Source organism: Salvelinus alpinus, chromosome 11, assembly GCF_045679555.1.
Source record: "Salvelinus alpinus chromosome 11, SLU_Salpinus.1, whole genome shotgun sequence".
Taxonomy (NCBI): domain Eukaryota; kingdom Metazoa; phylum Chordata; class Actinopteri; order Salmoniformes; family Salmonidae; genus Salvelinus; species Salvelinus alpinus.
In genome coordinates, this window is record NC_092096.1 from 51,833,527 (window position 1) to 51,904,785 (window position 71,259).

Here is a 71,259-nt window from a genome sequence, read left to right on the forward strand (position 1 = left end):
GTGCTAAACAAATAAGTATATTGATTCCAGCCGTTCAAGCTAGCTCATTAATGTCTTCATCAAAATTACGGATTGCCTCTTATCCGCTTGTCGTCCCCTTATGCCATAGTTTGTCCATCTCAATTGTCAGTAGAAACAACATTTGTTTAAGTAAGTCTGCCGTATCAGCAATGTTTTTTCAAAAGGCAGTAAATGAGGCTGAATGAACTGTTTTCCTGCCAGACAAGGCTCCGCTGATAGCCAGGTGTAGTAATGGTAAGGTGTTGGGACTGCTGTTGGGACTCTGCTGTTGGGACAGCTTTATGTACGCCCTAACAGTTTGTGGGCACCGTTTGTCACCGTTATAGTGCAATTAATGTATTGTTTTGTGTTGTTTTGAAGCTTTGCTGGCATGCATCCACATATTATGTTTTTTTTTGCCCCACCAAGATTTACATGCTAAAATCGCCACGGGTCTCAAGGGAACGGTTTGGAAAACAAGAGTTGAATGACCACACACATACACCTTCACATTAACACACAGAAACAGTGCACCCTCTATATAAACGCCCTTTTTCAGGACCCTGTCTTTCAAAGATAATTCGCAAAAATTCAAATAACTTCACAGATCTTCATTGTAAAGAGTTTAAACACTGTTTCCCATGCTTGTTCAATGAACCATAAACAATTAATGAACATGCACCTGTGGAACGGTCGTTACGACAATAACAGCTTACAAACAGTAGGCAATTAAGGTCACATAACTTAGGACACTAAAGAGGCCTTTCTACTGACTCTGAAAAACACCAAAAGAAAGATGCCCAGGGTCCCTGCTCATCTGCGTGAACGTGCCTTAGGCATGCTGCAAGGAGGCATGAGGACTGCAGATGTGGCCAGGGCAATAAATTGTAAAGTCCGTACTGTGAGACGCCTAAGACGGCGCTACAGGGAGATAGGATGGACAGCAGATCGTCCTCGCAGTGGCAGACCACGTGTAGCAACACCTGCACAGGATTGGTACATCCGAACATCACACCTGTGGGACAGGCACAGGATGGCAACAACATTTACATTTTACATTTACATTTAAGTCATGTAGCAGACGCTCTTATCCAGAGCGACTTACAAATTGGTGCATTCACCTTATGATATCCAATGGAACAACCACTTTACAATAGTGCATCTAACTCTTTTAAGGGGGGGGGGGTTAGAAGGATTACTAAATCCTATCCTAGGTATTCCTTAAAGAGGTGGGGTTTCAGGTGTCTCCGGAAGGTGGTGATTGACTCCGCTGACCTGGCGTCGTGAGGGAGTTTGTTCCACCATTGGGGTGCCAGAGCAGCGAACAGTTTTGACTGGGTTGAGCGGGAACTGTACTTCCTCAGAGGTAGGGAGGCGAGCAGGCCAGAGGTGGATGAACGCAGTGCCCTTGTTTGGGTGTAGGGCCTGATCAGAGCCTGAAGGTACGGAGGTGCCGTTCCCCTCACAGCTCCGTAGGCAAGCACCATGGTCTTGTAGCGGATGCGAGCTTCAACTGGAAGCCAGTGGAGAGAGTGGAGGAGCGGGGTGACGTGAGAGAACTTGGGAAGGTTGAACACCAGACGGGCTGCGGCGTTCTGGATGAGTTGTAGGGGTTTAATGGCACAGGCAGGGAGCCCAGCCAATAGCGAGTTGCAGTAATCCAGACGGGAGATGACAAGTGCCTGGATTAGGACCTGCGCCGCTTCCTGTGTGAGGCAGGGTCGTACTCTGCGAATGTTGTAGAGCATGAACCTACAGGAACGGGTCACCGCCTTGATGTTAGTTGAGAACGACAGGGTGTTGTCCAGGATCACGCCAAGGTTCTTAGCACTCTGGGAGGAGGACACAATGGAGTTGTCAACCGTGATGGCGAGATCATGGAACGGGCAGTCCTTCCCCAGGAGGAAGAGCAGCTCTGTCTTGCCGAGGTTCAGCTTGAGGTGGTGATCCGTCATCCACACTGCCCGAGTTACACCAGGAATGCACAATCCCTCCATCAGTGCTCAGACTGTCCACAATAGGCTGAGAGAGGCTGGACTGAGGGCTTGTAGGCCTGTTGTAAGGCAGGTCCTCACCAGACATCACTGGCAACAATGTTGCCTATGGGCACCAACCCAACGTCGCTGGACCAGACAGGACTGGCAAAAAGTGCTCTTCACTCACGTGTTGCGCCCAAACCTCTCCCACTTCTCCTTCACCCAAATCCAGATAGCTGATGTTCTGAAAGAGCTGCAAAATCTGGACACCTACAAATCAGCCTGGCTAGACAATCTGGACCCTCTCTTTCTAAAATGATCTGCCGAAATTGTTGCAACCCCTATTACTATTACTGTGTAGGGTGCCGTCTTTCGGATGGGACGTTAAACGGGTGTCCTGACTCTCTGAGGTCATTAAAGATCCCATGGCACTTATCGTAAGAGTAGGGGTGTTAACCCCGGTGTCCTGGCTAAATTCCCAATCTGGCCCTCAAACCATCATGGTCACCTAATAATCCCCAGTTTACAATTGGCTCATTCATCCCCCTCCTCTCCCCTGTAACTATTCCCCAGGTCGTTGCTGCAAATGAGAACGTGTTCTCAGTCAACTTACCTGGTAAAATAAAAAATAAAAAAACTAGCTTGTTCAACCTCTCTTTCGTATCCGCTGTCATCTCCCTCTTCAAAGGGGGAGACACTCTAGACCCAAACTGCTACAGACCTTATCTATTCTACCCTGCCTTTCTAAGGTCCTCAAAAGCCAAGTTAACAAACAGATTACCGACCATTTCGAATCACACTGTACCATCTCCGCTATGAAGTTTGGTTTCAGAGCTGGTCATGGGTGCACCTCAGCCACGCTCAAGGTCCTAAACAATAGCATAACCGCCATCGATAAGAGACATTATTGTGCAGCCCTATTCATTGATCTGGCTAAGGCTTTCGAGTCCGTCAATCACAACATTCTTATTGGCAGACTCAACAGCCTTTGTTTCTCAAATGACTGCCTCGCCTGTGTCACGAACCGGCTCAAAACCCATAACAAAAAGGGAGACAACGTGGAGATAAAGAAAAACAAAATATATTTATTAACTGAAGTAAAGTAAACACAATTAACAATGGTGTGTGTTTAGTCAGTAGTGTAAGTGAGTGGTCACGTGTATACATGTGATAATGAGGGGTGTTGAAAGGTGCCAACGCAAACAAACCAAATAGCCACAACCCCCCCCCCCCCCCCCCCCCCCAATACAACCGGGGACCAAAAAGGACCCCGGAACACCATACCAGTCACAAAAACAAGTTGACCCAGTCTTTGCGTCCATTTGCCCAAGCCAACCTCGTCCTCCCCAGACCTCAGCAACCTTTGCGAAGAGAAAGCAACCTTTAAGAGGAAGAAGAAAACGAGACGAGAAGGGAACAGACAGGAGCGACAGAAAAGAACAATACCAAACACAAAAGAACATTCAAGCAAAACTGCACCTGCCCCCACATGACTAGCATCCACCTGCAAGGTAAATGACAAATCCACGCGAGGAGCAGCCAGCACCGGAGTTGAGGTAAGCAACCTCTTTGCATCTTCAAAAGCCTGTTGACAACGAGAAGACCATACGTAACCAGCCTTAGCTTTCAGCAAATCTGTCAAGGGAGCGACCACAGTAGAGAAGCTCCTACAAAAACTACGGTAATAACCAATCATTCCCAAGAAACGCATAATTTCCTTTTTAGTAGTTGGTGGTGGAAAAGCATCAATAGCTACCACCTTACGCCGAACAGGACGCACTTCACCCTGCCCAACCACCTTTCCAACGTATGTAAAAGTTGCCTGTTCAAACTCAGATTTAGCCTCACCAGCGGCGTACAGGCATCGCCAGAAATCACACACATACGATAACAGGGACTGAGGGGGCTCGGGAGACTTCCAGTCATCCTGGAGAACAGATAGAAGTCCACGCACCTTATGTCCAAACACAAGGTAATTTGGACTGAAATCCGTGATCTCCTGTGAAACCTCCTTAGCGGCTAACAGTAACCAAGGCAACCCCTCCTTGCAATCCTTATCCATCTCAGTACAATAGGCTCTCAACAAAGACTTAAGTGTTTGATGGAAACGTTCCAGTGCTCCTTGACTATGCGCGTGATAGGCACTAGACAAATTGTGTTTAATATGGAGCTGTTGGAGAACCTGACCAAACAGATTAGAGGTGAAATTAGATCCTTGATCACTCTGAATGACCTTAGGGATTCCAAACAGTGAGAACTACTGAGTCAAAGCTTTTAACACAGACTTAGTCGTGATAGACATGAGAGGATAGGCAGCAGGAAACCTAGTGGTCTGACACATCACAGTGAACAGGTAACTACTACCCTTTTTAGAACGAGGCAGAGGACCAACAGTCAATAATCAGATACTCAAAAGGTTGGCTGAGTACAGGAATAGGAAACAGTGGTACCGGCTTAATAGCTTGATTAGGTTTACCAGTTAATTGACAGGTGTGACAAGTTTTGATGAACTCAGAAACATCCCTCTTTAACCTAGGCCAAAATAAGTGTCTTAATATGCAATTGTAGGTTTTCCTCACACCCATATGTCCAGCAACGTCGTTGTGGGAAGTTGTCAACACCAACTCACGAAGCTTAACTGGTACAAAAACCTGACTAATCGCCTCCCCCAGAAAACAACTACCATGAGACACCCACTTTCTCATCAGGACATCCTCTTGGAGAAAATAGCCATGGGCGACATCTCCCAACTGTTCCACAGGCCCGATTTGGTCACGCAACTCTTCTAATGTGGGGTCAGTCCGTTGCGCATTGATTAGATCGGAGCGGGATACAGATAACGGGATAACAGGGAAAGCAGTGACAGACTTCTTTGTGGTATTCTCGTTAGTCGGCGCAGTGACCAGTTCACCACGGCTCATAGAACGCGTCACTGCACATGCAGAGAAACACCTCTGGGAAACTCTGCGCACTCTCATCAGGAATCCCTGGATGGAAACACGACAGGCCATACACACTCACCAGCCAAGTTATTCCCAAGGATAACGTTGATACCCTCAATAGGCAACGAAGGAGGCACCCCCACAACAACATCACTGTCACGTCTTCTGCCGAAGTCGGCTCCTCTCCTTGTTCGGGCGGCGTTCGGCGGGCGATGTCACCGGCTTTCTAGCCATCGCCGCTCCATTTTTCATGTATCCATTTGTTTTGTCTTGTTCCCTGCACACCTGGTTTTCATTCCCCAATCACACTACATGTATTTATTCCTCTGTTCCCCCTCATGTCTTTGTGTGAGATTGTTTGTGTGTTACGTGTTTTGTACGCACTAGGCTTGCATCCGTTTTTTCCGTGTTATTTCACAAAGCCTGTTTGTATTGTTATACATTTGATGTTTCGTGACTGTTTTGCGCGCTTTACACTTTGCCTTGTTGGCTGAAGTTTTTTTTGACGCAGCTGTGTCCATCTGTATATCTCTCCTGCCGAAATAAAGTGTGCGCCTGTTCACAATTCTCTGCTCTCCTGCACCTGACTTCACCACAAGTACGCACACGCCTGACACTCACCTTTCACCAGTCCACAATCCAACATCAGTTTATGCATTCAGAGGCACCTGTGTCTCTCAGGATCTTCACTGGCACTAGGTCCTTACTTCCTGACATAGACACTAAACCCGACGTAATGAAAGGTAAATAGTCTGGGTCAATATGGACTTTCACATGCTCCTAGGCCTGAGACAATGTGTCAGGAGTGAACTGATGTGGAACAGGCGCAGCTAACGCCGTAGGCTTAGATTTAACGTAAGCACACGTACTGAATTTGCCCCTAGCCCTGAGAACTGGACATTCGTTTTTCCAATGACCTGAACCTTGACAGTAGTGACACTCTTGACCAAAGTCAGCTTTACCACGGGAGTCAGGCTCAACCCTAGTTGAATGAAACTCTGCCCGTGAACCAAAGTATCTCAGTGAGCGAGGCCCAAATCAGATCACACAGCCCTTGGAAAGTCATAACTGCAGAGGCGGAACACCAGCGATTAAACTGTGAAGATAACTCTCGCGCAAACTCAACATGAGTCTGTTTATTATACCTTTTTAAAGTTCTAAATCGTTGGCGGTAAGCCTCAGGAACAAATTCATAAATATGTAACACAGCCGTTTTAACCTTAACATAACTGACACTGTCGTCTACACTAAGAGCTGAATATGCTTCCTGCGCTTTACCAGTCAGCACACACTGCAACATTAAAGTGCGGTCAGAATCAGGCCAACTCCTAGCGTCAGCAAACACGCTCAAACAACGAAAAGAATGTCTCAGGGTCATTTTCATAAAAATCAGGCAACAACAGTAAGTTCCCAACAATATCAAATGTGGGCACAACCAAAAGAGGAACGACCCCTAGGTACATCTGGGTCACCTTCCCAGAGCAAACTCTCCCCTGAGAGCTTTCCTTCCCTAACCAGCTCTAGCCGCTCTTGTTGCAGCTTGATTTTAGCACGCTCCATGTCCTGTTTAAACTCCAATTCCTTTTCATATTTTAACCGATCAGCAGCCAATTATTTTTCATACTTTACACGATCATGCTCTAGCTTCTCACAATCGTGCTCTAGCTGTAACAAAAACAGTTCTTTCTGCTGTTCAAAAAGAAGACTACTAGGACTAACCCGATGGAGCGGTCATTGTAACATATCGGGGAGATGGCGAGTCCTCAGCAGTGGCTGCCCCAGTGGTAACTTCAAGAATATCACTCTCCATCAGATTGGCCTTCAATATTAACCTAATATAATTTTTGGGACGTTTATCACTAATTTCAACCTTGTAGTGTTCAGCAACCTTCAACAACTGTTCTTTAGTACATAATTCTAACAGTTCCTCTGGTGGAAAGCGAATGAACTCGTCTATGTAAGACGCCGTAGTCACAAGAAGAAATCTCGCTCTTCCCCTTTGCTGACCACACCAGACCACAACCAGAGAAATGACAATCACACTGGGCACCACAGAAGAGAGATGCGATATATATGGAGCTTCCCCAAAACCTACAGTAACTCAACCCTAGTCTTTGTGCAGATTTGCGGTGGGTAATTACGCACTGTAGCCCGCTGGCAAGGAAATAAACCCCCCAGCATGCTGGCAGATTCCCCCAAGCCACGGATGTGCCCCTGAGACAACTGCTCAGTCCACAGACACCACACAAAAATAACAAACGAAATAACCATGCTCAACGTATTCCAAAGTGAAACACGTCGCTAAGCCTAACAGAGAAAAAATATATATATAGCTCCGGGTAGCTAGTGTCACTACCCTACCCAAATCTCCCACTGAGGTACACAGCCGATTGTACTCACCTCCTCGGACGATGTCCCAACAGCGAGTTGAGCAAGAGTCTCCAGGCTGGGCAGGGGCCTGGAAACTAACCAATGTACTTTCTCCAACGCAGCACACAACCAACTATCTGCCGCAGTGGCAAGTTTACCAAACAAACAAAGGCAACCAATACTGGGCACCAAACTCAAAAACTATAACAAAAGATGCAAACAAAGAACCTACAGAACGTAACATTAACTCCACATTTTTTCCCAAACACAACACACATACTAGTAAGCCAAATGACACTAGTATTAGTCCTTCATAATGCAACAAAGTGCTACACGGCAAAATGTCTAGGAACCAACCTTATGATCTCGGACGAGCCCCCACTTGTCACGAACCGGCTCGAAGCCCGTAACAAAAAGGGAGACAACGTGGAGATAAAGAATAACAAAATATATTTATTAACTGAAGTAAAGTAAATACAATTAACAATGGTGTGTGTTTAGTCAGTAGTCAGTAGTGTAAGTGAGTGGTCGCGTGTATACATGTGATAATAATAATGAGGGGTGTTGAAAGGTGCCAACGCAAGCAAACCAAATAGCCACAAAAAATACCACAACCAAAATCTGTCTGTGTCTGCATGGAGAGAGTCTCCTCCATGAATGGGGAAGTGGTGTATTTATCCTGAGGGTCTCTGACGACCCTGCCGGCTCCGCCCATCGACATCCTATTAAGGAAAACAAGAGCAAAGAGAAAGAATTCGGCAGACAGAGTGGGAGGGTCGTCACACCTGGTTCACCAACTACTTCTCTGATAGAGTTCAGTATGTCAAATCAGAGGGCCTGTTGTCCGGACCTCTGGCAGTCTCTATGGGGGTGCCACAGGGTTTAATTCTCGGGCCGACTCTTCTCTGTATACATCAATGATATCGCTCTTGCTCTTGCTGTTGCTGTTGGTGATTCTTTGATCCACCTCTACGCAGACGACACCATTCTGTATACTTCTGGCCCTTCTTTGGACACTGTGTTAACTAACCTCCAGATAAGCTTCAATGCAATTACAACTTTCCTTCCGTGGCCTCCAACTGCTCTTAACTGCAAGTAAAACTAAATGCATGCTCTTCAACCGATCGCTGCCCGCACCTGCCCGCCCGTCCAGTATCACTATTCTGGACGGTTCTGACTTAGAATATGTGGACAACTACAAATACCTAGGTGTCTGGTTAGACTGTAAACTCTCTTTCCAGACTCACATTAAACATCTCCAATCCAAAATTAAATCTAGAATTGGCTTCCTATTTCGCAACAAAGCATCCTTCACTCATGCTGCCAAACATACCCTTGTAAAACTGACCATCCTACCGATCCTCAACATCGGCGATGTCATTTACAAAATAGCCTCCAACACTCTACTCAACAAATGGATGCAGTCTATCACACTGCCATCCATTTTGTCACCAAAGACCCATATACTACCCACCACTGCGACCTGTACACTCTCGTTGGCTGGCCCTCGCTTCATACTCGTCGCCAAACTCACTGGCTCCAGGTCATCTACAAGTCTTTGCTAGGTAAAGCCCCGCCTTATCTCAGCTCACTGGTCACCATAGCAGTACCCACCCGTATCACGCGCTCCAGCAGGTATATCTTACTGGTCACCCCCAAAGCCAATTCTTCCTTTGGCCTCTGCTGCCAATGCAAAAATCACTAAAGCTGGAGACTCTTACCTCCCTCACTAGCTTTAAGCACCAGCTGTCAGAGCAGCTCACAGATCTCTGCATCTGTACATAGCTCATCTGTAAATTAGCCCATCCAATCTACCTCATCCCCATACTGTATTTATTTATTCATCTTGCTCCTTTGAACCCCAGTATCTCTACTTGCACATTCATCTTCTGCACATTCTACCATTCCAGTGTTTAATTACTATATTGTAATTACTTCGTCGCCAGGGCCTATTTATTGCCTTACCTCTCTTATCCTACCTCATTTGCACATGCTGTATATAGATTTTTCTACTGTATTATTGATTGTGTGTTTGTTTATTCCATGTGTAACTCTGTGTTGTTGTATGTGTCGAACTTCTTTGCTTTATCTTGGCCAGGTCGCAGTTGCAAATGTCAACTCAACTAGCCTACCTGGTTAAATAAAGGTGAAATAAAAATAAATAAATAAAAGAGCCAGAGTGACAGCAGTACAGTCCCCCAGGGCCAGTACAGTCCCCCAGGGCCAGGACTGAGCAGCCCAGCAGCTAGGGATTGCCTAAATCTCCTCTGATGTTGTTTTCAATACAGACTATGAAGGTTGCATAGTATACCCTTAATCTTAAAACAAATCTAGTCATACTGTACATAACTTTACATTTCTTCCATAAATTGTGGGAGGATAACTAACTTTCCAATTAATGGCAATGCATTTATTAGCCAGTATAAATGCTTGGCTACACAGTGTCTTCAGACAACAGTCTCCAGTATTAACATTTCCAAGCAAACAAAAACAGGGAGAATCTGTAGACTTGCTGAGATTAAAGAACATACTCTTTCCCAGACTTCCTTAAAATAGCATCTGGCTTGTCCAGTGTTTGCTGGACAGAGAGAATAAAGTGTTGTAACTGTAAAAATTCACCTCACCTCTGTCACCTACTGGTCTTCCCTAGTTGCCTGACCCTGGTGAGACCCCTGTCACCATCTGATCCTCCTAAAATGAGGCATGACAAAGAATTTCTTTGGTGTACATTTATACATTATATTATCCAAGAATATAATTAATGGTTCAATAATTGAAATTTCCATTATTCCCAGATCCCAGACGGTAGCTTAAAGTTTAAGCAGCTGTCCTGTAGCTATTGTTGTCACACCCTGATCTGTTTCACCTGTCTTTGTGCTTGTCTCCACCCCCTCCAGGTGTTTCCCATCATCCCCATTATCCCCAGTGTATTTATACCTGTGTTCTCTCTTTGTTTGTTGCCAGTTCATTTTGTTAGTCAAGTACCAGCGGTTTTCCCTTGCTCCTGTCTTTGTTCTAGTTCCTGTTTTCTAGTTTTCTCGGTTTTGACGTTTCTGCCTGCCCGCGGTTCTGTACCATTGTCACACCAACCTGGATTATTGACATCTGCCTGCCCTGACCTCGAGACTGCCTGCCGTTCGGTACCTTATGGACTCTGATCTGGATTACTGACCTCTGCCTGCCCTTGACCTGTGATTTTGCCTGCCCCCTGTTCTAGTAATAAACTTTTGTCACTTCGACACTGTCTGCATCTGGGTCTTCTCCTGAAATGTGATAATAGTAGGTGTTTTTTTGCAGGCATTTTTCATGCTGCCGGCGGGAGCGGGTGGTCAGACAGACGATTTCTGGATGTAAATATTTTTGTTGTCCTACAGATTATTATTTTAGGTACTTTTTACCCCTTTTTTGTGATATCCAATTGGTAGGTTTACAGTCTTGTACCATCGCTGCAACTCGGGAGAGGCGAAGGTCGAGAGCCATGCGTCCTCCGAAACATAGCCGCACTGCTTCTTGACACACTGCCCCCTTAACCCGGAAGCCAGTCGCACCAATGTGTCTGAGGAACGTCAGCATGCATGCGCCCGACCGCCACAAGTAGTTGCTAGAGCGTGATGGGACAAGGACATCCCAGCCAGCCAAACCCTCCACTAACCTGGATGACGCTGGGCCAATTGTGCACCGCCTCATGGGTCTCCCAGTCAGCTGTGATACAGCCCGGGAACGAACCCTGATCTGTGGTGATTCCTCAAAGCACCGCAATGCAGTGTCTTAGACCGCTGTGCCACTCGGGAGGCCCGCACAGATTAATCTGAAACGGTCCTCTTTCTGCTTTGTATGCGTTAGCCTAAAAGCACATATAAAAGCACATATTTTTCGCATTATTCACACACTCAGAACCTCTCCTGGTTGGACGTGAGAGTTCAAGTGCGCCTAGTATGTGTGGTCTCATTGAAAGAAAGTAGGCTGCCTACATAGGCGGAAAATCATGTGAATAGGAAATTCACTTAAATACGATTAGACTGTAGTTTACTACAGTATCTGTAAATAAATATTGATAATGAAAAGATGTGGAAGGCGGACAACCAAAGTGAGTCGAAGTGGGGGGGGAAATGTAGTAATCATTGAAAAGGAAAAGACACAACACACACAGGTTAGGCTACTATGGTGAGCGAGCATTGCGCCTTTTCATTTTCAATAAGTATGGATCACCCATTAATTTGTTTCTGCCTGCAAATCGTCCTCCTAAATGGTAGGCTATATCCTATAGGACTATGCAAAACGTAAGAAGTGCCACTGTCAACATTCTTGCTTCTTCCAGTTCAGTAGCCATACCTGCGAGGTCAGGTGCGCATGTAGTCTCAATTAAATAGAGTAGGCAATGGCCTACAGTTCATTCGGAAAGTATTCAGACCCCTTCCCCTTTTCCACATTTCGTTACGATACAGCCTTATTCTAAAATGGATTAAATAAATACAAATCCTCGTCAATCTACACACAATACCCCATAATGACAAAGCGAAAAGAGGTTTTTATGAGAAAGAAAAAAACAGAAATACCTTATTTACATAAGTATTCAGACCCTTTGCTATGAGACTCGAAAATGAGCTCAAGTGCATCCTGTTTCCACTGATCATCCTTAAGATGTTTCTACAACTTGATTGGAGTCCACCTGTGGTCAAAAACCAATTGACTGGACATGATTTGGAAAGGCACACACCTGTCTATAAAAGGTCCCACGGTTGACAGTGCATGTCAGAGCAAAAACCAAGCCATGAGGTCGAAGGAATTGTACGTAGACCTCTGAGACAGGATTGTGTCAAGGCACAGTGGCCTCCATCATTCTTAAATGGAAGAAGTTTGGAACCACCATACTCTTCCTAGACCTGGCCACCCGGCCACATTGAGCAATCGGGGGAGAAGAGCCTTGGTCAGGGAGGTGACCAAGAACACGATGGTCACTCTGACCAAGCTCCAGAGTTCGTCTGTGGAGATGGGAGAACCTGCCGGAAGGACAACCCTCTCCGCAGCACTTCACCAATCAGGCCTTTATGGTAGAGTGGCCATACGGAAGCAAGTCCTCAGTAAAAGGCACATGACAGCCCACTTGGAGTTTGCCAAAAATGTACCTAAAGGACTCTCAGACCATGAGAAACAAGATTCTCTGGTCTGATGAAATGAAGATTGGCCTGAATGTCAAGGGTCACATCTAGAGGAAACCTGGCACCATCCCAACGGTGAAGCATGCTTGTGGCAGGATCATACTGTGGGGATGTTTTTCAGCGGCAGGGTATGGGAGACTAGTCAGGATCGAGGGAAAGATGAATGGAGCAAAGTACAGGGAGATGAAAACCTGCTCCAGAGCGCTCAGGACCTCAGTCTGGGGCAACGGTTCAACTTCCAACAGGACAACGACCCTAAGCACACAGCCAAGACAACGCAGGAGTGGCTTCGGGGACAAGTCTCTGAATGTCCTTCAACCTAATCTAACATCTCTGGAGAAACCTGAAAATAGCTGTGTAGCATCGTTCCCCATCCAACCTGACAGAGCTTGAGAGGATATAAAAATTATAAATAATAATGTAACCTTTATTTAATTCGGCAAGTCAGTTAAGAACAAATTCTTATTTATAATGACAGCCTACTCCAGCCAATTGTGCACAGCCCTATGGGACTCCCAATCACAGCTGGTTGTGATACATCCTGGATTTGAACCAAGTACTATAGCAACACCTCTTGCACTGAGATGCAGTGCCTTAGACCACTGCACCACTCGGGAGCCCACTCAGGATCTGCAGAGAAGAATGGGAGAAACTCCCCAAATATAGGTGTGCCAAGCTCATACCCAAGAAGACACGGGGCTGTAATCACTGTCAAACGTGCTTTAAGAAAGTACTGAGTAAACGGTCTGAATATTTATGTAAATGTGATATTTCAGTTTCAATTATTTTATTAATTTGCTAACATTTCTAAAAACGTGTTTTTGCTTCATCATTACGGGGTATTGTGTGTATATTGATGAGAAAAAACTAAACAATTGAATCCATTTTAGAATAAGGCTGTAACATATTTTTTTATATTTAAGTCAAGGGGTCTGAATACTTTCCAAATGCACTGTATGTATACATGGGTGGAGAAGCACGGGGCAGTTATCTTTTCAAGGAAATGTACTTCCTAAATAGGCTTATGATTAGGCTATAGTTTTACTACATTGCCTAGAAATAGGCGTAAATATTGATCACCCATATTTCTCAGTCTGAAAATCTTCCCACTCCTAAAAGGTAGGCTATAAAACCCACCCAGCAAACTGTCGTTAAAAAGATGTTGAAAAGACGACTAGGCCCGACGGCTAATATATGTTCAGTTTTGGTTGAAAGGGAAAGTTGAAAAGATGTCTTTTTTGTGTCGTTGAAAAGACACCTATAAAAAGACATCCGTCTACGCCCCATTTCGGTTGAAAGTGAAAGTTGAAAATATGTATTTTTCAGGTCATTGTTTTAACGACTTGCAAAGAACATAATGTCAATGTAGCCTATACACATGGACGCAATAACCCATAAATTTGTCAGTACGCGGAGGTCGCAAGTAAAAAATGATACTTGAAATGGGGGGATGTTTAGCCGACTGGTTGCGCAGGAGACAAACCTATGGAAGACATTTGACTTGAGCTCATAGAAAGAGTAAGGGGCCAGAACTGTGCCAAACAAGTGCTGTAGGCTACTATATCTTTTTTGTTGTTGTCTGTGTGTGCTCTTTAGTTACTACTTTAGTTACTTTAGTGCTATCTCCTTGTCTGGTAGAGTAACAGGATGGATATGGAGAACGTCTGTGCTCTCTGCTCTGGTGGTGGGACTGGCTAGTAGAAGCCCTGGATGATTCTGCAACATTCGAAACCAATGAATAAACCTTCTTCAGGACTTGACCGGTTAGCCGATTTTAAGATTTCCGGACTTGTATGGCAAGCTGTACTCTTGACCCGCCGTGTGTGGAGTGAGATGGGGAAGGAGAGCATCTGGAACGGCCAGCTGGAATTCCTGGATTGTGTAAATCTCTCCAACTCCGCTCTCTTCAAACTACATCTAGCATATTGGCTGATATAGCCCAGTAATACAATGTAAGGATCATGCTACAATCTCTGGTAATTTAACCTATTTTTGCACGTTTGGTATTACCAATAAGGCACAAAACTCCTGAGACCATGGCTGGCAAGTGAGCAGCGTCACATACGCCTAAAATAACATTACAAGACTGTGGTTGGGTTTCGGACCAGCTCTTGCGGTAGTGGGTGGTAGTCACACAGAAAGCCAATCAGTTTCCACATAATTTCAACCAAGAAAATCTATGTGATGACATTGAATTTAAGGTGGAAAACTGATTGGATTTGCAAGAGTCATCAACGTGTGTCACGGATTCCCCCGGTACTGCTGCTCATTCCGGTTCACCAGCTCCGGAGGTCTTAGTCACCGGCCTTACCACCAACCCCAGACTATCATTACGCACACCTGGCTCCCATTCCCCCTGATTAGTATGTGTATATATGTGCCCTCATTTCCCCATTATCCTGGTTGATTATTGTTCCATGTCCGTTGGTCTTGTGAGTACCTGTGCTCTGTTGTATCGGCTTTCATGTTAGTGTGCACTTGTTATTACGGGTCTGGTCCCGTGTATTGTTATTACGGGTCTCGCCCCGTGTATTTATTAGAGGTTTACACCTCGTGCTTTGTTTGGGTTACAGCCCTGTGTTACAGTATATATATATATATATACGTGTTTGTGTTGTGCTTCGTCCCCATCATGTTCATGACATACTCTATTTTGGGTGGAGAAAAAATATATATATTTCGTATTACTGCGCCTGTCTCCTATCATTATACAACGTGAGGGCATTATTTTGTCTTTTTTTGACATGGTGACATTTTTTGTTGATTTCACATAGAATTTACGTTAGTTGACAGCTCAACCACATGTATATCAAAACTAGACGTTAAACTGACATCAGTGGGCTGTGTCTAAACAGTTAATAAGACATTAACATGGTTAGGATGTGGGGGTGTAGGTCCCTTTGTGAGAGTGGTGTGAGAGTGAAACTGACTATGAAAGGAAGCTAAAAACCACAAAGCACACTTCCTGTTTATTGAGTTGTATGATGAACACCTGTTCGGAAGTTCTCTGGTGTGAATATACTCTGTGTTCTGCATTTGTTTTTCCATGGCAAGAAGAATCAACTTTATCAGGCCCACTTTTCATATAACTTGGAAAAAGATATGAATCATTTCCTGGCTGATATTGACTCATAGGTGCTTAATTTAGAAAATGATCTTTCCTATATCTAAATATAATTTAGGACCCTAGCAGGTCCGGTTCCTAAATTTAGAGTTTTGTCTCGGCTCTGGGTCGGGTCTGATATACAGTGGGGCAAAAAAGTATTTAGTCAGCCACCAATTGTGCAAGTTCTCCCAATTAAAAAGATGAGAGAGGCCTGTAATTTTCATCATAGGTACACTTCAACTATGACAGACAAAATGAGGGAAAAATATCCAGAAAATCACATTGTAGGATTTTTAATGAATTTATTAGCAAATTATGGTGGAAAATAAGTATTTGGCCAATAACAAAAGTTTATCTCAATACTTTGTTATATACCCTTTGTTGGCAATGACAGAGGTCAAACGTTTTCTGTAAGTCTTCACAAGGTTTTCACACACTGTTGCTGGTATTTTGGCCCATTCCTCCATGCAGATCTCCTCTAGAGCAGTGATGTTTTGGGGCTGTTGCTGGGCAACACGGACTTTCAACTCCCTCCAAAGATTTTCTATGGGGTTGAGATCTGGAGACTGGCTAGGCCACTCCAGGACCTTGAAATGCTTCTTACGAAGCCACTCCTTCGTTGCCCGGGCGGTGTGTTTGGGATCATTGTCATGCTGAAAGACCCAGCCACGTTTCATCTTCAATGCCCTTGCTGATGGAAGGAGGTTTTCACTCAAAATCTCACGATACATGGCCACATTCATTCTTTCCTTTACACGGATCAGTCGTCCTGGTCCCTTTGCAGAAAAACAGCCCCAAAGCATGATGTTTCCACCCCCATGCTTCACAGTAGGTATGGTGTTCTTTGGATGCAACTCAGCATTCTTTGTCCTCCAAACACGATGAGTTGAGTTTTTACCAAAAAGTTCTATTTTGGTTTCATCTGACCATATGACATTCTCCCAATCTTCTTCTGGATCATCCAAATGCTCTCTAGCAAACTTCAGACTGGCCTGGACATGTACTGGCTTAAGCAGGGGGACACGTCTGGCACTGCAGGATTTGAGTCCCTGGCGGCGTAGTGTGTTACTGATGGTTGGCTTTGTTACTTTGATCCCAGCTCTCTGCAGGTCATTCACTAGGTCCCCCCGTGTGGTTCTGGGATTTTTGCTCACCGTTCTTGTGATCATTTTGACCCCACGGGGTGAGATCTTGCGTGGAGCCCCAGATCGAGGGGGATTATCAGTGGTCTTGTATGTCTTCCATTTCCTAATAATTGCTCCCACAGTTGATTTCTTCAAACCAAGCTGCTTACCTATTGCAGATTCAGTCTTCCCAGCCTGGTGCAGGTCTACAATTTTGTTTCTGGTGTCCTTTGACAGCTCTTTGGTCTTGGCCATAGTGGAGTTTGGAGTGTGACTGTTTGAGGTTGTGGACAGGTGTCTTTTATACTGATAACAAGTTCAAACCGGTGCCATTAATACAGGTAACGAGTGGAGGACAGAGGAGCCTCTTAAAGAAGTTACAGGTCTGTGAGAGCCAGAAATCTTGCTTGTTTGTAGGTGACCAAATACTTATTTTCCACCATAATTTGCAAATAAATTCATTAAAAATCCTACAATGTGATTTTCTGGATATTTTTTCTCATTTTGTCTGTCATAGTTGAAGTGTACCTATGATGAAAATTACAGGCCTCTCTCATCTTTTTAAGTGGGAGAACTTGCACAATTGGTGGCTGACTAAATACTTTTTTGCCCCACTGTAATAGCCACGGGTCTCAAGTATGTGCAATTAAAATGTATTTACAGGCTGGACCCGTTTACAGACATTTTTGTTGGCTAAATATTTTTAGTTAGGTTAAAAGTAGGCCTGTTGTAAAATAAATTGTGTTAACCTATTGCTTTCCTTTGTTGGGTAGGTCTACAGGAGACACTCACCTTTTGTTGGTAGGTCTAATTGCTGCAATATAAGCCTGTTCAAAACTTTGAAGGTTTAAACTAGTTCTTCAAAGCAGTGCTATGAAGGCAGTGCACACCAGCTCTCCAACTGACTCTGACAGTTGATCTTGAGGTGAGGAAGAATGTTTTAGGCCTACCAGAGTTAGTCCTTTAATCTAACAATATAATGCTTATCGAAATTAACGAATTAGCCTCCTGTACGCCCATACCTTTTATAGTAGTAGTAGCCATTTGACAATTATCTTTCTCTAGGGCTACACTGTAAAACGTTTCCTGTACAATTTACAGTAACTTACTGGCAGCAATTGGCCATTAAGTTACTGTAATTTATTTTACATTACAGCTACTGTAATCCATTTTACGGTAACACATATTTTAATGTAATCTAATCTACAATACAAAGTCAGTTACTGTAATCTATTTTACAGTAACAATTACAGCATGTTACTGTAATTACCTAGTGACATATTACCCGGTGTTCTTTGCAAGTTTTCATTTGTACATTTACAGTGGGGAGAACAAGTATTTGATACACTGCCGATTTTGCCGATTTTCCTACTTACAAAGCATGTAGAGGTCTGTAATTTTTATCATAGGTACACTTCAACTGTGAGAGACGGAATCTAAAACAAAAATCCCGAAAATCACATTGTATGATTTTTAAGTAATTAATTCGCATTTTATTGCATGACATAAGTATTTGATACATCAGAAAAGCAGAACTTAATATTTGGTACAGAATCCTTTGTTTGCAATTACAGAGATCATACGTTTCCTGTAGTTCTTGACCAGGTTTGCACACACTGCAGCAGGGATTTTGGCCCACTCCTCCATACAGACCTTCTCCAGATCCTTCAGGTTTCGGGGCTGTCGCTGGGCAATACGGACTTTCAGCTCCCTCCAAAGATTTTCTATTGGGTTCAGGTCTGGAGACTGGCTAGGCCACTCCAGGACCTTGAGATACTTCTTACGGAGCCACTCCTTAGTTGCCCTGGCTGTGTGTTTCGGGTCGTTGTCATGCTGGAAGACCCAGCCACGACCCATCATCAATGCTCTTACTGAGGGAAGGAGGTTGTTGGCTAAGATCTCGCAATACATGGCCCCATCCATCCTCCCCTCAATACGGTGCAGTCGTCCTGTCCCCTTTGCAGAAAAGCATCCCCAAAGAATGATGTTTCCACCTCCATGCTTCACGGTTGGGATGGTGTTCTTGGGGTTGTACTCATCCTTCTTCTTCCTCCAAACACGGCGAGTGGAGTTTAGACCAAAAAGCTCTATTTTTGAATCATCAGACCACATGACCTTCTCCCATTCCTCCTCTGGATCATCCAGATGGTCATTGGCAAACTTCAGACGGGCCTGGACATGCGCCTGCTTGAGCAGGGGGACCTTGTGTGCGCTGCAGGATTTTAATCCATGACGGCGTAGTGTGTTACTAATGGTTTTCTTTGAGACTGTGGTCCCAGCTCTCTTCAGGTCATTGACCAGGTCCTGCCGTGTAGTTCTGGGCTGATCCCTCACCTTCCTCATGATCATTGATGCCCCACGAGGTGAGATCTTGCATGGAGCCCCAGACCGAGGGTGATTGACCATCATCTTGAACTTCTTCTATTTTCTTCTATTTTCTAATAATTGCCCCAACAGTTGTTGCCTTCTCACCAAGCTGCTTGCCTATTGTCCTGTAGCCCATCCCAGCCTTGTGCAGGTCTACAATTTTATCCCTGATGTCCTTACACAGCTCTCTGGTCTTGGCCATTGTGGAGAGGTTGGAGTCTGTTTGATTGAGTGTGTGGACAGGTGTCTTTTATACAGGTAACGAGTTCAAACAGGTGCAGTTAATACAGGTAATGAGTGGAGAACAGGAGGGCTTCTTAAAGAAAAACTAACAGGTCTGTGAGAGCCGGAATTCTTACTGGTTGGTAGGTGATCAAATACTTATGTCATGCAATAAAATGCAAATGAATTACTTAAAAATCATACAATGTGATTTTCTGGATTTTTGTTTTAGATTCCGTCTCTCACAGTTGAAGTGTACCTATGATAAAAATTACAGACCTCTACATGCTTTGTAAGTAGGAAAACCTGCAAAATCGGCAGTGTATCAAATACTTGTTCTCCCCACTGTATGTTTGAAAAAATATATATCTGTAATAGAAAGTAAAAAGTTTCTGTAACCTTTACAGAAAATGTTGTTGTAGTTAAGGATACACTGGTCTTCAAAATGACTGTAATTACAACAAGATACCTTATGGTATACATTACATGGCCAGAAGTATTTTGAACCCTTTCAAATTAGTGGATTCGGCAATTTCAGCCACCCCCGTTGCTGACAGGTGTATAGAATCGACCACATCGCCATGCAATCTCCATAGCACATTGACAGTAGAATGGCCTTACTGAAGAGCTCAATGGCTGATGCCACTTATTTTGTTCATTTTTTAAAATGTGTGTATATATATATATATATATATATATATATTTTAGGGGGTAGATCAGCTTTAATATTGCAGATAGATTGTGGCTTCCATCAATGTAATTGTCGGCATCATTTCCAATCCCTCATATATTTAAAAAATATGTAATTTCCCCTAATCCTACCACCTCTTCCCTAATTGGAGTAAACTAATGGACAACAACTCTGAGGCTTCTAGTTCCAGCTTATACATACTATATATATTTTACGGACACAGTATATTTTACAATGGTTATCTTCAGTTTGTTTCTAGTCCCATCCTTCAGCTCCACTCAACCCCTCCCATCTATCTCTGAACACCATCCAGTTTTGATTTCGCTTTGCCATATGTTTTTCAACTGTGCTGTGATGTTGGAAAGGATGCCACCTTTCCAACAAGTCAGTTCATCAAATTTCTGCCCTGCTAGAGCAGCCCCGGTCAACTGTAAGTGCTGTTATTTTGAAATGGAAACGTCTAGGAGCAACAACGGCTCAGCCGCAAAGAGGTAGGCCACACAACCTCACAGAATGGGACCGCCGAGTGCTGAAGCGTGAAGCGCGTGAAAATTGTCTGTCCTTGGTTGCAACACTCATGCACAGTGCCAACTGTAAAGTTTGGTGGAGGAGGAATAATTGTCTGGGGCTGTTTTTCATGGTTTGGGCTAGGCCCCTTACTTACAGTGAAGGGAAATCTTAACGCTACAGCATACAATGACATTCTAGACGATCCTGTGCTTTCAACTTTGTGGCAACAGTTTGGGGAAGGCTCTTTCCAGTTTCAGTATGACAATGCCCCAATATATTTATCCTGTCTTGAATGAAAAGGTCACATTTTGCAATATCCTTAAATAAATGCAATCTCTGATGCAAAACAGGCTCCCCTCCATCTTGTGTGACAAGCACTACACTTGTCCATTCAGTGGCGGAGCAAGACTCTGTGAAAATGACATACGGCGTAATGAAATTCGCCGTGATGTAAACGGGGCATAAGCAGCTAACGTCGAAGCAGTGTGCTGATCCATGTATCACTTTATCAGAAGTTCGTCATCAATGACATCCGAAGCTTCATTTGATCACGTGCTTTTTCAAACCGTGTGTTGCAAAATTTGAGATCCCACTGATTTTGCCGTGGTTATGGTGCTTTCTCATCAATTCCAAGCTGCTTTCAAACACTGACCTCTACTGGACACCGTACTTACAAATATTGTTAGGATTTTGTACAAACGTTTCACCTGACCGGTAGCTTATTAGGTAGAGTATGGAACATTCAGGGACATGAGGTCGAGTCCCGTTGAAGGCACACTATTTTAAAATGTGTTTTATGTGTCTTAAGCATCCTAAATAATGCCATAGATTCAGTTTTTGAAAAATAGTCAACTTAAAGACAAAAATGGAAGCATGAAGTAAGATGCATACCTGGTATTTCAACTGTTTATAGGCTACTAAAGCCAACGACTTACCGCTGCACCATAGTTTTGATATAAACAGTGGAGAAAATAAGTATATCTGATTATGTATTGCTGGAAAGAAGATGTCACTGATGTGCATTGTGAACAGATAATGAAGCTGTGAGTAATTAACCGTTTTTCAGCACAATTTGGTAGCCTCAGTTTCCCATCACTACAATACACAACTTTGTTGAATTGTATTACAAAAACTATTCAGCAATTGCTAATAGTGAATATGTAATTATATATTACAGCATAAAAACTGATATTTGGTGTTTTACATCACTTGATTTAAGGCCTTAAAGGCTTCTAAACTGACAGTGACTACAGGCCAAAACAGATGAAAAGGGCATGTCTAGCCGTTCAACCATTAAAGGTTTTAGACTTGCTGCTACTGATCTGTTCCCTATATAAATTAAATTGTTAGGGAACCACTACCATATATCAGTTAAATTCTGTAACGGTTCTGTAACCACAGACGCCGGGAGACAGGAAGCAAGTACAGGGTGAGGATTTAATAAATAGACATGAAACTAAACAAGAACAGCATCTGGACAAGAGAAACAAAACAATATCAACGCAGACACGGGAATGAAACTGAGGAAGTGACAGATATAGGGGAGGCAATCAATGACGTGATGGAGTCCAGTTGAATCTGATGAAGCGCTGGTGCGCGTAACGATGGTGACAGGTGTGCGTAATGATGAGCAGCCTGGCGACCTTGAGCGCGAGAGAGGGAGTGGGAGCAGACGTGACAAAATTCGTACAGCATTCTCACTAACGAGTGCAAAGAATATAGCCTATTACAAGACACACCTCATATGTTGTTGTTTTTCTTCTGGGGGATAGATCAGCTTTAATATTGCAGATAGATTGTAGGATCATTTTCATTGTTTGCATCAATTCTAATCCCCTTTATTTTAATATTTTTCTCTTTACTTTTCCCCCCATACTCGACCATCCCTACCGTGATTGAAGTAAACTAACAGACAACAATACTTATACTGCTACTTACAACTATTTTCGCTCACATCTACTGTACCTGTAGTTAAATAACTATTCATATATTCCTAATTTCCTTTTTCTTCAAGTGCTGAATTTTCACCCACAGCTGCCAATCCACCATTCATTGCTATCTTAACTCCTACCCTCCAGTGTCCACAGATTAACCCATCTTTCCCAGTTTAATGCTATTTTGTTATTTCCTTTTGCAATACATTTCAAAATATGTTAATGAGTCAGAAACAACAATACCATTCACCCACTAGTGTTCAAATGTTTTTTTGCGCTCCACTAAAATGGCGCTGTACTGGATGGCCACCTTTTTGCAAGCTCCAACCCAAATTAGCTTTGTTGCGATTCTTTTGTAGTTTATTTTTACTTTCTTTTCATTAAACTTTTGAACATCAGATCGGCAGTTACTTACCTCAATTCCGGCTTCAACTTCGACTTTGACTTCGACTCCCAACTCATCTGCCCTGGGCTTTTCCTGTAATTCCGACCCAATTTTTAGGGTACCCAAGAGGAAATGTCAATGTTACACAGGCAAGAGAGGGTGGGATACTGGCGAGATTAGGGTGAAGGGAGAACCGGCAACCTCTTCCCTCCATTCTACTGGCCAATGTACAGTCACTTGATGATAAGATGGAGGACCTCCGATCGCGCATTTGCTACCAATGGGAATCTCAAAACTGCAATATTCCCTGCTTTTCTGAAACATAGCTCTCGGACAAGATACCCCACATGGCTATCCAAGAGAATGGATTCTCCATTCATGGTGCAGACAGGACAGTAGAGTCGGGAAATTGACTTGAGCGCGGTGGAAGTGTTGACCCATTGTTCACCCATCTTGGAATACCTGATGGTCAAATGCCGACCATTCTACCTCCCGAGGGAGTTTTCAGCTGTTATCGTGACTGTTGTATACATTCTACCTCAGGACAAGAAAAATAACAAGCTGGCACTTAACGAACTGTACGAGGCTATAACCAAGCAGAAAAACTTACATCCAGAGGCTGCTTCTCTGTTTGCCGTCGATTTCAACTCCGCGTCGTTAAGACACACGATGCCCAATTTCCATCAACACAACTCGCCACTAGGGACAGAACAGCTGGCAGACAGTCAGTCATTTTCAACCTCTCCTTGTCCCAGTCTGTAATCCCCACGTTTTAAGATGTTAAGATGACCACCATCATTCCTGTTCCCAAGAACTCTAAGGCTTCATGCCACAATGATTACTGCCCTGTAGCACTCACATCTATAATCATGAAGGGCTTTGAGAGGCTGGTTATGGCACACATCAGTTCCATCATCCCAAGACACCCTAGAGCCACTCCAATACAATTACTGCCCCAACAGTTCCATAGACAAAGCAATCTCAATTGCACTCCATACTGCCCTCACCCACCTAGATAAGAAGAATATCTATGTGAGAATGTCGTTCTCACATAGGTATTTACTGTGCATTCTACAGTGTTTTACTGTAGAACTTACAGGAAAGTATTTCAGTGTGCTGTAAGACACATTTACGGTTTTCTACTGTGCGTTCTACTTTTTTACGACTGTTGAAATGACAGAATATCTTACATTGTAGGCCTAAGCTTCTCTTCCTTTATATTTATTTTTGGAAATATTTACGTCATACTGTAGGCCTATATGCATGCAATGCCCTGATGCATTTACCACAGTTGAACCGCGAGGTGGACAATTATTGTTTTACGAAGGACAAAAACAATAGGCTATGAAGTTTTCAATATGCTACGCATCAACAAAAAAAAAGTCATTTGTTATAGGCAGTTTGAGGACTCGTAACGTTGGATTCTTCCTTCATATGGTTTTCGGCAGACTAGACGCTTTGTTGTGTAATGCTGCTTTTCACTGTTCAGAAACTGCATTGCACATTTGTTTATATATATATATATACATAGAGTACATACATACATACATACATACATACATACATACATACATACATACATACATACATACATACATACATACATACATACATACTGTACATACATACCACTATCCCCTATACACCCCACAACCCCTTCCCACTACTTTGGTCCCAACAGATCCTACATCAGGCTGGAACCCCTTCTCTCAAAACCCCCTGCAGTTCTTCTGTACTAAAATGTCTGATCTCCAAGACTTCTCTGCTGCTGCTGCTACCAACTCAATCTTCTGGGATTTCCTTTCCATCTGCGCGGTACAATTAATGACAATAGCAATAAACGCCAATAAGCCAACCTTACTAAAGCACAAAATGTTCGGGTCACTCTGTACCGGCCTACTACTCACAAGGATCCTCTCAGGCTCCCTCACCCTTTGCCTACCATTCTCTACTTTCCTCACTCCCTCAGCATATGACAGTTTCTGCATTGCTCTCAACCTGGAAACTTCCACCTGACTCACTTGCACGGGACCTTTCTGTTCCCAAACAACATGGCCACCCCCACAATTGAAACACTCCACTTTTTCCACTGAAACGTCACACTCCTTTGTCGCATGCCCTCCTGCACACTTCTCAGACCTTGGAATCTCCCTCCATCTCCCTCCTACATACTGTTGCAACATGACCATAAACCTGAAACACCGTAGTGTGTTCAGAACAACAACTTATACACCCTAGCATGACTTTATCGGCAAACACTCTGCATCAAAACTCAGAAGGACAGACAGGGTCTTCTCAGTATTGCGCTCGCCACCAGGTCTGCATTTATATAAAAAAAATGCGGGACAATAGGATGATTTTGCGGAACATTTGCGGGACAGTGTAGCCTACATGAAAAACAATGTTAGACACATTCTGTATAATGGCACGGGCGGTTGAGTTTTGACCGCATTATCATTTTTTGGGGGACTAAAATTAGGTGGTGTTTTTGGTATAACAGTAACATTATACTATGTTATTATGTGACCCACCACCCCGATTTGGTCCGATGTAACATTTTAAATTGTGTTTTTACATTGGATAAAAGTAGACTTAGAGCTAGAAAATGGTATATCATACACTGCAGTTGAGGAACAATGGGGAAAGTAAGTCTGCTTTGAAAGTTGCTAAACTTGTAACCCCACTTTTGAGAAAATGGCCCTTGAATATTTTGGTACACCTACTGGAGAACTCTTCTTTGTCTGCACCCATTCAGCATCGCTCACACCCTCTTACGCCTTAGCCCCACCCATCTCTTTAAGGATTCACATGTGAGGCCATGTGCTAAACAGAGTGAGTAAGGTATTGTGGTAAACAACCAAAGATTACAAGGCTAAAAGTGGTGAAAGTAGTCGTAAAAATACACTTGATCTAGTTCTTGGCCTATATCCTAAACTGACTTTGGTGCAGGTCATGTTGTTCTTCACATTACCGTCTCTGGTAAACACACGCTATATCAAATCAAATCAAAGTTTATTTGTCACATGCACAGGATACAGAAGGTGTAAATGGTACAGTAGAATGGTTACTTGCATAGTGGAGTATTTTGTTTCGACTTCTAGCTAGCTAGCTAGACAATGAACCATAATCCCAACCCATCTCCCATGCACCATGCATGGATCTGCAGGTAGCTAAAGCTAACCAACCAGGTTAGCAATGCAACTGGTTTTCTAGGATACAAATAATATTACTACACCAGGGGTGGCAACTTTTGAAGAAAGTTGTATTTCTATATGGCTCAGGCCTATGAACAGGGTGGGGAAAAACACAGGTCAGGTGTATTCAGAATAATTTGAACATTAAATGAACACAAAATTTAAATGACTTTGTTAATTTGAGATTTGTGGGGGATGACATTTAAAAGTAAGCTAATATTTTGTTCAACATATTTTTGGGGTGGTTTGACACTTTATTCAGACAGTAATGAAATTAGATGGGGAGACAGGCAAATGTGAGAACAGTGGGAATGTCAGTGGGAATTCTCTGCACAAGAAATACTAATATTAATGGTTGATGGCAGTGGGTAATCAAATCATAGATTGCGGTTTCCTTGTCCATAGACTGCTTTCAAACATTTTGTAATCTCTTTAAAATAGGGCTAAATATCACATTTACATAAGTATTCAGACCCTTTACTTTGTTGAAGCATCTTTGGAAGTGATTACAGCCTCGAGTCTTCTTGGGTATGACGCTACAAACTTGGCACACCTGTATTTGGGGAGTTTCTCCCATTCTTCTCCGCAGATCCTCTCAAGTTCTGTCAGGTTGGATGGGGAGTGTCACTGTGCAGCTATTTTCAGGTCTCTCCAGAGATGTTCGATTGGGCTCTGGCTGGGCCACTCAAGAACTTTCATAGATTTCCCCCTAAGCCACTCCTGCATTGTCTTGGCTGTGTGCATAGGGTCGTTGTCCTGTTGGAAAGTGAACCTTCGCCCCAGTCAGGTCCTGATCTCTCTGGAGCAGATTTTCATCAAGAAACTCTCTGTACTTTGCCTCGATCCTGACTAGTCTCCTGGTCCCTGCCCCTGAAAAAACATCCCCACAGCATGATGCTTCCACCACCATGCTTCACCGCGGGAATGGTGCCAGGTTCCCTCCTGACGTGACTCTGGCGTTCAGGCCAGAGTTCAATCTTAGTTTCATCAGACCAGAGAATCTTGTGTCTCATGGTCAGAGTCCTTTAGGTGCCTTTTGGCAAACTCCAAGTGAGCTGTCATGTGCCTTCTACTGCGGAGTAGCTTCTGTTTGGCCATTCTACCATAATAGCCTGATTGGAGTGCTGCAGAGATGGTTGTCCTTCTGGAAGGTTCTCCCATCTCCACAGAGGAACTCTGGAGCCCTGTCAGAGTGACCATTTGGTTCTTGGTCAACTCCCTGACCAAGGTCCTTCTTCCCCGATTGCTCAGTTTGGCCGGGCGGCCAGCTCTAGTAAGAGTCTTGGTGGTTCCAAACTACTTCCATTTAAGAATGATGGAGGCCACGGTGTTCTTGGGGACCTTCAATGCTGCAGAAATGTTTTGGTACCCTTCCCCAGATCTGTGCCTCGACACAATCCCGTCTCGGAGCTCTACGGACAATTCCCTCGACTTCATGGCTTGGTTTTTGCTCTGACATGCGCTGTTAACTGTGGGACCTTATATAGACAAGTGTGTGCCTTTCCAAATCATGTCCAATCAAGTGAATTTACCACAGGTGGACTCCAATCAAGTCCATGTGTCTGATTACTTCCAAATGTACTGTATATTAATATTCAGGTGGTTTATTCATACTAGCTGAAAACTCATGCCATCCTCTTACTCTACATAGACAAAATATATGATGCGTTTGTGAGTCCCCCTCTACCATCGTTGCCTAGCATGTGCACTATACCAAATTGTCACAGAGCATTTAATATCCAATGTGTATTTGTAGGAGTTATTCAAAACTGTCCATGAATGGCTGAAAAAATACATAGTCACATATAAATAATGTTCAAAGACACACGTAGGCATGTCAGACACTGGCAAAATTGTGAAGAAGCGGAACAATAAAATACTGTAAGTGTGGGGAATAACAGTAGGGCTCTTGCTGGCAAGTTATTAATGACACTTTGGATGGTGTATCAATACACCCAGTCACTACAAAGATACAGGCATCCTTCCTAACTCGGTTGCCGTGGAGGAAGCAAACCGCTCAGGGATTTCATCATGGGGCCAATCAATGGTCACTTTAAAACAGTCACATGGCGGTGATAGGGGAAAACTAAGAATGAATCAACAACATTGTAGTTACTCCACAATACTAACCTAATTGAACAGAGTGAAAAGAAAGAAGCCCTTATAGAATAAAAACATGCATCCTGTTTGCAACAAGGCACTGAAGTAATACTGCAAAAAATGTGGCAAAGCAATTCACTTTTTGCCCTGAATACAAATGTTATGTTTTGGGCAAATCCAATACAACACATTACTGAGTACCACTGTCCATTTTTAGTGGTGGCTGCATCATGTTATGGTTATGCTTGCAATCGTTAAGGACTGGGGAGTTTTTCAGGATAAAAGGAAACGTAATGGAGCTTAGCACAGGCAAAATCCTACAGGAAAACCTGGTTCTGTCTGCTTCCACCAGACACTGGGAGATGCATTCACCTTTCAGCAGGACAATAACCTAAAACACAAGACCAAATCTACATTGGAATTGCTTACCAAGAAGACAGTGAATATTTCTGAGTGTCTGAGTTACAGTTTTGACTTAAATCTACTTGAAGATATATGGCAAGAACTGAAAATGATCAACAACCAATTTGACTGAGCTTAAAGAATTTAGAAAATAATAATGGGCAAATGTTGCACAATCCAGGTGTAGAAAGCTCTTAGAGACTTATCCAGAAATACTCACAGCTGTATTCACTGCCAAAGGTGCTCTACAAAGTATGGACTCGGGGGTGTGAATACTAGATATTTCTGTATTTCATTTTCAATACATTTACCCCAATTTCAAAAAAACACTTTTACTTTATCATTATGGGGTATTGTGTGTAGATGGCTGAGAAATGTAAGCAGCAACACAACAAAATGTGGATTAAGTCCAGAGGTATGAATACTTTCTGAAGGAACTGTATTTGCTATTCTGTGAGGGCCTATGTTCCGAACCCACTTCGGTGCTTTAGGTGCCAAGGATTCTAACATGTTGCAGCAGTGTGTAGAAGGGAGATTCGACGATGTGAGAAATGTGCAGGAGGCCACAGTCAGATTGAGTGTACAGTTGGGATAGAGAAAGCACTGTGTCAACTATGGGGGTGCCCATGCAGCCTGGTGTAAGATTGTTTAGGGCCAAGTAGTGTGATGGGGTGGATTTTTGGAGGGGATAGTGTATAGTTAGTATAGCTGCAGGGTTAGATGGTGGTGCAATTTAAGGTTTCCTCCTTTTCTTTTCTTTTTTTTATAATACTTTTTTTAGGGGAACTGAGAAAGGCAGAAATATCATAAGCGTCTAGTCTGCTGGAAATTCACAAGAAGTCCTTCACCATAGCAGTCATTCTGAGTGCAGGTTTTGGGTGATAAAAGTTTCAAATGGTTGGCTATTCATTTTCTGGCTGGATTCCGAAATAATTACTAATCACTTCACAAACAAGCGTTTTGTGACTTGCAGGTCTGATGTGGTCCATGAGCCAGGATCAGACTATAATGTCAATGATAACTAAGCCATAACTAAAGGCCTTATGAAATGTATAATTTGTGGTCATACAGGGTTTACTTTAAATTGAAACGCATTAACTTAGGCAGGCGCTTGGTGAAGGCTTCATTGAACGCAAAACAACCATTTCACTGTCACTAACAAATACAGTCATGGGTGGGTATCGCTCACATTCACTCAAAAGACATGCTGGGTTGTACAGTATGCAAATAGGGCAGTGTTCAAACACCCTCAGTGTTTAAAACCTAAATGCCTTGTGCTGAATAATAAACGTGTTTATGTGACTAAAAAGTGTTACAGCGAATAAAAATGTTGCGGTGTTTACAATCTAAACACTGTGACGTGTTTTCATCTGAATTATTTGACTCATTTAAATCCAAATTCAGATCCTAAACACTTTGTTTTACGGTGTAGGGTGATGATGTTCCATTATTAGAGATGGGCCCTGGCCTGGCAACACATTATAAACAATCACAGACATGGGGCACATTCAGCAGCATGTAAAAATATGCTATGTAAAACAAACATCTCTGTCTGACATGTAGAATAAGGAATCAGGTCAGCTCTATTCGGGGTATTTCTATCTGCAACGTTTGACAACATTTGGCTACTTAATGTGGCCCTGATGAACCAAACCATCTGACCTACACAGCTCTGACAGGCGTTACAAAATACATTTACTGGCACCATAGAAAGGGATTTCAATATCCTCTGAATGGCAATTCTAATGATATCATAATAGAGAGGAGTTGGTGTAATGTACAGTCGTGGCCAAAAGTTTTGAGAATGACACAAATATTAATTTCCACAAAGTTTGCTGCTTCAGTGTCTTTAGATACTTTTTCAAGACCTCTGCAATCCGCCCTGGCATGCTATCAATTAAACTTCTGGGCCACATCCTGACTGATGGCAGCCCATTCTTGCATAATCAATGCTTGAAGTTTGTCAGAATTTGTGGGGTTTTGTTTGTCCACCCGCCTCTTGAGGATTGACCACAAGTTCTCAATGGGACTAAGGTCTGGGGAGTTTCCTGGCTATGGACCCAAAATATCAATGTTTTGTTCCCCGAGCCACTTATTTATCAATTTTTTCTTATGGCAAGGTGCTCCATCATGCTGGAAAAGGCATTGTTCGTCACCAAACTGTTCCTGGATGGTTGGGAGAAGTTGCTCTCGAAGGATGTGTTGGTACCATTCTTTATTAATGGCTGTGTTCTTAGGCAAAATTGTGAGTGAGCCCACTCCCTTGGCTGAGAAGCAACCTCACACATGAATGGTCTCAGGATGCTTTACTGTTGGCATGACACAGGACTGATGGTAGCGCTCACCTTGTCTTCTCCGGACAAGCTTTTTTTCCGGATGCCCCAAACAATCGGAAAGGGGATTCATCAGAGAAAATGACTTTACCCCAGTCCTCAGCAGTCCAATCCCTGTACCTTTTGCAGAATAGCAGTCTGTCCCTGATGTTTTTCATGGAGAGAAGTGGCTTCTTTGCTGCCATTCTTGACACCAGGCCATCCTCCAAAAGTCTTCGCCTCACTGTGCGGCAGATGCACTCACACCTGCCTGCTGCCATTCCTGAGCAAGCTCTGTACTGGTGGTGCCCCGATCCCGCAGCTGAATCAACTTTAGGAGACGGTTCTGGCGCTTGCTGGACTTTCTTGGGCGCCCTGAAGCCTTCTTCACAACCATTGAACCGCTCTCCTTGAAGTTCTTGATGATCCGATAAATGATTGATTTAGGTGCAATCTTACTGGCAGCAATATCCTTGCCTGTGAAGCCCTTTTTGTGCAAAGCAATGATGACGGCACGTGTTTCCTTGCAACTAACCATGGTTGACAGAGGAAGAAAAATGATTCCAAGAAACACCCTCCTTTTGAAGCTTCCAGTCTGTTGTTTGAACTCAATCAGCATGACAGAGTGATCTCCAACCTTGTCCTCGTCAACACTCACACCTGTATTTAACAAGAGAATCACTGACATGATGTCAGCTGGTCCTTTTGTGGCAAGGCTGAAATGCAGTGGAAATGTTTTTGGGGGATTCAGTTCATTTGCATGGCAAAGAGGGACTTTGCAATTAATTGCAATTCATCTGATCACTCTTCATAAAAGTCTGGAGTATATGCAAATTGCCATCATACGAACTGAGGCGGCAGACTTTGTGAAAATTAATATTTGTGTCATTCGCAAAACTTTTGGCCACGACTGTACTGTAAAAATTACATTGGCATATCAAAAGGCTTAGTTAAGTGGCACGTTTTCGAATGGCCACGGAATTGTTCAGGTTTTGAAGTGCCGTATGAATAAGAAGTACATACACATTCAGAATTGCACTCACATTGACTCATATAAACATGCTTGCACACACACACGCACACGGACACACACAGCGCATGAAATTAGGAAGTTAGTTACTCTCCATTGTGTAAAGTACAATTTTCCGCCAAGTTAAAGTGCTTTTAGTATTGTTAACATACATCTTCAATGCATATATTCCAGTGAAAAGAAAACATAAAAGAACAAACTCTAAACATCAGGGTTGGTGTCAATTCCATTTCAATGCCAGACGATTGAGGAAGTACACTGAAATTACAATTATTTTCAATGCTTTTCAAGAAGGAACATTTGGATTTGGAATTTGGTTTACTTTACTTTTTTTGACTGGAATTCAAACGTAATTTACCCCTGCTAAACATATATTCAGAAGAATGAGTACTGCCATTGTTCGCATCGATAGGGACAAATACACATACATACAATATGATATATTCAGTAAAAATCCTTAAAGAAAAATAGTTTTGTTTTCCAGTGTTTTCCAGTGCTTCCACTCCCATCTCCTGCGGACAGAGTACCTTTTTGTGTAAAAAACTGAAACAGTACCATGATTCTGTGATTATGTCCAAGTAAACCATGTTATGTTCACATAAACCAGTCAACCTTTATAGTTACACAAGTACTTTCATTAAAAAATACAGACATATGAAGTTTAAAAAGCCCCCTTAGTCCATCTTTGATTACAGTACAGTAAACCCAGAAGGGATGTACAGTATGTTGTCCCTTTCCAGGTTGTGGAAATCCTTATCAACCACAAGGGGTGATACATTCCCATCAAATCCAAAACACAAGCGCATGTGTGTAAGTGTGTGTTTTGTGTTCACGTTTCCCAACAGGGGAGCAGCTCATCTCTATTGCATTCAATAATGTTTTCTCACTTGATAATTGTTCAATCTCCATACATATCATTTCTCCTTTCTCCTTGCTCTCTCATTGCATCCTACTCGTGCTCTCCCTCTAGACATTGCTGATACGGACACTGAGAAGACTACTATCTCTCCCCCTGCCCCTCCCCCTCTCCTCCCCTCTATAGCTCTCCTCCAGTTTGATCTTCTCCAGGTCTGCCCCTTCCTCCGCGCTCCCTCTGCTGCTGCCATGGTAACGGGAGGAGCGCATGGCTGGGCTTGGGGGCGAGGCCTGTTTGAAGAGGGGGGTGGTCTTTGTTTTGGCCACCTTGTCGAAGAAGGCGAAGTCGGCCACATACTTCCCCGAGGGGGACAGGGAGACCACGGGGGGGAACTCGTAACCCCACAGGATCTCGTCAGGAAGGTAGGAGGTGCGCACCTGGCAGGTGGCGGAGGTGGGCTCCACCGTGGCACTCATGATCACCAGCAGCTCAAAGTCTGCCAGATCCGGATCCGTCCATCCCCCTCCTACGACAGAGAGAATGAAAGACAGATAACAACTCTTTAGCACTAAATATGCATACGCCAGAATGGGCTGTAACAATAAAAGGCTAAATGTTATCTTGACTTACCATCTGATTTCTCTGCTGAATCCAGATCACAAAATATATGGACTAAAGGGTGTGGGACTTCCTTGCGTAAAACCAAAGCTAAAGTGCACCATGGCGACTGAGATATAAACACAGTCCATTGAGAGAAGTTAGTGTGGCCGCTTACCATACACACTCTCTTTCTACAAGCCTGCTCCAAAACATAAAACCCACACAGCTACTCACAAAAACACACACTTACTGTAAACACAAATGACTAAACTCATAAAGAACATCAAGAACACAAACACAGCACCCTGTTCAAGCAGTTGTTCCTGAAATCCGATCACACATTCATACAAAGACCCATTAAAGAAAACATGTACATAATGATACCATTAACATAAGCATCACCTTTCACTAACACACAACCACCATTACACAAATAGTACGCTACAAGGCATATACACACCCAACAAGCACACACCTGCGTCAACAGCCCACACTCAGAGATGTTCCGTCATCTGTGAAAACAGCCCTTATCCTAACCTGAACCCAGTACTGCTCTCACTGAGGCAAAAACAGTGTTTCGTAACACACACACATGCCCATGCACGAACGCACAAGCACACACACATGTACGCATGCACCAGTGGAGGCTGCTGAGGGGAGGACGGCTCACAATAATGGCTGGAACGGCGTGAATGGCATCAAACACACGGTAACCATGTATTTGATACCATTCCACTCCAGCCATTACCACAAGCCCATCCTCCCCAATTAAGGTGCCACCAACCTCCTGTGGCAAGCACGCATGCATACATACATACATACATACATACATACATACATACATACATACATACATACATACATACATACATACATACATACATACATACATACATACATACATACATACATACATACATACATACATACAGTACACAATGCATGGTATGTGGTAGACAGTCTAGTTAGTCAGAGGAGCTATTTCTTCAGAACCTGCCCCAGTTCCTACGCCGGCAGGGTAAGGGCCAACACCATAACACCACTCTCTCAAACGGCTAACTCTGCCCTCTCTTGGCACAGGCCTAAGGCCTGAGGGCCTGATATGTGAAACAAATTACCCCAGCTCGGAGCCGTTTCACTAGAGAGGTAGGCAAAACTTGAGACGCTGCTGACGGTGTTTCCAATTCCCCCAAACAAACAAAAAACGGAGAATGAGTGCACAACTGGTAGTCGCTTATACATTTGAAGTTGGAATTTTACATACACTTAGGTTGGAGTCATTAAAACTTGTTTTTAACCACTCCACAAAGTTCTTGTTAACAAACTATAGTTTTGGCAAGTCGGTTAGGACATCTACTTTGAGCATGACACAAGTCATTTATTCCAACAATTGTTTACAGACAGATTATTTCACTTATAATTCACTGTATCACAATTCCAGTGGATCAGAAGTTTATATACACTAAGTTGACTGTGCCTTTAAACAGCTTGGAAAATTCTAGAAAATGATGTCATGGCTTTAGAAGGTTCTGATAAATTATGTCAATTAGCCTGAGTCAATTGGAGGTGTACCTGTGGATGTATTTCAAGGCCTACCTTCAAACCCAGTGCCTCTTTGCTTGACATCATGGGAAAATCTAAAGAAATCAGCCAAGACCTCAGGAAAAAATTGTAGACCTCCACAAGTCTGGTTCATCCTTGGGAGCAATTTCCAAATGCCTGACGGCACCACGTTCATCTGTACAAACAGTACGCAAGTATAAACACCATGGGACCACGCAGCCGTCATACCGCTCAGGAAGGAGACGCGTTCTGTCTCCTAGAGATGAACGTACTTCGGTACGAAAAGTGCAAATCAATCCCAGAACATCAGCAAAGGACCTTGTGAAGATGCTGGAGGAAACAGGTACAAAAGTATCTATATCCACAGTAAAATGAGTCCTATATCGACATAACCTGAAAGGCCGCTCAGCAAGGAAGAAGCCACTGCTCCAAAACCGCCATAAAAAAGCCAGACTACGGTTTGCAACTGCCCATGGGGACAAAGATCGTACTTTTTGGAGAAATGTCCTCTGGTATGATGAAACAAAAATAGAACTGTTTGGCCATAATGACCATTGTTATGTTTGGAGGAAAAAGGGAGAGGCTTTCAATCTGAAGAACACCATCCCAACCGTGAAGCACAGGGGTGGCAGCATCATGTTGTGGGGGTGCTTTGCTGCAGGAGGGACTGGTGCACTTCACAAAATAGATGGCATCATGGGGGAGGACAATTATGTGGATATATTGAAGCAATATCTCAAGACATCAGTCAGGAAATTAATGCTTGGTCGCAAATGGATCTTCCAAATGGACAATGACCCCAAGCAAACTTCCAAAGTTGTGGCAAAATGGCTTAAGGACAACAAGTCAAGGTATTGGAGTGGCCACAAAGCCCTGACCTCAATCGTATAGAAAATTTGTGGGCAGAAGTGAAAAAGCGTGTGCGAGCAAGGAGGCCTACAAACCTGACTCAGTTACACCAGCTCTGTCAGGAGGAATGGGCCAAAATTCACCAACCAAAGCTTGTGGAAGGCTACCTGAAACGTTTGACCCAAGTTAAACAATTTAAAGGCAATGCTACCAAATACTAATTGAGTGTATGTAAACTTCTGACCCACTGGGAATGTGATGATAGAAATAAAAGCTGAGATAAATCATTCTCTCTACTATTATTCTGACATTTTACATTATTAAAATAAAGTGGTGAGCCTAACTGACCTAAAACAGGGAATTTTTACTAGGATTAAATGTCAGGAATTGTGAAAAACTGAGTTGAAATGTACACTGCTCATAAAAATAAAGGGAACACTTAAACAACACAATGTAACTCCAAGTCAATCACACTTCTGTGAAATCAAACTGTCCACTTAGGAAGCAACACTGATTGACAATAAATTTCACATGCTGTTGTGCAAATGGAATAGACAACAGGTGGAAATTATAGGCAATTAGCAAGACACCCCCAATAAAGGAGTGGTTATGCAGGTTGTGACCACAGACCACTTCTCAGTTCCTATGCTTCCTGGCTGATGTTTTGGTCACTTTTGAATGCTGGCGGTGCTTTCACTCTAGTGGTAGCATGAGACGGAGTCTACAACCCACACAAGTGGCTCAGGTAGTGCAGCTCATCCAGCATGGCACATCAATGCAAGCTGTGGCAAGAAGGTTTGCTGTGTCCATCAGCGTAGTGTCCAGAGCATGGAGGCGCTACCAGGAGACAGGCCAGTACATCAGGAGACGTGGAGGAGGCCGTAGGAGGGCAACAACCCAGCAGCAGGACCGCTACCTCCGCCTTTGAGCAGGAGGAGCACTGCCAGAGCCCTGCAAAATGACCTCCAGCAGGCCACAAATGTGCATGTGTCTGCTCAAACGGTCAGAAACAGACTCCATGAGGGTCCGACATACACAGGTGGGGGTTGTGCTTACAGCCCAACACCATGCAGGACGTTTGGCATTTGCCAGAGAACACCAAGATTGGCAAATTCGCCACTGGCGCCCTGTGCTCTTCACAGATGAAAGCAGGTTCACACTGAGCACGTGACAGACGTGACAGAGTCTGGAGACGCCGTGGAGAACGTTCTGCTGCCTGCAACATCCTCCAGCATGACCGGTTTGGTGGTGGGTCAGTCATGGTGTGGGGTGGCATTTCTTTGGGGGGCCGCACAGCCCTCCATGTGCTCGCCAGAGGTAGCCTGACTGCCATTAGGTACCGAGATGAGATCCTCAGACCCCTTGTGAGACCATATGCTGGTGCGGTTGGCCCTGGGTTCCTCCTAATGCAAGACAATGCTAGACCTCATGTGGCTGGAGTGTGTCAGCAGTTCCTGCAAGAAGAAGGCATTGATGCTATGGACTGGCCCGCCCGTTCCCCAGACCTGAATCCAATTGAGCACATCTGGGACATCATGTCTCGCTCCATCCACCAACGCCACGTTGCACCACAGACTGTCCAGGAGTTGGCGGATGCTTTAGTCCAGGTCTGGGAGGAGATGCCTCAGGAGACCATCCGCCACCTCATCAGGAGCATGCCCAGGCGTTGTAGGGAGGTCATACAGGCACGTGGAGGCCACACACACTACTGAGCCTCATTTTGACTTGTTTTAAGGACATTACATCAAAGTTGGATCAGCCTGTAGTGTGGTTCTCCACTTTAATTTTGAGTGTGACTCCAAATCCAGACCTCCATGGGTTGATAAATTTGATTTCCATTGATACTTTTTGTGTGATTTTGTTGTCAGCACATTCAACTATGTAAAGAAAAAAGTATTTAATAAGAATATTTCATTCGTTCAGATCTAGGATGTGTTATTTTAGTGTTCCCTTTATTTTTTTGAGCAGTGTATTTGGCTAAGGTGTATGTAAACTTACAACTTCATCTGTATGTCAGTCAGATGGCTAGCTGCCGGCAAAGACTCTGGCTAGTATTACTTAGCTAGCTAGAAGGATGAAGTAAGAAGCTAACTTGAACCAGAGCCTGCCTCAGCAGGGTAAATAAATTGGTTACTAAGTTCTCATAATTACTTTGCATAACAAAGTAGGCTACTGAGACGGACAGTGATGTGGTGCTCAGTGGTGAGGCTGAGGCAGGCTGCCATGCAAGCAGGAGGAAGCAGAGGAGACAGAGAGAGGGAGAAAGCAGAGAAAGAGGTTAGTACAGTGGTTCCCAAACTTGGGGTCGGTGGCCCATGTGGGGTCCCTGAGAAAATCTGTACGAATCTTATCAAACAAGTTAGAAACAAAAAAAAGGATGATGTGTTTCAATATGAACATTTCCACATGGCCTATCTTCAAATCAAAATCAAATCAAAGTTTATTTGTCACGTGTGCCGAATACAACCGGTGTAGACCTTACAGTGAAATGCTTACTTACAGGCTCTAACCAATTGTGTGTGTGTGTGTGTGTGTGTGTGTGTGTGTGTGTGTGTGTGTGTGTGTGTGTGTGTGTGTGTGTGTGTGTGTGTGTGTGTGTGTGTGTGTGTGTGTGTGTGTGTGTGTGTGTGTGTGTGTGTGTGTGTGTGTGTGTGTGTGTGTGTGTGTGTGTAAAGAAAGAAAACAACAGTAAAAAAGACATTTGAAAATAAGAGTAGCAAGGCTATATACAGACACCGGTTAGTCAGGCTGATTGAGGTAGTATGTACATGTAGATATGGTTAAAGTGACTATGCATATATGATGAACAGAGAGCAGCATTAGCGTAAAAAGAGGGATTGGCGGGTGGTGGGACACAATGAAGATAGCCTGGTTAGCCAATGTGCTGGAGCACTGGTTGGTCGGGCCAATTGAGGTAGTATGTACATAAATGTATAGTTAAAGTGGCTATGCATATAAGATAAACAGAGAGTAGCAGCAGCGTTGATGAAGGGTTGGGGGGGGGGGGGGCACACATTGCAAATAGTCCGGGTAACCATTTGTTTATCTGTTCAGGAGTCTAATGGCTGGGGGTAGAAACTGTTGAGAAGCCTTTTTGTCCTAGACTTGGAACTCCGGTACCACTTGCCATGCGGTAGTAGAGAGAACTATAACTATAATGAGGCTATATACAAGGGGTACCAGTACCGAGTCAATGTGCTGGGGTATGTGGTAGTTGAGGTAATTGATGTAATATGAACATGTAGGTTGAGGCAAAGTGACACTGCATAGATAATAAACAGAAAGTAGCAGCAGCAGTGTGTGTGTGTGTGTGTGTGTGTGTGTGTGTGTGTGTGTGTGTGTGTGTGTGTGTGTGTGTGTGTGTGTGTGTGTGTGTGTGTGTGTGTGTGTGTGTGTGTGTGTGTGTGTGTGTGTGTGTGTGTGTGTGTGTGTGTGTGTGTGTGTGTGTGGTATACGTGGGTGTGTGGTTAGAGTACAGTGAGTGTACATCGAGCCTGTGCAAGAGAGACAGTGCAAATTAAATAATAGTAGATAAGAATAAAATAAGGGGGTCAATGAAAATAGTCCTGGTAGACCTTTGAGTAACTGTTCAGCAGTCTTATGGCTTGTGGGGGTAGAAGCTGTTAAGGAGCCTTTTTCCCCCCAGACTTGGCGCTCTGGTACTGCTTGCCGCATGGTTGCAGAGAGAACAGTCTATGACATTGGTGGCTGGAATCTATGACAATTTTTAGGGCCTTCTTCTGACACAGCCTGGTATAGAGGTCCTGGATGGCAGAGATCTCAGTCCCAGTGATGTACTGAACCGAACGCACTGTAGAGCCTTGCAGGATATCAAGCGTTGATGCAACCAGTCAGGATGCTTTCGATGGTGCAGCTGTAGACATTTTTGAGAATCTGAGGACCTAAGGCAAATCCTTTCAGCCTCCTGAGGGGGAATAGACGTTGTCGTGCCCTCCTCTTCATGACTGTGTTAGTGTGTTTGGACCATGATAAGTCCTTAGTGATGTGGGCACCAAGGAACTTGAAGATCTTGACCTCCATGTAAATGGTGCCATGCTCTGCCCTCCTTTTCTCGTAGTCCACAATCAGCTCCTTTGTCTTGCTCACGTTGAGGAAGAAGTTGTTGTCCTCGCACCACACTGCCAGGTCTCTGACCTCATCGCTATAGGTTGTCTCATCGTTGTCGGTGATCAGGCCTACCACCGGCGTGTCGTCTGCAAACGTAATGATGGTGTTGGAGTCGTGCATGGCCACGCAGTCGTGGGTGAACAGGAAGTACAAGATGGGATTAAGCACGCACCCCTGAGAGGCCCCTGTGTTGAGAGTCATTGTGGCGGATGTGTGGTTGACTACCCTCACCACCTGGGGGCGGCCCATCAGGAAGTCCAGGATCCAGTTGCAGAGGGAGGTGTTCAGTCCCAGGGTCCTTGACTTAGTGATGAGCTTGGAGGGCACTATGGTGTTGAAGGCTGAGCTGTAGTCAATGAACAGCGTTCTCACAAAGGTGTTCCTTTTGTCCAGGTGGGAAAGGGCTGTGTGAAGTGCAATAGAGATTGCGTTGTCTGTGGATCTGTTGGGGCGGTATGCAAATTGGAGTGGGTCCAGAGTTTCTGGGATGATAGTGTTGATGTGAGCCATGACCAGTTTTTCAAAGCATTTCATGGCTACAGAAGTGAGTGCTACGGGACAGTAGTCATTTAGGCAGGTTACCTTGATGTTCTTGGGCACAGGGACTACGGCTTGAAACATGTAGGTATTGAAAATGTCAGTGAAGACACTTGCTGGCTGGTCAACGAATGCTCTGAGTACGCGTCCTGGTAATCCATCTGGCCCTGCGGCCTCGTGAATGTTAACCTGTTTAACCTGCTAACTCACATCGGCTACGAAGAGCGAGATCACACAGTTGTCCAGAACAGCTGATGCTCTCATGCATGGTTCAGTGTTGCTTACCTCAAAGCGAGAATAGAAGGCATTTAGCTCGTCTGATAGGCTTGTGTCACTGGGCAGCTCACGGCTGTGTTTCTACTTGTAGTCAGCGATAGTTTGCAAGCCCTGCCACATCCGACGAGCGTCAGAGCCAGTGTAGTAGAATTTGATCTTAGTCCTGTATTGATGCTTTGTCTGTTTGATGGTTCATCATAGGGCATAGCTGGATTAATTATAAGAGTCCAGGTTAGTGTCCCACTCGTTGAAATCGGCAGCTCTATCCTTTAGCTCAGTGCGAATGTTGCCTGTAATCCATGGCTTCTGGTTGGGATATGTACGTACGGTCACTGTGTTGCCGACGTCGATGCACTTATTAATGAAGCCGGTGACTGATGTGGTATACTCCTCAATGCTATCAGATGAATCCCGGAACATATTCCAGTCAGTGTTAGCAAAACAGTTCTGTAGCTTAGCATCCACTTCATCGGACCACTTACATATTTAGCGCATAACTGGTACTACCTGTTTGAGTTTTTGCTTGTAAGCAAGAATCAGGAGGATAGAGTTATGGTCTGATTTGACAAATGGAGGGCAAGGGAGAGCTTTGTACGCGTCTCTGTGTGGAGTAAAGATGATTTAGAGATTTATTTGACATACTGGTAGAAATGAGATTAAACGGATTTCGATTTTCCTGCATTAAAGTCCCCGGCCACTAGGAGCTCAGCCTCTAGGTGAGCAATTTCTTGTTTGTGGCCTTTTACAGATCATGGAGTGCAGTTTAGAGAGAGTGCACCAGCTGTTGTTAATAAAGAGACACAGACCACCCCCTGATCTTACTGGAGGCTGCTGTTCTGTTTTGCCAATGCACAGAAAACCCAGCTAACTGTATATTATCTATGTCCTTGTTCAGCCACGACGCGGTGAAACAGGATTTTACCATTTGTAATGTCCCGTTGATACAATTATCTCGAACGGCACGCATCCGGTTTATTCTCCAGTGATTGCACGTTCGCCAGTAGAATGGGGGTAGAGGCGGATTATCCACATACTGTGTTATTGACTGTGCGTTTGTTTATGTGTAACTCTGTGTTGTTGTTTTTGTCGCAATGCTTTGATTTATCTTGGCCAGGTCGCAGTTGTAAATGAGAACTTGTTCTCAACTGGCCTACCTGGTTAAATAAAGGTGAAATATATATTTTTTTAAATACTCTCGCCAGGCATCTGGCTCGCCGACCCCTGTAGCTGTGTCTCCTCTTTTGGGCCTGGTCTGGGAAGAGCAGTGTATCCTTCGCGTCCGCCTCTTTAAAGAAAAAATCTTTGTCCAGACCGAGGTGAGTAATAACTGTTCTAATGTCAAAAAGCTTTTTTCAGTCATAGGAAATGATGGAAACATTATGTACAAAAAAAGTTTAAAACAGTGCAAAAAAACAAAAAATAGTACAATTGCTCAGATAAAACGGCGGCCATCCTCAACGGCGCCATCCAAACTGGACACAAGTCACCAAAAGCAAGAGGAAGAAAACAACAAAACCAAACACCAACAAGATACCAGACAAGAAGACCACCCTAGAACCCAAACTCCAACAAACACAACCCCCAAAGCTCCTTATCTTCTTGGAACCCCTCGACAACATTCCGCTGAAAAGGCAGAGAAATATTTTTTTTGACATTTTTCACTTTCATACATTCACAAGTGCAATACACCAAATTAAAGGTTAACTTCTTGTTAATCTACCCATCGTGTCCGATTTAAAAAATGCTTTACAGCGAAAGCACACCATATGATTATGTTAGGTCAGAGCCTAGTCACGAAAACACATACAGCCATTTTCCAGCCAAAGAGAGGAGTCACAAAAAGCAGAAATAGAGATCAAATTCATCACTAACCTTTGATGATCTTCATCAGATGGCACTCATAGGACTTCATGTTACACAATACATTTATGTTTTGTTCGATAAAGTTCATATTTATATCCAAAAATCTCAGTTTACATTTGCGCGTTATAGTCAGTAATGTTGTGCCTCGAAAACATCCGCCGAATTTTCAGAGAGCCACATGAATTTACAGAAATACTCATCATAAACTTTGATAAAATATAAAACTGTTATGCACAGACTAAAATATATACTTAATGCAACCGCTGTGTCAGATTTCAAAAATACGGAAAAAGCACACCATGCAATAATCTGAGTACGGCGCTCAGACACAAAAACAAGCCATACAGGTACCCGCCATGTTGTGGAGTCAACAGAAGTCAGAAATAGCATTATAAATATTCACTTGCCTTTGATGACCTTCATCAGAATGCACTCCAAGGAATCCCAGTTCCACAATAAATGTTTGTTTTGTTCGATAAAGTCCATCATTTATGTCCAAATACCTCATTTTTGTTCGCGCGTTCAGTTCACAATCCAAACTCACGAGGCGCGGGCAAGTCCAGCTGAAAGTTCAGACGAAAAGTCAAAAAAGTTATATAACAGTTCGTAGAAACATGTCAAACGATGTATAGAATCAGTGGAAAGAGGAGGAAGGGAAGCGCTACTAAGGTACACAATAGTACATTTGGTAGACAGAAGGTGCTCTTTGGTAAAAGGGGTAAATTGGTCATCAAAAAGAAAGGAGGACCAAGGCACTCTTCATATAATTAATTTAATTATAATAATTTAAAGAGTGCCTTGGTCCTCCTTTCTTTTTGATGTATAGAATCAATCTTTAGGATGTTTTTAACATAAATCTTCAATAATCTTTCAACCGGAGAATTCCTTTGTCTTTAGAAATGCAATGGAATGCAGGTCACTCTCACGGCCATGCGCGTGACCAGCTCATGGCACTCTGCCAGACATCTGGTTTAAACAGCTCTCATTATCTCCTCCTTCACAGTAGAAGCCTCAAACAAGGTTCTAAAGACTGTTGACATCTAATGAAAGCCTTAGGAAGTGCAATATGACCCCATAGACACTGTATATTAGAAAGGCAATGAGTTGAAAGACTACAAACCTCAGATTTCCTACTTCCTGGTTGGATTTTTCTCAGGTTTTCGCCTGCCATATGATTTCTGTTATACTCACAGACATCATTCAAACAGTTTTAGAAACTTCAGAGTGTTTTCTATCCAAATCTAATAATACTATGCATATATTAGTTTCTGGGCCTGAGTAGCAGGAAGTTTACTCTGGCCACGCTTTTCATCCGAACGTGAAAATGCTGCCCCGTATCCCAAACAGGTTATCCCTTCAAAGAAACCGGCTTCCCCTCTAATACCTGTCTCCATTCCCCCTACCTCCCTCCACTCTTTACCATCCCTGATCCATCCCCCCTGGTCCTTACTGTACCTGACCTCCCCCCTACCCCCTTGTCCCTATTGACCTTACAGGCCCAGATCCCTCCTCCCTTCCCCTTACTGCCCCAGACCTCCCGGACACGGAGCTGCCTTCACACCTCATACTGCATCACCCTCCACCAGGCAGTCAATGGGGAGGCATGCCAAGACCTGTCAACAGCCAAGAACCACCCAACAGCCAAGAACCACCCAACAACACAAATGACCCGCACCTCTGCATTGAAATGGTCAAAGCAGTGCCAGCAACCCAGCACCAGCACTAGCACTTGTCCCAACACCAGAACATGGAAGAGGTGCGGAGGAAGGACCAAACATCAGATCTTCAGCCGGAGCGAGCAGGCCATAAGGGAGTACCACCACTGACCTCCGGGTTTAGGGCTTGCTTGTGTGTATGCTTGCTCCTCAGGTTGTCCTTCCTCCCCTCTACAGATCCCGACCCGTCTCCTGCACCAGTTCCTTGTTCCTGGATCTCGGTTCCTATTTCCCAGTCCCAGCACCAATCCGTGGTTTACAGTCCCGGCCCCAGCATCTGCACGGTTCCCAGTTTTCCCAGCAACAACCCCTTCGCCAACCCTGGACACAGCAGTGGCTACCACAACTGCCACCTCCACCCAGCCACTGCCAGCTGATTTTATTCAAACATAGAGCGTGTCTATCAGGTATGAAGGTAAGACCCAGATGCAGACCACGTCGAGTAAACAATAGTTTAATATTCCAGCAGGGGCAGACAATAGACAGGTCAAGGCAGGCAGGGCTCAGTAAACCAGAGGTGGGGCAACGGTACTCAGGGTCAGGGTAAGGCAGAATGGTCAGGCAGGCGGGCTCTGAGTCAGGACAGGCAAGGGTCAAAAACCAGGAGTGCGAGAAAAGATAGACTGGAAAAACGGGAGACAAAGGGCTGTGAGACGAGGATTTGACTATGGACACATGAAAGGTGGGATGTATACAAAAGGTACGGGGCAACAGAAGACGAACAGCAGAGGGGCTAATGATCTTGGTGATTGGGAACGGGCCGATAAACTGGGGGGAGAGTTTGCGGGATTCCACCCGGAGGTGCAGATCCCAGGTGGATAGCCATACCTTCTGCCCGAGACGATACCGGGGAGCCGGCTGATGGTGATCCGCTTATCGTAGATACCTGGAGGTGGTCTTGAGGAGGACCGACCGGGCTCTCCTCCAGATATGACGACAGCAACGGACAAACATCTGGGCAAAAGGTATGCCGACCTCCTCTTCCTGCTCAGGGAAGAGCGGGCACTGTGACCCCAGGTAACACTCAAATGGTGATAGGGCCGTGGCAGATCAGGTAAGGGTGTTGCGTGCATATTCCAACCACACCAGCTGCTGCGCTCCAGGTGGTGGGGTTGGCGGAGATGTGCTGGGCCATCTCCTTGGCAGAGGGTAACCTGGGGAGAGGAATTAAGTGGGCAGCCTTGGAAAAGCGATCCACCATGGTCAGGATGGCAGTGTTGCCAGCAGATGGTGGGAGACCTGTGACAAAGTCCAAGAGATGTGAGACCAGGGGCGATGAGGGACAGGCAGAGGTTGGAAGAGGCCAGCTGGAGCTTGGCAAGGAGTTTTGTTTCGCGCACAGACCGTGCAGGCGGCGGCAACGTCGGGAACCATGGTAGGCCACCAAAAGCATTGTCGCACAAAGGCCAGGGTCTGCCGGGAGCCCGGGTGGCAGGCAAGCATGGAGGAATGGGTCCAGTCCAGGACCGAGGAGTGGACAGCGTCAGGCACAAACTTCCGGTTATCTGAACCCCCCCAGGGTTCACTGGGACCGCTGCGCCTCCCAGACCTGTTTCCCGATACCCCAGCTGAGTGCCGTCGCCAGGCACGAGGTGGGAAGGATTGTCTCGGGCTCTGGTGTGGTAGCTGTGGGGTTATAGCAGCGAGACAGGGCATCCGGCTTGATGTTTTTGGACCCCGGCCGGTAGGAGAGGGAAAAGTTGAACCGGGTAAAGAGCAGGGCCAATCTCGCCTGCCTGGAGTTGAGGCGCTTATCAGTGCGGAGATACTCCAGGTTTTTGTGCCTCCATTCCTCCAATGGCGTCTTCATCGCGAGAAGCTCCCGATTCCCCCCATTGTAATTCCTCTCCGTGGCGATGAGGCGGTGGGAGAAGAAGGCACAGGGATGCAGCTTAAGGTCCAGGACAGAACGTTGGGACAGAACAGCCACCACTCCAACATCCGAAGCATCGGCCTCCACCACGAACTGACGGGAAGTGTCCGGATGAATCAGGATCGGAGCCACGGTGAAGCGATGTTTAAGATCCCGGAATGCCCAGTTCGCAGCCATGCACAACGTGAACGGAACCTTTGTAGAGATGAGGGCAGACAGGGGAGAGGCCAGGGTGCTGTAACCCCAGATAAAAGGGTGATAAAAGTTGGCGGACCACAGGAAGTGTTGCAGCTGCACCCTAGACATAGGCTGAGGCCAATCCACCACCACTTTCTCCTTCTTGGGATCCATCTTGACGCACCCAGCAGAGATGATGTAGCCCAGAAAGGGAATGGTGGAGCGATGAAACTCGCACTTTTCCGCCTTAACGAACAACTGGTTCTTCAGAAGGCGCTGGAGAACCTGCCAGACATAGAGCGCGTGTTCTTGGGGGGAGCGGGAGAAGACGAGGATGTCATCAATGTAGACAAAGACGAAACGGTTCACCATGTTGCGGAGAACATCATTCACCAGAGCCTGGAACACGGCAGGGGTGTTGGTGAGGCTTAAGGGCATGACCAAATATTCGTAGTGGCCGCTGGCCTTGTTGAACGCGGTCTTCCACTCGTCCCCCTCTCGTATCCGCAACAGGTGGTAGGCGTTATGTAGATCCAGCTTGGAGAACACAGTGGCCCCATGGAGCGGCTAGAAGGCCGAGGAAATTAGTGGTAGCGGATAACGGTTCTTTACAGTGATGTCACTGAGTCCCAGGTAGTCAATGCATGGGCACAGGGTCTTGTCCTTCCTCTCCATGAAGAAGAACCCTGCGTCAGTGGGAGAGGAAGAGGAACATATAAATCCAGTAGCTAGGGAGTCCCCAATGTAGTCCTCCATAGCCTTGGTTTCAGGTCCTGATAGCGAGTACAGACTCCTCCGGGAGGGCATGGTGCTAGGGAGAAGGTCAATCCCGCAGTCATACGGGCGGTGCGGCGGAAGGGAAGTGGCCCGAGTCTTGCTGAACACATACCAGAGATCCTGGTACTCAGCGGGAATAATTGAGGGATCAAGAACCACCTCTGAGGACCCAGGAATATGCAGGTTGCACTGACTTCAGACAATGGGCGTGGCAGAACAGACTCCAGCCCATGATGGCACCCGTAGACCTGTTGATGAGTGGGTTGTGTCGCTGGAGCCAGGAGAATCACAAAACCATTGAGATCTGGGGGGACTTGATGAGCAGGAACTGAATGGTCTCGCTGTGATTCCCTGACACACGTAGCTTGATGGGAGTGGTGTTATGGGTGATCCGACCTATAGATCGACCAACGCTCTAACATCCACGGGAATGGAGAGTAGCTGAATGGGGATGTTCAGCTTAGAAGCCAGTACGGTGTCCAAAAAGCTCTCATCAGCCCCGGAGTCAATAAGGACCCGGAGAGTTTCTGAATAGTTTCCCCACAGCAGAATGACAGGGTACGAGTAAGGGAAGCAGAAAACTTCCCCATATGGCCCACCAGAGTACTCGCTCCTACCCATGAGCCTGGTCTTTTATCAGGTAGAAAGACACAAAATGACAAACTCTCGCAATCCAGACAGCTCCTTGTGCTGATCTGGTGTTGCCGTTCCGCTGGCGACAGCCCAGCCCTGCCTCGTCCCTCCTTGGTGACTCTCGAGGAAGGTTGGGAAATCTTGGGTGCTCTTGGCCACGGGACCATCGGGGACTTCAGGGATGACTCGGAGGCGAGGTGGAATCCCTGGACATGGGATTCCGAATTTCCTCTCCATCCGTCGTTCCTGCAATCGCCCATCGATGTGGATGGTCAAAGCGATGAGGGTGGTCAAAATCTGTGGGTATCTCCCGAGCCTCAAGCTCATCTTTAACCTCCTCGAGACGCCGTGCAGGAACATGTCGAACAGTGCTTCCGAGTTCCACACACTCTCCGCTGCCAAAGTACGGAAACCTACCGCATAGTCGGCCACAGTGCGGGCATCCTGCCAGAACTGGATTAGCTTCCGGGCATTTTCTTTCGCAGGGAACGGGACATCTAAGACCTTCCTCACCTCTCCCACGAACCCCTCCAGGCTCGCACATATAGCCGGTTACCATATGGACAGTAGCCCAGGTGAGAGCCCTTCCAGACATCAGCGTGATGAGGTAGGCTATTTTGGAGCGTTCCGAGGGGAAGGAGGAGGGCTGAAGCTCAAAAATGAGGGCACACCGAGCTAGAAACGCCCGACAGGTGCTCGGCTCTCCCTTAAAACGTTCCGGAGGAGGTAACCGAGGCTCCCGGGAAGGTGGAGTGGCCGGTGGGGTGGTGCTGCTAACCGCCGAGTTGCTGAGGGGCGGTGGGGTTACCACCGTGGCAGGCTGCCACCCAGACGACCCGCGGAATTGCTCCAGCAGCATGTCCAACGCCAGGTCATGGCACTCAGCCAACGTTTGGACCCCATCCATCAGCCCGCGAAGAAATTCCTCGTGCCTACCAATGGAGGCTCCTTGGGAGGAGATGGCGTTGCGCATCTGGTCCGGGTCTGCTGGGTCAGTCATGGCCAGTTCGTACGATCAGGTATGACGGTAAGACCCAGATGTAGACCACATCGAATAAACAATAGTTTAATATTCCAACAGGGGCAGGCAATAGACAGGTCAAGGCAGGCAGGGGTCAGTAAACCAGAGGTGGGGCAACGGTACCGGACGGCAGGCAGGGTCAGGGTAAGGCAGAGGTCGATAATCCAGAGGGGGGCAAAGGTACAGGTCGGCAGGCAGGCTCAGGGGCTGGCAGAGTGGTCAGGCGGGCGGGCTCGGAGTCAGGACAGGCAAGGGTCCAAAAGAGAATTTTACTTGCCACCGAGATGCCTGAAAATTACTGTCAAATTCATGGTAACCCCTTTCCAGTGCAAATAGGTCCAGATATATCTACAAAAATGCACCATGGGGAGTTGCGAGCAGAGCTACTGTGAGAGGAGGCCGTATTAGAAGCTAGATCCATAGATACTGCAGGGGAAATGACTGTAGTATTATGTACTATTAGTATTATGATACTTCTAATAGTAGTATTATGCATGCTACTTTTATATAGTATTAAGATTTGTTCAGATATTACTTACATTTTCAAGGTACACCGCGTGAAGCCAAAGCAAAGTGGAGTGTTATCTGGGATCAGGCATCATTAAAAAGCCTTATTAAGTGTACAGTAATACAATGCCATATAATCTGAGCACAGTCAATTTAACAGGAGGAGTCTGGCGGCTCAACTAGACAGAAACTCATGATAGACAGGAAATAGAGAGAGAAAGATAACTGCTTTGATGAGTAGAGAAGGATAGGGTGCACAGGAAGAGAGATGTAGAGAGATAAGCATACATACATACCACACAGTGCTGCAGATAAAACAGAGAAGTGAGAGTCAGTATCAGAGGTAGAGCAGAGGTAGAGAGGTAGAGCAGTGAAGGAGTGGAGAGATAGGAGTGAGAGTCAGTATCAGAGAGGAGTGGAGAGGTAGAGCAGTGAAGGAGTGGAGCGATAGGAGTGAGAGTCAGTATCAGGGAGGAGTGGAGAGATAGGAGTGAGAGTCAGTATCAGAGGAGTGGAGAGGTAGAGCAGTGAAGGAGTGGAGAGATAGGAAGGAGAGTCAGTATCAGAGGAGTGGAGAGGTAGAGCAGTGAAGGAGTTGAGAGATAGGAAGGAGAGTCAGTATCCGAGAGGAGTGGCGAGGTAGAGCAGGGAAGGAGTGGAGAGATAGGAGTGAGAGTCAGTATCAGGGAGGAGTGGAGAGGTAGAGCAGTGAAGGAGTGGAGAGATAGGAGTGAGAGTCAGTATCAGGGAGGAGTGGAGAGGTAGAGCAGTGAAGGAGTGGAGAGATAGGAAGGAGAGTCAGTATCAGAGAGGAGTGGAGGGGCAGCAAAGGAGTGGAAAAATAGAAGTAGGGCAGTGAAGGAGTAGAGAGATACGCTCTTAGAAAAAGGGTTCCAAAAGGGTTCTTCAGGTGTCCCCATAGAATAACACATTTTGGTTCCAGGTAGAACCAAAACTCCTCTGTGGAAAGGGTTTCCTTCTACCTGGAACCAAAACTAGTTCTTCAAAGGGTGGGGGACAGCCAAAGAACCCCTTTTAGGTTCTAGATAGCACCTTTTTTTCTAAGGGTGTAGAGCAGTGAAGGAGTGGAGAGGGAGTGAGAGTCAGTTTCAGAGAGGAGGGGATAGGTAGAGGAGCGCAGGAGTGGAGAGGTAGATCACTGATCAGTGTGGGTCAGTAATAGCCCTGTGGTTAGTGGTGATGAGAGGTGTGGTGGAGAGGTAGAGCAGCGTAGTAGTGGAGAGGTAGAGCAGCGTAGTAGTGGAGAGGTAGAGCAGCGTAGTGGTGGAGAGGTAGAGCAGCGTAGTGGTGGAGAGGTAGAGCAGTGTAGTAGTGGAGAGGTAGAGCAGCGTAGTAGTGGAGAGGTAGAGCAGTGTAGTAGTGGAGAGGTAGAGCAGCGTAGTAGTGGAGAGGTAGAGCAGCGTAGTGGTGGAGATGTAGAGCAGCGTAGTGGTGGAGCGGTAGAGCAGCGTAGTAGTGGAGAGGTGGAGAGGTAGAGCAGTGTAGTAGTGGAGAGGTAGAGCAGTGTAGTAGTGGAGAGGTAGAGCAGTGTAGTAGTGGAGAGGTAGAGCAGCGTAGTAGTGGAGAGGTAGAGCAGCGTAGTAGTGGAGAGGTAGAGCAGCGTAGTAGTGGAGAGGTAGAGCAGCGTAGTAGTGGAGAGGTAGAGCAGCGTAGTAGTGGAGAGGTAGAGCAGCGTAGTAGTGGAGAGGTAGAGCAGCGTAGTAGTGGAGAGGTAGAGCAGCGTAGTGGTGGAGCGGTAGAGCAGCGTAGTGGTGGAGCGGTAGAGCAGCGTAGTAGTGGAGAGGTAGAGCAGCGTAGTAGTGGAGAGGTAGAGCAGTGCAGAGGTAGATCAGCAATCAGAGTGGGTCGGTAATAACCCTGTGGTTAGTGGTGATGAGAGGCCTGTCCTCCTGTAACAGGATCCCCCACCCCTCACTCTATCGGACTGTACCCCATTGTCTTCTAATGAGACACCCTGGCACCCACTTACACACACATTCCACAAACACACACACACACACACACACACACAGAGAGCCCTCTCCCGGTGCGGTCCCTCAAAACACACACATAGTATGTAAGAATACGCACATAAACATTCAGTACGCATATACACACATACAGAATGCATGCACACACAGACACACACACAAACATGCTCCCCCATCCCTCTACTGCCATGTACCCTCTCTCCGTCACAACACTAACCTCTAACCTCCTAAATTCACCCTTCTCTTTCTCTCCACACAGGTTGGTTTCAGTTCCCACACCCCAACGGACCCTCTCCTCCCATTGAGGATCAAGACATGTGAGATGTAAACGATAGCAACAACTTCACCTACTTTACACAGACTGTACAGTACTGTCGTTCACTAAACCAAAAACCACTGCTACACCAGCACCTTGGGAACAAGAACACTACACTGTACCTGTAACTACACCATGCGCCTGCCTACTATATTACTCCCAAGACATGGCTTTAAGGACACTTGACATAAAATGGGACCTATAGAACAAGAATACACAACTCCAATAACTCTTCAGGTTTCAGGCAAGGTTACTCATCAAACATGCGCTAAGAAAGCCATAATGGTAGCCTTTCCCTGCAGTCAATGACCACTCCTTGGCCTTGTGTGTGGAATGTTATTCATATTTTTCACAATTCATCAAGATTTGGTTTTATTTTTTTGAAAACGTCTAAAATCCTGTGTTTCTATGTCAAACTGTTTTGTTATAGTTCAGTCTTCTGCGATGTAGATAAAGTGTAATATTGAGATGCAAACTCAAAATTGAATACATTTCAACTCTATATCTGACATGGTACAGGTGTCTTCTTTTTTTAAGCCCATAACCATGTGTGTGAGGTGTATACTTTTGTCTCAAAGTAGATTTGTTTAAGACTACCAAGAAACACTCTGGGTGACCCTGATTTAGCCCACTGCGGTAAAAGTTTCAACGTCATTGAGACTCGTACCCTTGGCGGCCCAGGCTCTGAGCGGGCTGCTGTCATCAATGATGTGGTAGAAGGTGAGTGGGAGGATGAGGAAGGGGCTGTCGCTGGACATGTCCACCTGGAAGGGAACGTTCCTCTGGTCCAGTCGCACCGTATCCCCCTCCTTGGTCTGGGATGTCTGGAGCAACTTCCCTGTTACCTGGGAGCCAAAATGGAGTCATATTAAATTGTGTGGCGGTACATGAGTGAGAATCCTGAAGAAGCTTAACATGACAACAACCTATATCTACCATGGTGATCCATTTTTCATGAAATATTTTTTCTGTTTGTAATACTCAAACTCAATCACTAACACACACACACACAAACACACACACACACTGTCTTTACCGAGCAGCCCAGTAACAGGCTCTTGCGCATGTTGGCCACTCGGATCATGAGGCAGGGTCGGCCCTCGTGATTGGACACCACGGCGTGCTGGCTGAACTTCACTGTCTCGCCTCTCTTCTTGGGCCGCGCCACCTGAGGAAGATGGGGGGGGAAGAGTGTGTCAGAGCCACACAATGTAGCATGGTGAACTACACTACCCACAATGCTATCTGTAACATATCCTGTTTATTTGTTAGGCTGTTGACAACCGGCCGTCCATCTCCTTACCAATACATACAGTCTATGGCATGCACTTCCTATCATTTTAACCTCCAGCCCCAATACACACACACATAGATAACTGAGTGAAAAATAAAGAAAGGGCTTGTAAGTCTTATTATTGAGGGGCCAGAATGATAACCCTGACCCTCGTAGATAAGAGGGGAGAGGAGAGAAAAGGGGAGGATAGTTAACACTGTTGTTAACACAGGAGTCCAGTGCTGAGTGGGGCCAGTGCATATAGTTGTACTGTTGTGTGTTGGACGTATGGATGCAGTGCATATGGTGGCCAGACTATATTACCGAACATTGGTCATGTGTGTCGATCCAAAGTTCAAATGTTTCATAGTATTGTACACTGACTGTACAAAATATTAGGAACCCCTAATATTGAGTTGCACCCCATTTTGCCCCCAGAGCAGCCTCAGTTCGTCCGGGGCATGGACTACAAGGTGTCGAAAGCGTTCGACAGGGATGAGTGTAGTGTGGTGCTAGGCTTTATTAATGAATGGGATGGTAATAGTAACCATGATATTGATATGCCCAGGACACGGTGAGGTACCTTGGCGAGGAAGGTTCCTGTGATGAAGATCTCCAGAACCATGGTAATGACAAGCTGGAGGATGAGGAGGATGATGGCAGCAGGACATTCCTCTGTGATGCAACGGAAGCCGTAGCCAATGGTGGTCTGGGACTCCAGCGAGAAGAGGAACGCCCCCGTTAGGGTCTGCACCTGCATCACACACGGGGTGTGGTTGGACGGCGGGTCAAACTCTGGAAGGAGGGAGAGCAGAGATACAGGGAAAGAGGTGAGGTTCTGAGCAGACTGTTTGATATACAAGGTGGTTGAAGAACAAACTGTTGATTTGACACGAGAAAGGGCTAAACTAAGGATTCCTACACCGCTCTTATTCTCCCTCTTCTTGACTTACGTTCTCTATCTCCTTCTCTCTCTTTCTCCGCCCATGCTCTCTCCACCCTCTGCTCCCCCTTTCCCCTCCCTCCATCCTCACCTAGCAGGTCTCCGTGCACCAGCGCCACCAGGTACCACAGAACCCCGAACAGGAACCAGGTCCCGGCGAAGGTGGCCGAGAACAGGAAGAGCTTGTAGCGCCACTGCATGTCCAGGAAGGTCGTCCAGATGTCACGCAGGTACAGCGCCCCGCGCCCGCTCACATGCTCGATGCGCACGTTGCTGTGCCCGTCCTTGGAGAGAACACGCCGTCTCCGTCGGAGCGCACAGACCGTTGTCGCTGCCTCCCCTGCCGCCACCCCCACCGACCCCAGCAGCGGCTTCAGAACCTCCGTCTGCGTCATTGAGTGACACACCTTCTCGGGGGAGGAGCCACGTGAGGACGGGGGAGTGGCCGAGGTCATGGCTGCAGCTTTTTTTTGGAGGAGAGGGAAAGGGTTGAGGGGGAGATTGAGTGGATAAGTGGGAGGAAAAGGAGTGTGAGGGAGAGGGGTGAAGAGGGCGAGGGGGTCAGAAAGACGAAGAGATAAAGTTTATGAAAAACAAGTTGAAAAGATGGGGTTTGTGAGAAAGGGGAGAATAGGAAAGGAATAGAGGAGAAAAGTTGATAAGGGGATGAATGAAAGATATGACAGGAGTGGAACATTTTAGGGGGGAGAGGAAGACGTGGAGAGGGGGAGAGAGAAAGAGAGAGAGATTATAAATGTGACACACAAAAACATTTTTCAAGTGGACAGAGGCAGGCCTGTTGCTGTCCAAGGTGGTCCATTTAAAACTCTCTCTTACTCGTTCTCTTCGTCCTTCTCTTTTCAGATGGAGCAGCAGCTCCCCTTTCAAAGTAAAATCCCCCTTTCAGAGTGAAGTTGCAGCTGTCTTTTCACATGAAAAAAAAACCTCTATAATGCTAAGGGACTCCTGTGTCTGCAGCACATCAGGCTGGCTGGATCGAGAGGAACAGAAACAAGGCTTACTTATTCCCCATCCAAAAACTGGAATAGAAAAGCAGCATGTAGTATCAAATCAAATCAAGTTGTATTTGTCACATGCGCCGAATACAACAGGACTAGACCTTACAGTGAAATGCTTACTTACAAACCCTAACCAACAATGCAGTTTAAAAAATATATATACCTAAAAAAAATAAGAATAAGAAATAAAAGTAACAAATAAAGACAAAGAAATATCTATGAATGAGAGATGCTGGATCAACCATTTACAAATGTGCTTCAATCCCAAATGTGCTTCAATCCCAAATGTGCTTCAATCCCAAATGTCCTTCAATCCCATCTCTTTCATTATCGCTTCATCTCTAGCGATTAAAATAAAAAATAAATAATCGTCTTACTGCTTTACACTTTTAGTGGTTGTGGACTTTCATAAGACCTCAGACTATTACCCTAACGTGGGCCTATAACAGTTGATTACGTTGATGATTAGTCCCACACTACCCCGGTAGTCTACTACCATGTGCAACTCAAATGGGACATTCATCAGGGCCTTATACAGCTGTCACTTATTGAGCTTATTTTCACCTCCCAATAAATGTGCTTCTGTGTCAGAGAATTAATTACGTGGTGTGGTTTGTGGAAGCCGGAGAATATAGCTTGTGTGTTATCAGGGCTAGTAAGAGACATGTTTTTCTCCTTGTGGATATGGATACTTGTTGTTTGTGTGTGACTTTGGCCCGAGCATCCTTCTGGACGTCCTTCTGTATCCTCTCTCTCTCTCTCTCTCTCTCTCTCTCTCTCTCTATTCTTCTTTCATTTACTCTCACACTCTCGCCCTCTTTCTTGGCTAAACGGTCCTTTTGTCTCTTCCTGCCTCTGCTTTCCGGATCCAATAAAAAGTAACCAACCATAGCAAAGCCAGAGAACTTGGCACTCTGATACACACTCTCCTTTCTGACCTTTCTCTCTGTGTGTCCCCACTCGCTTACTCTATTCCTCCCTCCTCCCTCCCCTCCCTTTCTCTCTGGTGCTGGAGCTCACTGTGAGTATGAATAGGGATCTGTTTAAATGTCTGTGCTCAGAATACTAAGATGGGGGGTGAGGAGGCACTTGTGACTTGTGATAGGCTAAGTGCATTCACAGCTGACCTCTGAACCTTACTGAGGCCCCTCCCACACATACAGTAAACACACACTCACATATACGGGGACATACACTACACAGCCATCTCAATGGGCTATACCAATGTTAACTTTTCCCGAAACAATGTTTGTGACACTTTATCATGTGAGTGTGTGTTTATCATTGTCATAGACCAAACTGTTACAATTATTTCCGCTCACTTCAGTATTCCTTTTAACACTTCTGTGTCTTCCTCTCGACTATAATCTCTCTTCCTCCCTCTCTCTATCTCCCTCTGTCCCGTGTGCACAAGAATCCTTTGTTTAGAGAGTAGATGAAAGGGACAAAAGCCACCATTGAAAAATACGACTGAGTGAGAGAGAGGGAGAAAGTGTGTGTGTGTGTGTGTGTGACTGTGTGATCATATGTGAGTATATGTTTGAGAGTGTGAGGGGGCAGCGAAAGGGAAAGAGAGGATTGAGAGTGAGAGAGATAGAGAGAGAGAGAGAGAGAGAGAGCAAGAGCGAGAATCCAAAGGAGAGAAAGATATGTGGAGAGAGAGATAGAATCCATGAGAGAGCGAGAGAAGGTGTATTAAAACAGATCGGTGACAAAAAGATGCTCATTAGTATTCCTGAGCGGTGCACTTCACCACACTCCTTCCTTCCCCTGTGGGTTCACCTTACCAAAATCCCCAACCTCTACACAACACTCCAACGACCTCCGAGCAACCCATGCAAACAGAACAACAACTTCTCCAACCAAAATAAAACTTGTCCAGAAGTGGAGATTAGTGCCGCACTATGCAATAGCCTGTTTGATGAGGATACGTTTGTGAGAGTCTTATTTACCCTCCACAGGCTTTCAACAACCACTCTATATGACACCTGGACAACCCTAAAGATTGTTTTTTGTCGATGGGGGAGTGGGGGGGGTCATTTTTCCCCCCGCGCTGCTGACAACTATTTTTGTCTGCTCATACAGGAGTAATAAAGGCCCAGTACACTAATATTGTGAAAAATAAAGCCGTTTTTATTCTGATTTATCAGCACCCCTACTTCTATGTACAGTGGGGAGAACAAGTATTTGATACACTGCCGATTTTGCAGGTTTTCCTACTTACAAAGCATGTAGAGGTCTGTAATTTTTATCATAGGTACACTTCAACTGTGAGAGACGGAATCTAAAACAAAAATCCAGAAAATCACATTGTATGATTTTTAAGTAATTAATTTGCATTTTATTGCATGACATAAGTATTTGATCACCTACCAACCAGTAAGAATTCCGGCTCTCACAGACCTGTTAGTTTTTCTTTAAGAAGCCCTCCTGTTCTCCACTCATTACCTGTATTAACTGCACCTGTTTGAACTTGTTACCTGTATAAAAGACACCTGTCCACACACTCAATCAAACAGACTCCAACCTCTCCACAATGGCCAAGACCAGAGAGCTGTATAAGGACATCAGGGATAAAATTGTAGACATGCAACAGGCTGGGATGGGCTACAGGACAATAGGCAAGCAGCTTGGTGAGAAGGCAACAACTGTTGGCGCAATTATTAGAAAATGGAAGAAGTTCAAGATGACGGTCAATCACCCTCGGTCTGGGGCTCCATGCAAGATCTCACCTCGTGGGGCATCAATGATCATGAGGAAGGTGAGTTATCAGCCCAGAACTACACGGCAGGACCTGGTCAATGACCTGAAGAGAGCTGGGACCACAGTCTCAAAGAAAACCATTAGTAACACACTACACCGTCATGGATTAAAATCCTGCAGCGCACGCAAGGTCCACCTGCTCAAGCCAGCGCATGTCCAGGCCCGTCTGAAGTTTGCCAATGACCATCTGGATGATCCAGAGGAGGAATGGGAGCAGGTCATGTGGTCTGATGAGACAAAAATAGAGCTTTTTGGTCTAAACTCCACTCGCCGTGTTTGGAGGAAGAAGAAGGATGAGTACAACCCCAAGAACACCATCCCAACCGTGAAGCATGGAGGTGGAAACATCATTCTTTGGGGATGCTTTTCTGCAAAGGGTACAGGATGACTGCACCGTATTGAGGGGAGGATGGATGGGGCCATGTATCGCGAGATCTTGGCCAACAACCTCCTTCCCTCAGTAAGAGCATTGAAGATGGGTCGTGGCTGGGTCTTCCAGCATGACAACGACCCGAAACACACAGCCAGGGCAACTAAGGAGTGGCGCCGTAAGAAGCATCTCAAGGTCCTGGAGTGGCCTAGCCAGTCTCCAGACCTGAACCCAATAGAAAATCTTTGGAGGGAGCTGAAAGTCCGTATAGCCCCGCGACAGCCCCGAAACCTGAAGGATCTGGAGAAGATCTGTATGGAGGAGTGGGCCAAAATCCCTGCTGCAGTGTGTGCAAACCTGGTCAAGAACTACAGGAAACGTATGATCTCTGTAATTGCAAACAAAGGTTTCTGTACCAAATATTAAGATCTGCTTTTCTGATGTATCAAATACTTATGTCATGCAATAAAATGCAAATTAATTACTTAAAAATCATACAATGTGATTTTCTGGATTTTTGTTTTAGATTCCGTCTCTCATAGTTGAAGTGTACCCATGATAGAAATTACAGACCTCTACATGCTTTGTAAGTAGGAAAACCTGCAAAATCGGCAGTGTATCAAATACTTGTTCTCCCCACTGTACATGAACAGTACAAGGTGTAAAAATCCCCACACAGCCTCTCCAAACACAGCAACAAGTAATCCATACAAATTCTAAAATAAATTCTTAGCCAAACTATTTGTGTTTCAAGTGCTCAAACGACCCACACATTGACCCTTAAACTAAAATCTCCAAATATCCCTTACAGTATGTCTTCCACACTGTACCCTTACCAGTCTACCGAGGACAACCGTGTCAGTTTTACGCATTGTAGACTTGACTTGTAAACTGCAGCCAGTGAGTGAGTGGTCTGGAATGTCCGATTTAAACATCGCGCCAGGGAGATGTTATAATTTGTGGGCACACTCAGTATCCACGGTGATCTTCCTCAATGTCTCCCCGGGTTCAGGTTGTCTTCCTACAGGTGTGATTTAGAACACCCGTCATCGCTAATACAGTATCTACAGTATAATATATTGTCTACACTGAAAGACAGTATCTAACACTTTTCTTTTTCCCTTTAGACACGAGGCTGCAGTAATGCTGCGACTGTTTTTAACAGAAACTCCAGAAACAGCTAGCAAAGTGAGGATTGATTCCTAAACAGATTCAACCAAGTCGACAGAAATGATTAATAAACACCTGTAGGATCCATTCAGATCAAATAGTGTCACTAAATACGTCATTTTATGGATTGACTGTGTAGTCAATGCTGTAAAGGTGACTAGAAAACGGACAGACTTATTATTAAGGGGTGATGGATAGAAGGAAGAAAAAGGATTCCAGCATCCAAACGGTCATTTTAGACGCATGCAGGTGTTCACAAACTGCAGCCCCTCTTATAAATGCCACAGACACAGTGGGCTACTGTAAAAAACACTCACCTGTAGCCGACTCAGTGCAAATGTAGGATCTTAATTTGATCACTCTTTTGTTGCTGAGAATTTTCCTGCACGGCAGGAAATGCAAACTTGTAGTGTATTAAAGGTTTAAAAAAGCTTCTACATTTTTTGATTTGCCCTAACAAAAAATGCCCATTCATTATAATCCACATAATAATTCACATTTACTGTTCCTGCAGGATTATTTTCCTTCTGTAACAAACTGGCTCAAATTAAGATTCTACATCTGTAGCACTGGTATGCTCATCCTGTTCTCTCTGTGTGGATGCACCTGTGCTCTCTCTGCTTATGTTCTCTTCGCAATACCAAGCCAAAGTAGCATTCCAATTGTTTATTTCTTTATTCTATGGTTATTTCTCATGAAGAGGGTGGAACATGCACACGTAAAAAAATGTTTACTTAATAACTCTTCATCAAGCGAGTGCTGGCCTTTATATATAGGCCATATATCTAACTATCCCTGCTGTCGCTCATGTTGAGAAGTCACCACATCCTGTTGCTCTGTCGCTATCATAACAACGTGGAGATGCATTAAGATATGGGAATGATGATCTAGTAGTAAAAACAAATTGAATTTAGGCCTATTGATTAATGTGCTGGTCATCACTCACCTTTTGTTGCAATTGTTGAATGCAATTTTGAGACTTGGAAAAAGTAGTTTTTATCGGCCAAAAACCACGAAAAGAAATTGATGTAGCGGAATGAGCAAGTTGGCTATTTTCCTTTTTTGGTCTATCAGTGCGACCTCATGCATTGAAGCGATGCGCACTTGCTGACAGTTCTCTCACACGGATGTTCACAAGACCCAACTTTCATTGTCTACAGATTTCGCTCCTGCTTACAGTTCTACATATTTCCATTGTAACTCTAATAGGCCTAACGACATCACAGTTATTACAAAAAGTTCAAATCAACCATGTTTCAGGAGCTAAGACCGAAGTTAGGCTACCAAACACAAGTCAGTGGTTGCTCTGAAGCTGGATTGTCAGTCGGTACCGGTTCCGATTGTATGTTACAGAGTTATTATGTAATAAAATAGTTTCAATGTCCCCGTTGAATCTAAAGCTGTGATGGTTCTCGGGTTCATGTAGAAGTTGGAGTGTCTCTCGTCTCTGACATTTTCTCCTGTCTCTCTTTATAAAGGAAAAAGTAGCCTATTCAGTCACTCAACTGGACTCAGGACATTTTAATTCATTAATTCAACTCTCCTCCCAGTTTCTCCTCCCTCCCACCCACCCTCTCTCTCTCTCTCTCTCTCTCTCTCTCCTTCCCTGACTGTACACTGTAAATGGGTCCCTTGTTGAGGGTTCCTCGACTGTTCAGCCTTTGTCAACTTTCTCATGTAAATGTCTGATGGTTAAGATTACAAGCCTGGAAGTTATTTCACTATTAGAAAGCATGCAGGTAGTTACAAATCAGAAGTAACAAAATACACTTTATTGTGGCCTTGGCTCCTCGCAATTATGCGGTAGGCAAAGCTGGCCAATGGTTTGACTGAAAAATGTTCGCTTCGCTCTGTGAGGCCATGTCATGTCCGCCTGCAAGGAGAGAAACGCTTGCCTACACGTGCTCCTACTGCGAGGACATCATAGCAAATAAGACAACTGGACACTTATGCCTACCCAGAACAGTGAAATATCTATTACATGTTCATATTGATCTCCTCTCTTATAGAATCCTGCTTCTTGGAAAAATAAAAGGACAAGTTTGTTTCGGCGAGAGCTGAGTTTACCACGTGCCCCAGCTGAGCGTCCCTGGCTGGACCTTTTTCACATGCGCATCAATCTCATGGATCCACCCACCTGCCAACAAGTGTTGTTCCATCCTGTAGTCTACATCCCACTGAGTGCGGGGCTCCCTCATCCGGGCACGGGGGCCCCTAATGAGTGTGCTTGTGTGTAAAGGTGAAGTCGGAAGTTTACATACACCTAGGTTGGAGTCATTAAAACTCGTTTTTCAACCACTCCACAAATTTCTTGTTAGCAAACTATAGTTTTGGCAAGTCGGTTAGGACATTTACCTTGTGCATGACACAAGCAATTTTTCCAACAATTGTTTACAGACAGATTATTTCACTTATAATTCACTGTATCACAATTCCAGTGGGTCAGAAGTTTACATACACTAAGTTGACTGTGCCTTTAAACAGCTTGGAAAATTCCAGAAAATGATGTCATGGCTTTAGAAGCTTCTGATAGGCTAATTGACATCATTTGAGTCAATTGGAGGTGTACCTGTGGATGTATTGTGCAAGAATTTGAGAATGGAAAAAGGAATTTGCTCGTGATTACAACCTGTAGGCTTATCAGGGTGTCAGTCACACTGCCAATACCTGTGTTTCTGTTCTATTTCTTGTTTCTGCGTCTTTTACGATCAACAAAACTGAGTAGTCTCAGTTGTCTAAGGAACAGTCCTCTAAGGAATGAATGAGATGATGTCACTCAGATCGTCCAGGCTCTCCTGTAGCTGTTCAGCTGTCTGTTTGATCGTCTGGATGAACTTCATGGTCTTTGACTTGACCTCAGCCTTTGGTTCTTCACATGCAGGGTTCAGCTCAGTGGTGGAGTCTGTGTCCATCCCTTCTAACATACTGGTATCACCCGGCTGTTCATTCGCCTTCGCCTGTCGGATGTTGTGATCTCTTTGGCATCCATGGCGATGAGGAGGATATCAACAGATACAAAAAAAACTGAACATTTTCCTGTTGCTACCTCTGCCACACGAACTGTACTGGAAGTTTGCGCTACCACATTGCCAATGGTGGCCACCCGGAGAAATCGGAAGAGCTCTGGTATGCACCCCAGGCCGATCCCAAACCTCGCCCCAGCATTTACCTAAGAATTTGCATTGAAATGGTCATTTCCTATGTTAAGAGGCACTTGCCCTCAGTGTCTCCAAACCCTCAGTGATGTCTTGTAGAGACAGAGTTCATCTACCTCCTGGAACTCCTTGATGATGTTCTTCATGGCTAGGCGGTTGACCATGTTGGTGATGTTTGATACTCCGCCTGTGGCTCCACCAGCGACAGCCACCCCAATACCCACACCAGTGACGATCAGGGAGTTGCCAAGAGTGAAGGGAGCCAGGATGAGCCCCACTATAGAGGTGATTCCTCCAACTGCCCCAATAACACCTCCCGTCAGACTGCCTATGGTGGTTCCTTTGTGCGTACTCTCTAAGCCACCTGCCAGAGTTTTTTCAGCTTGTCCAATGTGATCTGGAGTTCCTCCACAGTTCTCACTCTATAGAAAATTAATTTAGACAGATCATTTGATTGAATGAATGAATTTATGGATGAATGGATTAATTAATGAACAAACAAATTATATGAATTGATCATATGATCTTGTATATCAAACCTTTTTTGTGATGAAACTGATTTTTATATTTTTGTATATATTTTCTTTTTATTTTATTTTTTTATTTTTATTTTTTTTAGTCATTTTAGCAGACGCTCTTATCCAGAGCGACTTACAGTAGAGTGCATACATTTTATTACATTTTTACATACTGAGACAAGGATATCCCTACCGGCCAAGAGCAGACGCTCTTATCCAGAGCGACTTACAGTAGAGTGCATACATTTTATTACATTTTTTTTTACATACTGAGACAAGGATATCCCTACCGGCCAAACCCTCCCTACCGGCCAAACCCTCCCTAACCCGGACGACGCTATGCCAATTGTGCGTCGCCCCACGGATCTCCCGGTTGCGGCCGGCTGCGACAGAGCCTGGGCGCGAACCCAGCCCAGCCTGGGCGCGAACCCTAGACCACTGCGCCACCCGGGAGGTTTGCAAACTGATAATGAAGGGTTTTGCCATGATGTCACCAGCTGAAGGCCTAATGGTCGGGTCTTGTTGAAAGATGTCACACAGGAGGTCGCGGAGCTCAGATGAGAAGCTCTCTGGGAGAGATGGGTAAGAACCTCCCAATATTTGGGGGATGAGCTTGATTGTGCTTGCTGCAGCAAACTGTCAAGAAAGACTGGTTAATATTACACCACATTTTGCATTATCAGGAGGCTGTAACGGCGGTCCTCCTCCTCTTCAATCGAAAAGGAGGAGTAGTGAGGGAACCAAGGCGCAGCGGGTTGTGAACACATAATATTTATTAAAGACAAGACGAAAACGAACTATACTTGATAATGATACAAAATAACAAAACGAAAGTAGACAGACCTGAACGACGAACATACATAAACACGAGAACGCACGAACAGGGAAAAATAGCCTACATGAAATGAACAAACCGTAACAGTCCCGTATGGTGCGACAAACACTGACACAGGAGACAACCACCCACAAACAAACACTGTGAACAGCCTACCTAAATATGACTCTCAATTAGAGGAACGCCAAACACCTGCCTCCAATTGAGAGCCATACCAGGCAACCCTAAACCAACATAGAAACAGATAACATAGAATGCCCACCCAAACTCACGTCCTGACCAACTAACACACAAAACTAAACAGAAAACAGGTCAGGAACGTGACAGAGGCAAACATGGAGATAGAGGTGTTACTTACTGCACATGGAAGCATGTTTAGGATTTTCTCAGGTTAAGAACATAAACATGATTATTATTTTTGCCGGTGGTTGATAGCAGATGTATTGTTGTGTCATTATATAAAATAATGTTCTCTCTCTCCTTAGTAAGCTATTTTTTAGAATGCTTAGATTCGATTACATTTGAATTTTAATAATCACATGTACAGGGTTTCAGGTTTAATTATCAGGTACAGTGAACATTTTTAACTCAGAGCTCCAACAATGCAGGTCAAAGTGAAATAAAACAATAAAAGTAATAATAAAGGATATAAATAAATATACAAAATATATATTCATATTAACACTGTAAAAATGGTAAATGTCCTGCGGATGAGGATGAAGAAAGGAGTAAAAGAATGAGAGAGACCGAGGGAGAGAGAGGTATAGAGAGGAGGGAGAAAGCAGAGGATCAGAGAGAGAGAGGAGAACCTAACCAAGAATTCACAAAATGGGACAAACATCAAATTGAAACTCTGCATGCAGAATTCTGCAAAAATATCCTCCATGTACAACGTAGAACACTAAATAATGCATGCAGAGCAGAATTAGGCCGATACCCGCTAATTATCAAAATCCAGTAAAGAGACAATAAATTCTACAACCACCTAAAAGGAAGCGATTCCCAAACCTTCCATAACAAAGCCATCACCTACAGAGAGATGAACCTGGAGAAGAGTCCCCTAAGCAAGCTGGTCCTGGGGCTCTGTTCACAAACACAAACACACCCCACAGTGCCCCAGGACAGCAACACAATTAGACCCAACCAAATCATGAGAAAACAAAAAGATAAATACTTGACACATTGGAAAGAATTAACAAAAAAACTGAGCAAACTAGAATGCTATTTGTCCCTAAACAGAGAGTACACAGTGGCAGAATACTTGACCACTGTGACTGACCCAAACTTAAGGAAAGCTTTGACTATGTACGGACTCAGTGAGCATAGCCTTGCTATTGAGAAAGGCCGTCGTAGGCAGACCTGGCTCTCAAGAGAAGACAGGCTATGTGCACACTGCTCACAAAATGAGGTGGAAACTGAGCTGCACTTCCTAACCTCCTGCCAAATGTATGTGTCACGGCCGTTGCTGGAAGAAAACCAAGGTGCAGCGTGGTAAGCGTACATTTTCCTTTTTATTTTAGTAAAATGACGGCAACAAAAACAGCAAACAAAAAACAACCGTGAAGCTTACAGGGCATTAGTGCCACAAACAAAGTTAACTACCCACAACGAAAGGAGGGAAAAAGTGCTACCTAAGTATGGTTCCCAATCAGAGACAACGATAGACAGCTGTCCCTGACAGAGAACCATACCCGGCCAAAACATAGAACCACAAAATCATAGAAAACAAAACATAGAATGCCCACCCCAAATCACAATATGACCATATTAGACACATATTTCCATCAGATTACACAGGTCCACAAAGAATTCGAAAACAAACTCAATTTTGATAAACTCCCATATCTACTGGGTGAAATATCACAGTGTGCCATCACAGCAGCAAGATTTGTGACCTGTTGTCACAGGAAAAGGTCAACCAGTGAAGAACAAACACCATTGTAAATACAACCCATATTTATGCGTATTAATTTTCCCTTTTGTACTTTAAACATTTGCACATCGTTAAAACACTGTATATATACTGTACATAATATGATATTTGTAGTGTCTTTATTCTTTTGGAACTTCTATGAGTGTAATGTTCACTGTTAATTTTAGTTTATTTCACTTTTGTATTTTATCTACTTCACTTGCTTTGGCAATGTTAACATATGTTTCCCATGCCAATAAAGCCCCTTGAATCGAATTGAATTGAGAGAAAGAGAGGGGAGGGGGGTAGGAGAAGAGGGTGAAGGAGAAAGAGAGGGGAGGGGGGTAGGAGAAGAGGGTGAAGGAGAAAGAGAGAGACAGAGGGAGGGAGAGAGGGATGAAGATGGAGAGAGATGGGAAGAAGGAAGGTGAGAGAGAGGGAGAGCGAGAGCGCAGGAGAGAGAGGCATGAGAGGAAGGTGAAGCAGAGAGAAATGGGGAGAAGTTGAGGGTGAAGAAGAGAGAGAAACAGGGGGAGGAGAGGAGGGTGAAGAAGAGAGAGAAACAGGGGGAGGAGAGGAGGGTGAAGAAGAGAGAGAAACAGGGGGAGGAGAGGAGGGTGAAGAAGAGAGAGAAACAGGGGGAGGAGAGGAGGGTGAAGAATAGAGAGAAACGGGGAGAGGAGAGGAGGGTGAAGAAGAGAGAGAAACGGGGAGGAGAGGAGGGGGAAGAAGTGTGGGCAAGACAGACCCCTTGTTGGCGTGGTGCTGGTCCATCGGAAGGATGGAAGGATTGTTTCCTCCTTTCTTGCTTTGTTGAAAATTTTCTCTGGCGATGCATTCGGTTTGTTTTTCTGTCACCTGGCTCCCCCTTCTTTCTCTCGCTCTCTCTTTCTCTCTTTCTCCATTTTCTTCCGTCTCTACTTCTTGACACCTCTTTCTGTGTTGTTGGTTTAAAGGTTCAATGGAAAAGCCCCCTGTGGTTCTCACCCACCCACCCACTCACACCCACACACAAAAACACAAGCACGCATACACACACACACACACGCACAGACACACACAGACACTCTCTCTCTCGTTCTTTCAATTAAATTCAAAGGGCTTTATTGGCATGGGAAACACATGTTTACATTGCCATAGCAAGTGAAATACATAATCAACAAAAGTGAAATAAACACCAAAAAAATGTACAGTAAACATTACACGCACAAAAGTTCCAAAAGAATAAAGACATTTCAAATGTCATTCCCTCACTCTCTCTCAATTCAGTTCAATTCAAAGGGCTTTATTGGCATGGGCAACAACTGTTTACATATGTTTTCTCTTTCTTTCCCTCTCTCATCCATGTCTCCTTTCTTCTTTCATTGGCTGCACTGCTCACTTGAATATAGAGTGAAAAGAGAAAGGAGTAGTAGCCTGGAGAGTCCTTAATGACCTTGTCGTGGGGATTTTAGCATGTAAATCTTGGTGGGGCAAACTCCCCCAAAAAGTTTTAGGTAAATGCCAGCAAAGCCACTACACTACACAACACTAAACAATACATTAGTTGCACTATAATGGTGACAAACGGTGCCCACAAACTGTTAGGGCCTACATAAAGCTGTCCCAACAGCAGAGCTTTCTTTTCAGCACCATGGAGTGAAATCTTACCACTGCTACACCTGGCTATCAGCGGAACCTTGTCTGCCAGCGAAACAGTTCATTCAGCCTCATTTACTGCCTTTAAAAAAAACATAGCTGATATGGCTGACTTGCTTAAACAAATGTGGTTTCTACTGACAATTCAGATGTACAAACTATGGCACAAGGGATCGACGAGCGGATAAGAGTCAATCCGTAATTTCGATGAAGACATTAATGAACGAGCTAGGTCTGACGTAGTCAATATAACAATTTTCTCAGCACTTTTTAAATGTACAGCCACAGAATTCAGAACACGGGGGCGTTCTTACAGTATTCTCCCTGTACACCAACCAAGTCAGAACTGAAGGAAAAATGAAGGGGTATATAAGCAGACAATGAAAGTTTTTACAATATTCAATGATTACATTTCTCTAAAACAGCCTATAGACTACATGTGCACCACCAAGTGCAACAGTAGGCTAAGTTATGAGGGGGAAAGGGACCACATTATTAGGGTGAGGCACATTGGCTACTAACAGCTTACTACACAACATACACTTAGTATTACTTTATTAGCTAAAGAATACATATCTCCCTGGCATATTACATCATGTATGCAGCAGCATACAATACGTTTTTGGACTCAAATTGTTGTGCTGTGCTGACCTGAACAGGAAAGTGGCGCGGCGGTCCTTCTTGTGTGCAAATTTTGCCATCAATCTTTGTCATCAAAGTCTGGCATTCTCTTGATTTATGGTGCTTTCAAGACAACTGGGAACTCTGGGAAAAAAACAACGTCGGTGATCTTCAAGTCGGAGCTCTAGAAAGAGGCCCGAGTTCCTAACATATGAATTCGAAGTTGTATCACCGTTAAAAACGTACTTTCCCAGTCAGAGCTCGTTTTTTTCCGAGTTCCCAGTACAGAAGTTGTATCACCGTTAAAAACGTACTTTCCCAGTCAGAGCTCGTTTTTTTCCGAGTTCCCAGTTGTCTTGAACTCACTGAAGTCTGAGATTTCCCCGTTCCGAGTTTTCAGTTGTTTTAAACATGGCATAAGTCATGCTGGATTGAAATCATCGCCAATGTATTCAACCTTTTCTGGACCATGGCATGTGAATGTTTATCCTTTTAAGCTTGGAAAAAGAGTCCCTTCAACCCAGACTTGGACCACACACCCACTCCACTGAATAGCAGGCTAGTGATTGCATTGCAACGCTTGCAGTTAGCCACTGACTCCTTCCAAACCACTCATTGTTGAATTTGCGATTTCCAACTTGTTGTGTAATGTTTATGTCCAATGGCCGATGAGCACCAATAAGTTTTATCTATAATTTCTCTTCATATGAAAAGGATTTTCCAGTAGATTGTCGACTTCATTCATGATGACCGCTTGTTTAGATTGCTAGCTAAGATTTTGAAAGTATGATGTTGACATGATCAGTCCAATAAAAGCTACGGTAGATATAATGTGATTTGACGTAATTTTATCTGTGGCCAATGACCTTGAGCTTTCTTGGATCGGCACTTTTAATGTAAATCTATGGCAGCACCCAAGTTGCTTTCATTTTTTAGCTCTCCCCGTAGATTTTGCGGTGACGTGGTGTCCCCATGAGGACAAAACACTGAGGCAATCACGGCCCAACTATCAATCAATCAATCAAATGTATTTATAAAGCCTTTCTTACATCAGCTGATGTCACAAGTGTTGTACAGAAACACAGCCTAAAACCCCAAACAGCAAGCAATGCAGGTGACGAAGCACAGTGGCTAGGAAAAACTCCCTAGAAAGGCCGGAACCTAGGAAGAAACCTAGAGAGGAACCAGGCTATTTATATATTTTTTTTTATTTCACCTTTATTTAACCAGGTAGGCTAGTTGAGAACAAGTTCTCATTTGCAACTGCGACCTGACCAAGATAAAGCAAAGCAGTTCGGCACATACAACACAGAGTTACACATGGAATAAACAAACATACAGTAGAAAAAGTCTATATACAGCATGTGCAAATGAGGTAGGATAAGGGAGGTAAGGCAATAAATAGGCCATGGTGGCGAAGAAATAACAATATAGCAATTAAACACTGGAATGGTAGATGTGCACAAGATGAAGGGGTGGCTAGTCCTCTTCTGGCTGTGCCGGGTGGAAATTATAACAGAACATGGCCAAGATGTTCAAATGTTCATAGATGACCAGCAGGGTCAAATAATAATAATCACAGTGGTTGTAGAGGGTGCAACAGGTCAGCACCTCAGGAGTAAATGTCAGTTGGCTTTTCATAGCTGATCATTCAGATCATAGCCGATCATGTTCATCTCTAGGAGACAGAACGCGTTTCCTTCCTGAGCGATATGACAGCTGCATGGGCCCATGGTGTTTATATTTGCATACTACTGTTTGTACAGATGAACGTGGTACCTTCAGGCATTTGGAAATTGCTCCCAAGGATGAACCAGACTTGTGGAGGTCTACAATTGTTTTTTTGAGGTCTTGGCTGATTTCTTTTGATTTTCCCATGATGTCAAGCAAAGAGGCACTGAGTTTGAAGGTAGGCCTTGAAATACATCCACAAGTACACATCCAATTGACTCAAATGATGTCAATTAGCCTATCAGAAGCTTCTAAAGCCATGACATCAATTTCTGGAATTTTCCAAGCTGTTTAAAGACAGTCAACTTAGTGTATGTAAACTTCTGACCCACTGGAATTGTGATACAGTGAATTATAAGTGAAATAATCTGTCTGTAAACAATTATTGGAAAAATGACTTGTGTCATGCACAAAGTAGATGTCCTAACCGACTTGCCAAAACTGTAGTTTGATTAACAAGAAATGTGTGGAGTGGTTGAAAAAACGAGTTTTAATGAGTGTATGTAAACTTCCAACTTCAACTGTATTTAAGGCATGAATGAGTTTATATGCCAGTAGGTTCATAGACACATAGCTATGTTATTTCCTCTCATGCCAGCAGGGAAACTGTTTAGGACATAAATAAGTAGGCTACGGCTGTAGAAATAAATGTGTCAATGAAAACATGTTGCAATACTTCTGCAATCAGTCAATCATCATTTTTAAATAGGGGTTTCCTGTAGTCACTTTTGGCAGAGGGCTGGGGTATACATTCCAGTTAGTGTGTTAGTAGTGTTACTTCTGTGTGGAATGCAAATGTAATAGTACTGTGTTTGCATTAATGAACGTGTTCATGATGGATGTGCTGTATTTAGCTTGGCTGCCTGCTGCTCAGTGTAGCAAGCCATGACATCATTTTCTGGAATATTCCAAGCTGTTTAAAGGGACGGTCAACTTAGTGTATGTAAACTTCTGACCCACTGGAATTGTGATACAGTGAATTATAAGTGAAATAATCTGTCTGTTAACAACTGTTGGAAAAATGACTTGTGTCATGCACAAAGTAGATGTCCTAACCGACTTGCCAAAACTATAGTTTGTTAACAAGAAATTTGTGGAGTGGTTGACAAACGAGTTTTAATGATTACAACATAAGTGTATGTAAACTTCCGACTTCAACTGTATATATATATATTTTAGCTAAACAGGTTGGGATCAAAACAGGTTCCTGCTCTGAATCACTGGTCGTCACTGGACCTGAAAAAGGAAGATAACAAACATAGACACACACATATTCACTTTTCACAGTTTTTACATACATTTTGCGCTCTGAGGTAACATTCTTAAGTAAATAATAATATGTTTATAGCAGAATACACACATGAATCCTTGTTTCCAGTCAAGTATTTTGGTACTGGATTATATTTAGTGTTGGCATCATTCCGAGGTCTGAAACGTCTATACCAGTCAACAGCTAAGCTCCATCGCCATCTAGCGGTCATCATTAGCAAACCTCCACAGTGGTGGACATTGCAGGTTGAATTTAATGTGCGTGCTCAAGTTGATGTTTTCTGGTTACATTAAAATCAATGATATAAGCAGACCAGACCCAGCTTCTGTTGCATGGGTGTCTATGGGAGATCCACCCCCGTTAAGAAGACATGGAACTGACCATTTTTTTCAAAGGTAAACGGCCTGAGTGAACTATCTTAATTTTTCCATCATCTTTGGTTGAAGTTGGCTCTGAGTTCTCAGTTCTACCAGTAAGGGGACTCAGAGGTTGGCATGAAGAAATCTTCACACGTTTATGTGAGCCTCTAGACCAC

General features: G+C 44.5%; 1 protein-coding gene across 1 annotated transcript; it reads right to left on the bottom strand.

Moving 5' to 3' along the window:
- Nucleotides 1-25,781: 25,781 nt before the first annotated feature.
- Nucleotides 25,782-60,583, bottom strand: LOC139534358 (ATP-sensitive inward rectifier potassium channel 10-like). Its single transcript, XM_071333448.1, has 6 exons — nucleotides 59,991-60,583; nucleotides 53,814-54,185; nucleotides 53,363-53,574; nucleotides 52,543-52,674; nucleotides 52,174-52,351; nucleotides 25,782-33,206 (listed from the first exon to the last, which is right to left on the bottom strand). Exons 2-6 carry the CDS (start codon nucleotides 54,175-54,177, stop codon nucleotides 32,791-32,793), a joined length of 1,302 nt encoding a protein of 433 aa, XP_071189549.1. The 5' UTR covers nucleotides 54,178-54,185; nucleotides 59,991-60,583; the 3' UTR covers nucleotides 25,782-32,790.
- Nucleotides 60,584-71,259: the final 10,676 nt, after the last annotated feature.

Excerpts from the sequence above, each read along its gene's own strand:
- LOC139534358 (XM_071333448.1), bottom strand. The coding sequence starts at position 54,177 with ATGACCTCGGCCACTCCCCCGTCCTCACGTGGCTCCTCCCCCGAGAAG. Across the intron at positions 53,575-53,813 it reads GGTGCACGGAGACCTGCTAG|AGTTTGACCCGCCGTCCAAC; the intron begins GTGAGGATGGAG and ends CCCTCCTTCCAG. Across the intron at positions 33,207-52,173 it reads CAGAGCCTGGGCCGCCAAGG|GAGGGGGATGGACGGATCCG; the intron begins GTACGAGTCTCA and ends TCTCTGTCGTAG.